Source organism: Gossypium arboreum, chromosome 11, assembly GCF_025698485.1.
Source record: "Gossypium arboreum isolate Shixiya-1 chromosome 11, ASM2569848v2, whole genome shotgun sequence".
Taxonomy (NCBI): Eukaryota; Viridiplantae; Streptophyta; class Magnoliopsida; order Malvales; family Malvaceae; genus Gossypium; species Gossypium arboreum.
Window position 1 is genome coordinate 137,260,526 of NC_069080.1, and position 69,270 is coordinate 137,329,795.

The following is a 69,270-nucleotide window of genomic DNA, read 5'->3' on the forward strand; positions in this document are numbered from 1 at the left end:
GTACTTGCTATCTTTGACTCTTCATTTTTCCTTCCCAAACACAATCTCAGTACGGATTTAACACTCTCTTCTCTAAAGCTTCCTTTGCTAATTTATGGGTTTGTTCGTTCTCGGTTCTGTGAATAAATTGAAAAGTAACATCTTGAAGGCTGGTTCTTTTTCTCTGAATATCTAGAATAATTGCTTCAAGAACTGATTTGTTCATTTCTGTCTATTGACATTTCTTAATAATTGTTTTCGAGTCTTCCTTGATTATTGCTGAAGATATTACTAACTTGATATTACTAACTTGATTGCTTCTGCTACGTCATGGAGAGTCGACTTTAAAGCTTTTATTGTGAATATTTTAAAACATATTGATTTTGACTAAAATCTATTAAAATTATTAACTAAAATTTGTTTCGACAACTAAGTATAAAACACGATAAAAGTATCGGCCCTATAACCATCGATACATTTACTTTAGTAATTTGAGTTCGAAAGTTCAAAATAAGAAATTTCAAGTTTTTGGGACAAATTACATGTTTATGCTATTATACTTATTCCAAAATAACCCAATATGTTGGAATATAAAATATATTATCAAATATAGTTATCCAACATCTCTTTTCTTGAACACATGATATTTTCTTAACGAATTTTATGAACATGATAGTTGTCCTCAAAGCAGCCCGGTATCCCCTACGAGCAAGCCCGACATTTTCAGGTGGATTACTACTTTTCATAACAAATTTTCTGACATTCATTTTTTTACAATTAGCGGTACCTTATTTAGAAGATCTAAACACTGGGGGTGCAAATGTTCGAGAGTGCTGAAATAATAGAGTACCTAAGAGCTACCTATGCTGAATGCTAATGAAAACCTTTCCCATACATGTTTTCCTTATTCGAAACTGTAAAAAAATCAACATTGAACCGATTTATAAATTTTTTAAATGTTTTTAAATTTATTATTGTACCAACTGTCAAATTAATTGACATAAAAGTAAATTGTCTTATCTAAATTCGAAATATTCCGAATATATCATGTATTTCACTGATTAAATCGCACTGAATTATCTCATCTTCGCTTTTTTCATCAAATTTTCACTCTATACAAAGCTACCTTAGGTTTTATTCAAACATGTTACTTAAAAACCATTCACTAACCTAAACTTCAAGAGATTTTACTCCCAACTTATTGAAAGAAAACAAAGCTAGTTTTTATGGAACCAACTACTAACATGCTATATTCTGTACACGTTAATAGCCCGGAACGGAAGAAACGGAAAAGAGAATCACAAGGGAACCAAGCAGGAACCAAAACGTTATGCAGAGAAGTATTTAAGCTCTCGGATAGCCTGAACGTCCTTTCTTCTTCAAGAACTCCGGGATGTCGAATGAACTGCCTTCGTTGAAAGAAGGTCGCCGATTGTTTCCAAGACCGGTATCTCCCTGTGCTAGCTGACCTGCCTGCATTTTTAACGGAATTTGGTATAAATCGGTGTATGAACGAGAGAGGAAGAGAGAGTTGAGGCGATACCTGAAGGTTCCTTCCTTCGGTTTCTTCTTGACGTTTAAATCCTGTCGCTATTAGGGTTATACTTACCTATATAAAGATAAAAAATGATTTCATCAAATTAATGTTTCATATTGAGGACCATGAACTTTGGTGAATGAAAAAATACAACAGAGAAGACTGGTCTATATGGCTTTCAGCTAGATCGCAATGACTTCATTCTCCGTAAAAGTATATGTATCGAATACCCATATCCTAAGTATATTCAGACATGGGAATGGGAGTTTGATTCTTTAAATATATGGAATAATTTATTAAAAACTGAGCATGTTATATTAAATATATACGCTTACGGAATACTCACATCCAAATCTGAGTAACATAAGCTTTCATCATCAATTCAAAAGTTATCATTAATGCCAATGTGCATTCTTCATCTAAATTCGACCTAATTCTACATAGGCATATTTTTATCCATACCAAGAACTCAAGAACAACAAAAATAAGCCTATAGGAAGCAGAGACCCGATCCCGTCACCAATCTCATTGCTAGACGAATCTGAGATGCTTATCTCGTACCACAAAATTGATACACGAGAACCATCCACTGATGTAAACACAGAAGCATCTCTTATCGGACCAACATGTAGCCTAGATAGTAAAGATCATTCATAAAGTCCATCTATTGAAGGTATTAATCCTGCTTTTCAGAATATATACATGGTTGATTAAAACTACAGTTAAATAGCAGGCCTTCTAAAAGTATGGTAATTGAGATAAGGGCGATGTTTTTAGAACCGGACTGATGATCGAACCGGTCAGGCCACCAGTTTATTGCTGTGACAGGTTCCATTAAAAATTTATTAAAAATTCAAAAAAATCAATAGTTCAACCGGTCAGTACCGGTTCTAGGTCCAACCAGTTCAATGCCCTTCTCCGGACCGGTACCTCAGCCGGTTCCCAGTCCAACGATCCGGTCCTATTCAAACATCCTTGGATAAGGGGTATGCGGATGACTGTGAGTCTACACTTTGGCACGAGCACGTTAGAACAAAAACTAACTTACTTGGCCACTAATTGACGGATCGATCACTGCTCCAAATATTAAATTGGCAGTTGGATCCACGAGATCATATATAACCTCAGCTGCCGTATTAACCTACAGAAAAATATCAGATGTCAAATCATGCATATCAAAAAGAGAAATAAAACATGAAGGCATGCTCGAACACAAGTGGATCAGTCAATATAATCAAGGTTTCCCACGTATAACATTTCAATGACAAAGTAGTATTCATTACTATACTATTTCCAATTATTCACTTGTCTGTTACTCAAGAATGCAGGTATCAGATATGGTGGGGCCGCTTGGGCTTCAATGACTCTTCTCCTACAGGGAAGTGCTCCATTTACGAATAATCAACAATTTTGCGCTCAATATCAAGATAATATATAAAGTCTCCGCAAGAAAACGCAGACACACTGAGAGAGTCGGAGATGGCGCGTTACCTTAAACAAGGTTATATGACTTCCACCAGTTATGTTCCAAACAATTCCAGTAGCCCTTTCTATACCAAGATCTAACAAAGGCGACTGGATAGCATTTAGCGCAGCATCTCTTGCCCGTGTTTTCCCTAAAAATCAGAAAAAAAAAACAATTAGAATATAGTAACCATTTCAGAACCAAGTTCTCAACAATGAGAAGATATCAAAGCCCATATGACATGCATAAATTTCTTTATTTCGAGAAAAAACATCAATATTTAATTCCAATAAAAGGAAAGAAAATAGACAGACTGCAATCATTTCTATTTCTGTTGGAGAAAAAAAAAACGAGGTAGAAACTTTATGCGTTCCAAGTCGAAGCCTCAAATATAAATGCTAACATCTCTTTGATTACCAGTTGCAGTTCCAATCCCCATTAATGAAGAACCTGCATTTGCCATTATGGTTCGCACATCTGCAAAGTCCATATTGGCTAGCCCCGGAATCTGCAATAAGGAAACACATAACCAAATTAAAGTGCAGAAGTATGGTCCCCCCCAGAGCTCATAATGCTTCAAGTTATTTACTGTCCACAACATCACAGATATGAATGGGAAACCTATCCCTATCCCTATCCCTATCCCTGGCCACCATTTAATTTTCCCCTCTTTTCACGCCATCAGCCATGCTAATTTTCTCTATTTAAGCAGCACAGAGGCTCAGAAAATGGTTATAAATGAACAGAATGAAATTCTAGCTTCTCTATCCTCCATCTTCTTCTCTAAAGTTCTCTTCTTCTTCCTATTTCTCCCTTATTTTCCTATCTTCTGTGTGTTACTTATCATCCAAACAGACTGAATCATAAAATACAGAGGTTGAAAATAATGCAATAATGCAGTGATTGCAGTCACTAACCATGTTCCAAATACTACCTTGGAGCTAAACATCCACGCCATGAGTCAGACTGATTCACTATTCGTCTCGTGAAATGTAGGTCTCTTTACAGTGAGCTTTGCTGTTGGTCTTCGAAATATTTCGACGAAGGTCAATCATCAGCTTCTGCTCCATTGTGGTGAAGAAAAGGGCTAAAGTCATTGGACAGCGTTGCATTTTTTAAGAACTTTCACCAACATCTGAACCCTGTCCAACGACTGCAAGCACAAAAGCAAATGGAAGATCAATGCAATCAGTACCTTTTGAATTTGGAATCTTGAACTCATGGCGTGGATGTTTAGTTCCAGAGCTTGGGTGGGTTGTATTTGGAACATGGTTAGTGCCTGCATTATTTTCAACAAATCACCTGGGCTTACATCGATTTTTCTTCCCACTACTTCATTATGTTTAATTCACTATCATTGATTTTGCAGCCTGTAACTGATCTGTCTGGAATGGGATACAGTGGTTCGCATAACGACTATGGTTTCTTTTTGCTACATTGGGTTGTTGACACATACAAAAGTTTTGGAACTCTTCAATCCATATTTGAAATTAAGCTTTTATATTTTGGTTATGGCTTTAAGTGTTGACACCTACAAAATTTTGAATTTTGTTTTATCATTATTGAGTCAAGTTTAAGTGGCTTTGGTTAAATTTAAGGGTTAATATACTTTTTGTTATTTAAGTTTGGTTTTCATGTTTAATTTAGTATTTAAATTTTCTCTTAATTTATCTTACTTTCGTTTTAATATTTGGAATTGAAACTTGAGTTTTTTTTCCAATTTAATACTTAAGAATTTTTATCCTAATTAAGTACGTGAATTTGATTCAAATGTCAATTTAGTACTTTTTTAGGGAATTAAATATTTATGTCTTTTTTTAATTACAGCACATGATGTCATTTGATTCTGATATACATTGAAGTTAAATGTATTAATTCTAAATTTAAATTTATATTGAAAAATAAAATCAACAAAACAAGTTCTTTAAAATTAAAATAAATAAATTTATTTTATTTTTATAATTAATTTTAAATATTTTTATTAATAAAATTGATCTAGATTGGGCTATATTATTCCAAGTTTGAAAAATATTTGATCAGTTTTTGACTTTTTTACTAAAAAAGTGTCTAAAATTGAATTTTACATTAAGGACAAGTATTTTGTCGTTTATTTGTAGTTAAAATAAAATTTATCTGAATCAAACAATCAACAATTGTTTGGTGTAATAGTAAAATATAGATTTGTATATTAAATAAGATATTATTAAAAGAAATAATTACGGATTTTAAACATAAATAAATAGCCATGAATCTTAAATATTAATCATGAAATAGACATAAAAAATAAAATAAAAAATAAATCAGATAGCCTTTAATATGGACCGTGAAATGACATTAAATCAAATAACCCCTAGCATAAACAGTGAAATGAACTAAAAAAATCTGAATCGATAAAAATGGTGCATGTTAAGGAAGGAGATAATCTATATGGAGAAGAATTCACTAGAGAGAACAGAGTTGTAGGTGTTTTGTGGGCCAACAAGAGGGACAGTGGTCTTTGGTTTGCCTCTCCTGTCTGTAGGGAATGCAGGCTTGGAATCCAATTGCTACCAATATTGCCTATCAGTGAGTTATTGTTCTCTGACATTGAGTATACCAGACAGCTTGTGAACTGGACATTGCCAGCACTGGAAAGGGGGAAAGTGTAGGAGACGGATGGAAAGGGTTTGTATATGCCTTGGAAGCAATTTATGACAGTGAGAGTGCTTTGAAGAAGATAAGGAACCTGTCTGGTCATGATAATGGGAATTCACTTACTAATCTCTTGTGGTGGGTTTATAGCAGAGGTGATTAACTTGAAATTCAACATGGTGCAGAAGGGACCATTTTCTTCTGTAATTGCTTCTTAATGGTATGTATTATGCTTGCTGAAAATGATGTATACATCCAAACTGAAAGCACCTATATATCTTTCTACATAAAATTCGTAATATTAATATATAACCCTGCTGTTTCCATTTAAGCCAATTAACCAGTAACATCAAATGTCTTCATTTGATGAAACATGTTTCCAAATCATCTGAAGCATCAAAATAGTGGTTTTTAAATGGAAGCTTTTTTTTTTTCACAAATAACCTGAAAATTTTTGTTAATTACGAAAATGACCTATTCTAAATTAGCCTTTGACTGCAATTGATTTTTATGCCTATTTGGTAGAGGTGATCATAGGCCGGGCCGGGTTCAGGCCTGGTCCAGACAAAATATTAGGCCCACTTACAAGGCTCGGGGACGGTCAGCTCGAAATATGGGCCTAAAAATTTGTCTAAGCTCGACCCAAAATAAAATTGATAAGCCCGAGCCTAGCCCGGCCCGACCCATATTAATTTTTTTTACTTATTTCATTAAATAAAAAAATTTAAAAATATAATAAATCAAATATATTTAAAAACATAAAAACAAATATTAAAACAAATAAAAATGATACTAAAACAATTCTTAAAACAATACACAAATTGACAATATAATAAAAAAATAGTTATATTAAAAATTTAAAATAATTAAAAATAAAATAAAAATATATTAATATATAATTCGGGTGGGCCTGGGCCAAAAAAAGCTCTTACTCGAGGCCCTACCCGTTTTCTAAACGGGCCTTGTTTTTTTGCCCAGGACTATTTTTCGGGCCTATATTTTTACCCAAACCCTCCCATTTTTGGGGCGGGCCTTCGAGCCGGGCCGCCTAGCCCATGATCAACTCTACTGTTTGGTTAGCTCAGTTATTAATCTGGTTTTTAATTTCCAAAGGTTAAGAGTCTCGAGGAATAAGTCTCCTATTTCTCTTTGGGCCTTACTTGTTTAGCGAGATCCTACTATTTTCCTTAAAAAATAATGGAAATGACCTGAAATCGGGCAGTGACAGTTCTGGGATGCCCGTCATCCAAGTCCATTATCGTGTAATCATGACTGCCTGATTGGGTTGCGAATAAAAGATTAATTTTTTTGATGTCGACAATGTAAATGTATATTTTCGATTAATTTTTAAAAAATATGGGCATTTCTTAGTTAAAAAATATTTTTTATTAGGTACAGGCATCTAGAAGGGTTACACAGAAAAATAATTCAAATTTTTTTATCAGTATTTATACTATATTTTCATAAATAATTAATTTTTTTTAGGGCAGTTGCGAAATAAAGTCTTAATTTGACCACTATTAAACACCACTATTAAACAAGACATATTCAAACATTCCACTCAGCCGCCTATAAATTCAAATCATGTTGACTTATTAGAAAAGTCAATACTTTAATCACCAAACCCTTTAAAAAGCATAAAAAGCCACCCTCTAACTAACCATCACCACCGCCACCATCTCCACCAATGTCTCCGCCGATACCTCAAATCCCTACCAAAAACTACCCTTTTCTCTTCCCTAAAGTACAATCCTCTGTTCTCTCTGACCCTTCTCGTTTCTTCTCCCGAAACCTCCTCTCATCCCCTCTCCCTACTAACTCTTTCTTCCAAAACTTCACTCTCAAAAATGGCGACCAGCCTGAATACATCCACCCTTATCTCATCAAATCAGCCGGCTCTTCCCTTTCTATTTGTTACCCATCCTTCTTTCACAGCCCTTCTTTCATCTACCAAAATTTCGTCCCTGATTTAACCATCTTTGCTACCGATAAAACCACCTCAGCTTCTGATAAAAGCCATGTTATCTCTTCTTACAGTGATCTCAGTGTTACTTTAGATATCCCTTCCTCCAAACTACGTTTCTTTCTTGTTCGAGGTAGTCCGTTTTTAACCTGTTCTGTAACCCGCAAGACACGGATATCAATCTCCACTGTTCATGCAATTCTCTCGTTTTCTTCCAATAGTTCACTCACCAAGCATACCATTAAGCTGAACAATGGCCAAACTTGGATTATATATGCATCGTCATCCATCAGTTTGAATCATAGGGTTTCTTTGATTACTTCTGGTGGGTTTTCGGGTATTCTTCGGATAGTTGTATTGTCCGATTCTGACCCGACATGTGAATCAATCGTCGATCAGTTCTGTTCTTGCTACCCGACCTCAGGTGTTGCAGTTTTAACCAAATCGTTTTCTGTAGAGTATAAATGGGAAAAGGAGGGACAGGGTGATTTGCTTATGCTTGCACACCCATTTCATCTTGATATTATATGTAAGGACTATTGTAATGTTAAGGTTTTAGAGAATTTTAAGTATAGAAGTATTGATGGGGACCTTGTTGGTATTGTTGGTGATTGCTGGATGTTGAAACCACACCAAGTTTCAGTAACTTGGTATTCAATTAAAGGGGTTAATGAAGAATCGTATGCGGAGATTGTAACTTCTCTTGCTATGGACGTTGATGGCTTGGATTCATCGGCTATAAGGACGAAATCAGTATATTTTTATGGCAAGTTGATTGCAAGAGCAGCAAGGTTGGCTTTGATTGCTGAAGAAGTGTGCTTTCTTGATGTGATTCCAGCTATAAGAAAGTTCTTGAAGGATACAATTGAGCCATGGCTGGATGGGACTTTTAATGGGAACGGTTTTCTGTATGAATCGAAATGGGGTGGAATTGTGAGTAAACAAGGGTCAACGGATTCAGAGGCAGATTTCGGATTTGGGGTTTACAATGACCACAATTGTCATATTGGTTATTTCCTTTATGGAATAGCTGTCTTGACCAAGATTGACCCTGGATGGGGAAGGAGGTATAAGCCCCAAGCTTATTCACTTGTGGCTGATTTTATGAACTTAGGCAGCCGATCGAATTCGAATTATCCACGAATGAGGTGTTTTGATTTCTACAAGCTCCATTCTTGGGCTGGAGGGTTGGCTGAATTTGCAGATGGAAGGAATCAAGAAAGCACTAGTGAAGCTGTGAATGGATTTTACTCTGCTGCACTAATGGGGTTAGCCTATGGAGACACCCATCTTGTTGCAACTGGTTCAACACTTACTGCACTGGTGATTCAAGCAGCACAAACATGGTGGCATGTTAAGGAAGGAGATAATCTATATGGAGAAGAATTCACTAGAGAGAACAGAGTTGTAAGCGTTTTGTGGGCCAACAAGAGGGACAGTGGTCTTTGGTTTGCTCCTCCTGACTGGAGAGAATGCAGGCTTGGAATCCAATTGCTACCACTGTTGCCTATCAGTGAGATATTGTTCTCTGACATTGAGTATACCAGACAGCTTGTGAACTGGGCATTGGCAGCACTGGGAAGGGATGTTGTAGGAGATGGATGGAAAGGGTTTGTATATGCCTTGGAAGCAATTTATGACAAAGAGAGTTCTTTGGAAAAGATAAGGAACCTGTCCGGCCATGATGATGGGAATTCACTTACTAATCTCTTGTGGTGGGTTCATAGCAGAGGTGATTAACTTGAAATTCAACACGGCGCAGAAGGGAAATGTTACTGGACTCAGTTCCTGCCATTTTCTTCTGTGATTGCTACTTAATGGTATGTATGATGCTTGCTATGTATACATCCAAGCCGAAAGGAGCTGTATATCTATATGTATATAAAATTCTTAATATTGATATATACCCTGGTGTTTCCATTTAAGCGAATTAACCAGTAACATCAAATGTCTTCATGTGATGAAATATGTTTCCAAATGATCTCAAGCATCAAAATGGAGGTTTTAAAATGGAGGCTTTATTTCACCTGAAAAATTTTATTAATTATGAAAATGATACTGTTCAAAAATGTATAACGGAAATGACTTGGAATAAACAGTATCAAGCAGTGCCGACACCCTGATGGTTGATACTCAAGTCTATCATCTTGTAATCATGATAGTCTGATTGGGTCGAGAATATTTTTCTTTTTTGTGTCGACACTACAAATATCTGAAAAATATATACCAAAAACATATTATTTTTATTCCCCACTCAATCAGTCTGTCATTATTACAGGATGATAGATTTGGGTGGCTGCCATTAGAGTCTGGGCACTACCCGACGCTGTTCATTTTAGGTAACTTTCGTTAAACATTTTTAAATTAAGTTATTTTTGTAAATAATTAATTTTGTTGTGGGTCAGTTGTGAAAAAAAGAAGCTCCTTTTCGTCGTTTAATTCCGGGGGGTTATCAAATTCAAAAACCCTAACTATAAATTAATATAATTGATTTTTTAGCTTCAGTTCGATAGCTTGAATCGTTCTCAGCAAAAGCGCTCTCAGAAAAAACCCTAATTTCACAAGCCATGGTAATTTTCTCTTAACATCTATTTCGATTCGTCATGTTTAAGCTATATCTTGTTTGGTTGCTGAGAAAAAAAGTTTAGGTTTTTGTTACAGTAAATTGAAAAAAAAAGTTGGATTTTTCCAGTTCAAATGTAGTAACGTAATTAACTCTGGGTGTTTTATTGTTTAAAAAAAATTATGTTTTCATGCTTGAAAAACTGAAGCTAAAGGAATAGAAAATAGAAATGCGCAATGCTTTTTCTTTGTATTAAATGGAAAATTTTCAAATTGGAACTGTTCACTAATTAGCTTAGACTAGTTTTAAACTTGTATTAGCTGCTGAAGGTGTTCTTTTTTGAGATTGAAATGGAGTGGAGCTATCAATTATTTCCCAAACCCGAAAAGCAATCCAACCTGACCTGAATGACTAATCCGAAATGTTCTGAGCTCATAATGAAGGACTTGAAAAACTTGAACTCCATATCTGAAATTCTGAATGATTGAACCCAACGCAACCCCAAATTAGCCAAAACCTGAAATGACTGCAACAAATCTACCCATCCAATTGGTCGGTTTTTCTTTAAATAGTTTTTATTAGTGGAAGACATATTTTTTTGATCGAAATAAGTTTACGTAGTGATATTTGAGGGATTCATGGATTTGTGGTATTTTGTAGTCGAGGAGGAAGGTTAGGGAGCCCAAGGAGGAGACTACTACCCTTGGACCTGCTGTACGAGACGGCGAGCATGTTTTCGGGGTGGCTCACATTTTTGCTTCCTTTAACGACACATTTATTGTAAGCGAATCGCCTTTGTTTACATTGATTTTTCTTCCCACTGCTTCATTATGTTTAATGCACTATCGTTGATTTCGCAGCATGTAACTGATTTGTCTGGAAGGGAAACAATGGTTCGCATAACGGGTATGGTTTCTTTTTGCTACATTGGTTTGTTGGTGTTATCGGCATCTCTAGATTTAATCGGTTTTAATACTTCGAATGCCTAACACCGAAGGCTTTTATGACAGGCTGCGACTAGCAATTTGAAAGCCATTTGGAACTTTTATTAAAAATTGTTAATTAAACATTGCAAAGTGCTTTGATATACAAAGAATAATGTTCCAACTTATTCCTGCCACAGGTGGTATGAAGGTGAAAGCCGATAGAGATGAATCGTCCCCTTACGCAGCGATGCTTGCAGCACAAGACGTTTCTCAACGCTGCAAGGTCCTATTATCTCAACCTTCGAATTGTGGTGCAATATACTGTTCTACGCCGTGATAACTTAGTTGTTTCCGCGTGTTTGTTATCCGCAGGAATTGGGTATTACTGCCCTTCATATAAAGCTCCGAGCTACCGGAGGGAACAAGACAAAAACACCTGGTCCTGGTGCCCAGTCCGCACTTAGAGCTCTTGCTCGATCCGGCATGAAAATCGGTCGCATCGGTACAATTCTTTCGTCTTATTTCTCTCGGTTTTATTTTGTCGATTCACTTCAAACTCATGTAAACTGACATGTAACGTTTTTGTTTACTGAAGAGGACGTTACCCCCATTCCCACTGACAGTACCCGAAGAAAGGGTGGCAGACGTGGAAGGCGGCTGTGAATCTGCCGTTGTTGCCGCCGGGGCTGGCTGTTTCAACGCTCGGAGGTTTTCTTATTTATTTGTTGAACACTTTAAAGTAGTTCCTTGATAGATTTTGATCTTAATTGACACATACAAAAGTTCTGGAACTCTTTAATCCATATTTGAAATTAAGCTTATATAGTTTGGTTATGGCTTTAGTTAGTGACACATACAAGTTTAAGCGGCTTTAGTTAAATTAAGGGTTAATATACTATTTGGTATTTAAGTTTAGTTTTTATGTTCAATTTGGTACTCGAATTTTTGTCTTAAATTACCATTGAAACTTAGAGGTCTTTTTTTCCAATTTAATACTTAAGAGTTTTTTATCCTAATTAAGTACGTGAATTTGCTTCAAATGTCAATTTGGTACTTTTTAAGGGAATTAAGTATTTATGTCCTTTTTTCTGATACACATTGAAGTTAAATGTATTAACCTTAAATTTAAATTTATATTAAAAAGTAAAGTCAACAAAACAAGTTCTTTAAAATTAATATAAATAACATTATTTTTATTTTATAATTAATTTTAAATATTTTTATTAATAAAAGTGATCTAGATTGAGCTATATCATTCCAAGTTTGAAAAATATTTTATCAGATTTTGACTTTTTTACTAAAAAAGTGCTCAAAATTGAATTTTATATTAAGGTTAATTAAGGATAAATATTTTGTCATCCATTTGTAGTTAAAATAAAATTTAATCTGAATCAAACTATGGTATAATAGTAAAATATATTACACTTTCAAGAAAGACTATGAATTTGTATATTGAAGATGAAGTTATTAAAATGAACAATCATTAATTTTGAACATAAAAGATAATCACGAATCTCAAATATTAATTATAAAATGGACATAAAAGATAAAACAAAAATTAAATTAAATAACCTCTAATATAGACCGTGAAATGAACATCAAATCAAATAACTCTTAACATAAATAGTGAAACCAACATAAAATAAAAATAAAATAAATAAAAAAACGAATCAAAAAATCCTGAACATTAAAAAAAAACTTGCATCAAACAAAAAAATCAATTATAAAATAAGTCTAATCATAAAATTGGGTTTTTTAAGCCCATTAAAAGCCCATTATATCATCACTTCTAAAAGGAAAACCTAATACTTCATCACTTCGAAAGCCGTAGAAAACCAGTATAAAACCCTAACAATCCGCCACTAAAGCACAGCTTAAATATAAAGAAAAAAAGATGCAGATATTCGTGAAAACCCTAACCGGCAAGACCATAACTCTCGAGGTCGAGAGCAGCGACACCATCGATAATGTCAAAGCCAAGATCCAAGACAAAGAAGGTAAGTTTCACACATTGCCTGTTCGTTCCTAATTGTTTCATTTCTTTCTTAAAAATCACAAAATGATCTTTTTAAATAAGTTCTAACTCTGATGAACTAATAGGAATTCCCCCGGACCAGCAACGTTTAATTTTTGCTGGTAAACAACTTGAAGATGGCCGTACATTGGCTGATTACAACATTCAAAAAGGTTTCTCTATTGGATTTTTTTGTAATTTTAGTAATTTTTTTGTTCTTTTATATTTGATTACAATGTTTTAACTGGATTTTTGTTCTTTTTGGTGTAGAATCAACGCTTCATCTTGTTTTAAGGTTGAGAGGCGGAATTATTGAGCCTTCTTTAATGGCTTTTGCTCGTAAATACAACCAAGACAAAATGATTTGCCGCAAGTAAGCCCCCTTTTTATTTTCTTTAATGGGTGTGGCTAGTAAATATCGGAATTACATGATCATATGAATACGGCATGAATACACACATGTTTATGAATATACTAATTGTTAAGTAGGAATATGACATGAATGCACTAATTGTTGAGGGAACCTGGCGAAGAATAGCTAAAATACTACCAGGACATGCACAAATGGAACTATGGGGCCTGGTGATATCGAACATTGCAATGGAAATGGTAACTAGAGTAGAACCTGATCATGATGTGAATAGACGAATTTTTAAGGGGACCTAACTTAACCTCTACTGTTTATTTGAAATGGGATAGAGGTCATACAAGGTCCCTAAAGTGATTGTTAAACCATTCCTCTACTTTGTCAGCTGATCTAATTTTGCAGGCAGTTGATTTTCACGAATGGGACAATGAAATGATGCAAGAAAATTAATTCCATGATTTGTTGTGTTTGGTATTGGTGAATGAACATGGATACACTAATTGCAAGTAGGGGGTGAAGCTAGAAGTTTTTTTTGGAGGGGGCAAGATTAAGTTATATATTGTTATAAGAATTAAAATGTAATTTTATCTTTGTATTAGCTTATATCTTTGAGGTTTTTAAAAGGACTAAATTGAAACTCTAAACATTTGGGGGGGGCAAATTATAATTTTATTATATATTAAATTAAGATCTTAAGAGTTTTGGGGGGTCAGTGACCTTGCCTGCCGATATCAAACACAAGATGAATACACGTGAATGAATAACAACAATATGAACAGGACATGACCTGAATACACTAGATGTCAATGTGCTTTGGCAATATCTAGAACTCAGAACGTGATATGAACACATGAACTGTTAAGGGGGACCTAACTTAACCTCTACCATTTGTTTCAAATGGATAGAGGTCATACGAGGTCCCGAAAGTGATTGTTAAACCATTCGTCTACTTTGCCAGCTGATCTAATTTTGTAGGCAGTTGAATTTCATGAATGGCACAATGAAATGATTTAAGAAATTAATTCCTTGATTTTCTACTGTTTTGTATTGGTTAACGATGGGACTACAAGTTGAACCCTCTTTTGAAGTGTAAAGTATGAAGAGGAGGGCATTCTAGGGGTTTTTTTATAAAAATTATTAATTACGAAAATGATAAATGGGTCTAGATTATTTATCAAAATGGGGTGTTTTTTTTTACATTAACTCTAGGTGCCGCTTGACACATTGGTGGCATTGGTGAATTTAAAAAAAGTCTGAGAGGAAAAAAAAGCTGAAAAAGTAAAGAAAAATGTTTTTTAATTGGTGCCGCCAATGTGTCAGGTGGCACCTCCTTGATTAAATAAAAAAAAAGTTGGTTTCCTCTCTTTTTCTTTTCCCCTTGTCTGGTTTGGTAAATGAAAATGCAGAGAAAAGGCACTAAAAGCCTGAGAGTAGAAATGGTTTTAGGGAAAGTGAGGTGAGTGGCATTTTAAGAATGTTGAGTTGCCATCTCGCTGTTGTCTGCTGTTGGAACCATAAGCCAGTTTTTTTTACATTTTCAGCCTTTTCTTTTCCTATCAGATTTTTTTTTAAATTCACCTGTTCTGCCAATGTGTCAGTCGACATTTAAAGTTATTGTAGAAAACATCTCATTTTCATAAATAATTTAAATTCAATACTATTTTTGTAGTTAATTATTTTTTACATTATTTAAAAGAACCCGCATCGTAGTTCCCAAAACTAAAATTCCCACTCTTTTAACGATGTCAACTGATCTAAACTTTACTTGCAGTTGATGTTCTAGTGTGGGACATGAAAATGCTGTGCTCATGTTTGATATAACTTTAATGGCCTAGTGGCAAGAACTACTTAACTCAACTCGGATATGCACTGATTGCTGCTTTGCTTTATTTCCTTTATGGATGGCAAAATGAACCCAAGACTCCTAATTCCCCTAGACCCGATTAGACCAAAAGCTGAAAAAACCCGAACTTGAAATGCAAACTTTGCATTGTGCATCATTGTAAATAATATATCTCCTTATTTTCTGTGTGCTAGGTGTTATGCTCGGTTGCATCCGAGAGCAGTGAACTGTCGCAAGAAGAAATGTGGTCATAGCAATCAGGTATGTGCTCGTGTATAGAACCTGTATTTCGGGTTCGAGCTCGTTGCAGTGAACTAATTGTTCATTTTTCTTATTGCAGTTGAGGCCCAAGAAGAAGATCAAGTAAACCATGACTGACGATGGTGGTTTATGTCATTTGCTTCAAAAGAACTTGAATACCAGACTTGTCAAATATTTTTTTTCCCATTTGGTTCTTTGCTTTTCTAATTTCTATTTGAAATTTCATAGCTGGATATCGCTGTTGTTGAGAAGTTTTTTAGTAATAATTGAGGTTAAAATTTGTACTTTTTGACAATGTTTGGGCTAGTTTTCTTCTTTTGGGTTGCAGTAATATGCACAAAATGTTGTTATAATGCTTTCAATGTTTTGCCTTTATAATATTAGAGCTGTAATGCCGTTGAAACAGTTTTATCATGCAATATATTTAGTGCTTTTATACAGGCGGTTCTTATAAGAGAAAAACTAGTCAACAACTAGACAAGCAAAGTTAAACAAACAAATCCATCAACTGGATACTGTAAATCATTATAAAATCTTCTTTTTTTCATTTTATAATAAAACCTAGAAAGATATCACATCATTTCATTTAAATTCAAAAGGATAAATATCTTTTAATTTTGTGCAATTATGCACATGGAACTTGAATTTTGGTTCATGTGTATATATGAAATTTTGATTTTGATTTAACAGTACAAATTTAAAAAATAAATATATATATTAATTTTCATATTATATTAAAATAATTGTTTGTGTATGTAATATATTAACGTAAAACGGTGCTAATTCAATAACGTTATTAGTGATTTATAAAAGTTGAATCAAATAAAATTTTATGTATAAAATTGCATAATATCAAAGTTCATGTATGATATTGCACGTTGGAACAAAATTAATGTATAACTTGGGTTTTTATCCCAATTCAAAATATATTAATTTTATGATTTTAGGCAAAATCTAATTAAATTTCTATACCATATCTTTCAATAATTTGTAATATATTTCTGCTTGAGAAGCTTATAACACTTTAAAGTTAAAAAATTGTTACGAGGAAGCTAACAACAACTGGGTGCTTGGTCTAGTGGTATGATTCTCGCTTCGGGTGCGAGAGGTCCCGAGTTCGATTCTCGGAGCACCCCAACATTAAAACTTTTTTAGCTTTAAAAGGGAAAAAACGGCAAATTTAAGTTGTCGTTTTGAAAACGGGGTGCGCAATGCGCTCACATTACTTTTCCCTCCATTATTTCATTTTGCCGCCATAAAAAACCTGTAGTTCTCTTTTTAAGCCTTCTCCTAAAACCCTAAATCTAAAAAAAAGGAATCCTCTTAACGCTCAATCAGGTAATTTTTTTTTCTACATTGCGATCTGTTTGTTTGATTGTTTCCTAAGAAAGTCAATTAAATCTATTTTGAAATGTCAATTTTCTTTTAGGTTTTTCCTCAGCTGTTAACTGTTCACCATAGTCAAATTCAATCCTCACTGAATTCACTGGTAGTTTGATACGGTACGTCCTATATCATAGCCTTTCTTTTCTTTTTCTTTTTTTTCTATAATTTTGTTTAATACTATTAATTTTGAAGAACAAAAAGAATTTTCATACCCGCTTATGATTATATGAAATGAATAGATCCGCACCAACGTTGACTAATATTTAGATTATTTAAATTATTTTTTATTTCCTATAAATTGTTTTATGAAGAGTCGATTTTGTTGAGCATCCTTAGGTTATGGTTAATTAGCTTCCTTCCTTGATTTCTTTGACCTTCGATGAACTGTCTGGGTATTTCATTTTTGTAGAAAATGGTGAAATATCACTTTTGGCCTCGTTAAAATTTATAATTCAATTAAAACCCTTTGAGTATAAAGTTTCTGATTTTTGTCTCAGACAATTTATATTTTTATCTCAGTCCCTAAAAATATTTTCTTGCTTTGCCCCTATTTGCGAATGGTTGTAATGTGAGAGGATTGTAGATTGCCTATCATGTTTTGACTTTTCTCCTTTTAATCAGTGATAACAATTTGGTCATCTTTCAATTAGAAATCCATGTTTTTAGCTTTTGGTTTGGATTAAAGTTGTTTGTTTTCTGGTTTGCTATTATATCTAGAAAAAAGAACAATTGTGATTGGAAATTACTTTTCACATTGGTAAAATAAATGTATTTTGGATGCTCTCTTATTTGTTATGCAAGATATGGATACTTCAAGTCCTGCAGCTTTTGTCAATGGAGGGTTGCTATGCATGCATGTTGGACGTAAGGTGCGAACGGTGATTCAGGTTACTCGATCTGATGCCGGATCTGTGATGGGGAAGTCTACTGATGGTTGCCAACTTGTTGTAAGAGGCTCTCCTCCTGCTCCTCTTACAAGTTATGTTGAGGTTATTGGTGTTGCTGAGAATGAAAATTCCATCCGAGCTGAACTATGGACCAACTTTGGTGACTCATTTGGTATGCCTTTCTACTCCATATGAAAATAATTAATTATCTTTTTGAACAACGCATTTTAGGTTTTAAACTTTGTGATTTGGGTGTTACATAAAGGTCTCTGCTTCAGCTTTCTGACAAAAGTTGCCTGTTTTTCACGATGTTGATGGGATTTATTATCTATGCAATTTAGAAGAACAAAATACTAGTGCTTGATACTTGTTTTGACCCTTGTACTATAGTGAAACTTTCACTTTGGTCTTTTTACTATTTTTTTGGTCATTTTGCCCCCTCTATTTTCATTTTGTCCATCACATTAGTCTCTTGATCATTTTTTTTTAAAGAAAATTCCCGCATGGTCAGTGGGCTAATGTGATAGAATGGAATGAAAGTAGAAGGGCAAAGTCCAAAAAAATAGTAAAAAAGGCCAAAGTGAGAGTTTCACTATTGTAAAGGGTCAAAACAAGTATTAAGCCAAATAGTAAACTTGCAAAAATGTAAATGCTTGCTGATTAACATGAAAATGGGTTTAGAGCTAATATGCTGAACTAAAATACCAAGTTTTCATTGCTTGACAAAATCTGTTATTTTTAGCCAGGAAATGAACTGTTCGATGGATAAGTATTATAATGAAAGTTTACATTGTGTCTATTTGAAGCAGTGGAAGTTGAATTGTTTATAATTGTTTTACTATGCAAATGATCTTGCTAATTGTTCCTTATTTTTTGTAACCTGCAATTCATTTTAGGGGTTTTTTAATTTATTTTTTGTCTCTGAAAAATATTTCCATTACATTTTCAACAATGGCAGATGCATCCAACTATGATCAGCTCTGTCAGCTGGCAAATGGGGAGTTGAAACACCTATTCCTGTAGTTTCTTTCACATAGTCTTTATCAAAGTGCTTTTAGCTAACAATGTACTAGGTATTATATGGCACCAGACATTAGTGTGTTTCTAATACGGGTATGTTTAAATATTAAATTTTTTATATATATATTTAATGGATCTTTGAAGAGTTATGTCTCTATTTTAATATCTTATTACACTTGTGTTAAATTATACGTCGAATATTTTAAGATAAACAACAGGTGGAATTGAACATTTGGCCATAACAAATTTGTGGTTAAAGATTCATTTTATGTGGTTTTTTATTTTTGTTTTTATTTTTGTTATTTCATGGTGCTTGTTATTCAAAGGTGTGGTTTTGAATCAGACTCATATTGAGTAGTGCTTTGAGTTTTTTTTAATTTCTCCTGCCTAAGGGTAAGTTTGGATGGGCGGTGTGTTTAGATGCGGCTAGTGTAAAAACAGCGGTGGCGGTGAGATTAGATACTGTAGCAATATTGTAGCGTGAGACAAAAAGTAAGTTAAATGCACCGTACCGCAGTCAATCGCCCATCCAAACGAAGCTTAAGTCTAGGTTAAGTTTGGAAGCTTGTAACATGTTTCATTATTAAAAGAATATATTAAAATTTTATGTTTTCTGATTTGGGCTTAGCTAGCTAATTGGTCGGGTTAATTAGATAGGATACTGAGTATTGTTAGTTATGTAAAAATTTTAATTTTTTTTCTTTAATTTGATTAGTTTTAAATTTTGTATTTTTAAATTGATGAATTTTAATTTTAATAATTTTGGATTTTAAAATTTTAATAATAATAGGTTATTAACTTTGTACTTTATGTAAAATTATAGGTTTAATTTATGTTATTCAATGATAATTGTTATATCTTATTAATGGTTATTTTTGGAAGTAAAATGTGAAATAGTAACTTGATATGATATTTTTATTTGATAATTTATTTGTCATGTAAAATTTTAAAATATTTTAATTTAGTGTAATGAAGTTACCAAATTTTTAAATCATAAGGTTGAAATTTTAAATTTTAAAATATATTTTAAGAATCCTAATGATTGATTTGATGGTTAAAGGATGTTTACTCGTAAAATTTTTTTAAGTTTGAGTGCATGTGATATTAACCTTTTAATGGTAAGGTGAGTTATTGTAGACATTGATCGAAGCCATTGCCATGATTGCTCGCTTGGGAGAGGTAAAACAGACGTCGAAATTCTTATTTTGTTAAATTTCAAAGATATTGTTTCCAAATTATGAGTATGAAAATATGATCTTTCATATGTATAGATAAGAGTGTAATCGAGTTAAATTAAGTTCGAGAATTGTTAAGCTTGAGCTCAACTCCAAATTTGGAGCTTGTTACTTTACTTGAATTCGACTGAATATTTGTTTTTAAGCTTGAATTTCACTTGAGCTTGTTTATCAATTGTTGTTTTCAAAATTAAGCATGGCTCGATAATTAAGTGTAGACTTAATAATATATATTAAGAATAATAATGTAATTTAATAATATAAAAATATGAAAAGTTTAATAACACTTGTGAATTGTTTAAGTTAAATATTATTAAGTTCGAATTTGGTTTGATAATTGGTCAAATCAAGTTTGAAATTTTTTTTTTTAAACTCCATCTATTGTCTCATTTACACCTGTGCATGGAAAAATTTTGAGAGAAAAAGAACAACATACTCGTGTTGGGTTACATCCATATCCAACACCTCACACCTGAATGAATCTGAGAATGCTTGTTTATACCTAAGGCAATTGTGCTGAGTTTTACTCCATATATTTGCTTATGTTTTTTTGCAGGGAACTTCCTACACTTCATCAAAATTGCCTCCCAAACCACTTGGGATATGGGAATTCGAGGTAGTGAAGTAATAAAAATCTTGATTTTTAAAGATATTTATGTTCAGCATTTTAGATTTTTTTTCCAAAATCCGAGTCAACTATGATTTTTCAAGGATATATGTGCGAAAGTATTAAAAATCCCAAATTTTAAAGATATTTATGTTTAGCAATTTAGATTCCTTCTTCAAAATCCGAGTCAACTATGATTTCCCAATGACATATGTACAAAAGTATTGTTATAGTTTGAATATAGATACAAGTTTCGACCTTAAAATGTTTAGTTTTATATTTTAGGGCTCTCCGTTCTGTAGGATTGTGCAAGAAGTACTGGTTGAATTAGAGTTACTGCACAATCAACACAGGTAAATAGTCTAAATAATCAAATCTAGTTTGAGCCATTAGTTCGATAAATGCTTCAGGTTAAAAGAAAATCCATGCAAATGTGAAACCATGATCATCGTCATCCTCATTGTAGTCTCTAGCATTTGCATATGCACTAAAAGAAGTTGTGAAAGATTAGATATATCGAGTCAAACTGTTTGCAATATGAATTGTGATCATTTCGTCATGTTCGATTTCCATCATTTTTTGCAGTGATCTGATTCATCGGTGTGCCATTATCGGTCTTCATTTGCTCACTCGAGTTTCAAGGGGTTCCCCAAGACATGCAACTGAGACACTGACTAACCATTCTTCTTCCATGTTCTATCAGTTGTCCTCAAGGCAGCCAGAAATGGCGTATCCTTTACGAGAAAGCCGGACATTTTCAGGTAAATTACTACTTTTCATAACAAATTTTCTGACATTCATTGTTTGACAATTACAGGTACCTTATTTAGAAGATCCAAACACTGGGGGTGCAAATGTTTGAGAGTGCTGAAATAATAGGGTACTTAAGAGCCACCTATGCTGAATGCTAATGAAAACCCTTCCCACACATGTTTTCCTTATTCGACCATAAATTAGTTGGTATCAATAAAAAAGAATCAAATTAATCTTTATATGAATTACTCAAAACTGTAAATGGTCTTATCTAAATTCAAAATAACCCGAATATATGATGTATTTCACTGATTAAATCACACTGAATAATCTCATCTTTGCTTTTTTCATCAAATTTTCACTCTATACAAAGCTACTTTAGGTTTTATTCAAACATGTCACTTAAAAAGCATTCACTAACCTAAACTTCAAGAAAATTTACTCCCAACTTATTGAAAGAAAACAAAGATAGTTGTTATGGAACCAACTACTAACATGCTATATTCTGTACACGTTAATAGCCCAGAACGGAAGAAACTGAAAAGAGAACCACAAGGGAACCAAGCAGGAAATGAGACGCTATGCAGAGAAGTATTTAAGCTCTCGGATAGCGTGAACGTCCTTTCTTCTTCAAGAACTCCGGGATGTCAAATGAACTGCCTTCGTTGAAAGAAGGTCGCCGATTGATTCCAAGACTGGTATCTCCCTGTGCTAGCTGACCTGCCTGCATTTTTAACGGAATTTGGTATAAATCGGTGTATGAACGAGAGAGGAAGAGAGAGTTGACGCGATACCTGAAGGTGCCTTCCTTCGGTTTCTTCTTGACGTTTAAATCCTGTTGCAATTAGGGTTATACTTACCTATATAAAGATCAAAAATGATTTCATCAAATTAATGTTTCATATTGAGGACCATGACCTTTGGTGAATGAAAAAATACAACAGAGAAGACTGGTCCATATGGCTTTCAGCTATATCGCAATGACTTCATTCTCCATAAAAGTATATGTATTGAATACCCATATCCTACTTATATTCAGACATGGGAATGGGAGTTTGATTCTTTAAATATATGGAATAATTTATTAAAAAATGAGCATGTTATATCAAATACATACCCTTACCGAAGACTCACATCTGAGTCCGAGTAACATAAGCTTTTATCATCAATTCAAAAGTTATCATTAATACCAATGTGAGTTCTTCATCTAAATTCGACCTAATTCTACATAGGCATATTTTTATCCATACCAAGAACTCAAGAACAACAAAAATAAGCCTATACGAAGCAGAGACACGATCCCGTCGCCAATCTCATTGCTAGATAAAGCTCAGATGCTTATCCCATACCACAAATTTGATACACGAGAACCATCCACTGATATAAACACAAAACCATCTCTTATCGGACCAACATGTAGCCTAGATGGTAAAGTTCATTCATGAAGTCCATCTATTGAAGGTATTAATCCTACTTTTCAGAATATACGATCCACAGAATGTTATAATACATGGTTGATTAAAACTCCAGTTAAATACCCGGCCCACTAAAAGTATGGTAATCGAGATATGGGCAATGTTTTTAGAACAGGACCGTTGATTGAACCGGTCAGGCCACCAGTTCATTGCTCTGACTGGTTCTACTAAAAAATTATTAAAAATTCAAAAAAACCAATGGTTCAACCGGTCCGTACCGGTTCTAGGTCCAACCAGTTCAATGCCCTTCTCCAGACCGGTACTCCAGCCGGTTCCCAGTCCAACAGTCCGGTTCAAACATCCTTGGATAAGGGGTATGCGGATGACTGTGAGTCTAAACTTTGGCACGAGAACATTAGAACAAAAACTAACTTACTTGGCCACTAATTGACGGATCGATCACTGCTCCAAATATTAAATTGGCAGTTGGATCCACAAGATCATATATAACCTCAGCTGCAGTATTAACCTACACAAAAATATCAGATGTCAAATCATGCATATCAAAAAGAGAAATAAAGGTCTCCTATGTATAACATTTCAATGACAAAGTAGTATTCATTACTATACTATTTCCAATTATTCACTTGTCTGTTACTCAAGAATGCACATATCAGATATGGTGGGGCCGCTCGGGCTTCAATAACTCTTCTCCTACAGGGAAGTGCTCCATTTTCGAATAATCAACAATTTTACGCTCAATATCAAGATAATATACACCGAGAGAGTCGGAGATGGCGTGTTACCTCAAACAAGGTTAAATCACTTCCACCAGTTATGTTCCAAACAATTCCAGTAGCCCTTTCTATACCAAGATCTAACAAAGGTGACTGGATAGCATTTAGCGCAGCATCTCTTGCCCGTGTTTTCCCTGAAAATCAGAAAAAAAAACAATTAGAACATAATAACCGTTTCAGAACCAAGTTCTCAACAATGAGAAGATATCAAAAGCCCATATGACATGCATAAATTTCTTTATTTCGAGAAAAAACATCAATATTTAATTCCAATATAAGGAAAGAAAATAGACAGACTGCAATCATTTCTATTTCTGTTGGAGAAAAAAAAAACGAGGTAGAAACTTTATGCGTTCCAAGTCAAAGCCTCAAATATAAATGCTAACGTCTCTTTGATTACCAGTTGCAGTTCCGATCCCCATTAATGAAGAACCTGCGTTTGCCATTATAGTTCGCACATCAGCAAAATCCACATTGACTAGCCCCGGAATCTGCAATAAGGAAACACATAACCAAATTAAAGCGCAGAAGTACAGTCCCCCCCAGAGCTCATAATGCTTCAAGTTATTTACTGTCCACAACATCACAGATATGAATGCGTAGTAATGATGATATACTGAACTTTACAGGCTCCGAGATTCCATTCTAGAACTCGGGAATCAATACATTTAGCATTACCAATGAGTAAATAACACACAAAGACACTTACTACCGCTGTGTTGTGATAACATATAGACACCGGAAGATTTCGGTAACCTTAGAATAAAGAGCTTGATAACGAATCATAGTAATTATTTACTGGAAAAAAGAGCGCGAGATATTTCATCAAAAAGTGCACGCTACAAGTATAACCCCCCAAAGCCTATGGAAAAATCAGCACCAAACTACTAATTCATCCTCGCCATCTAATAAACTAGGGCAGTAACTAAATTAAAACAAATTTAGCCGCAAATTTGGAGGTGCACTAATTTTCCACTAATTGATTGTAATATATCATAAGAACGATCCTATATGATCATCAACAAAAATGGAAGGACAGTCTTGATTTTCAAGCACCATGTCAGGAGAAAGGAAGAAATGGCATTACATTTATGTTGCTTTCATCTAAAAATTTGGGTTTCATCTCTATCACGAAACTATATAGTTAGATTAGGAGGTTTTTAATAGTTTCTTGAAGCATTCCATACCGTAATTATATCTGAAATTCCACGAACACCTTGACGAAGAATATCATCAGCCAGATTAAATGCTTCTGTTACTGGAGTAGACGGTGAAACTGCAGTCAACAACTTGTCGTTCGGGATAACAATTAGTGTGTCAACGTTTTCTCTCAGAGCTGCAATGCCTTCCTGTGCTTGAACGGCCCTCCTTCTTCCCTCGAAAGAAAAAGGAGTAGTGACAATACCAATAGTTAATATACCCATGGACTTTGCCACCCCTGCTATTACGGGAGCTCCACCAGTACCAGTTCCTCCGCCCATTCCGGCCTGCAAATGCAAGCTTTAAGTCCTAACTAAAAATGTTAAAGAAAGACACTAGAAGACAAAAGAACAACAAGATGTTATGTGTTCATCATAATTTTTAGCTCAGCAAATATCAATCTATGAAAACGCCACATGCAATAGTACCAGAACAAAAGGATTTTCCAATGGCAATTTAAAGAATGAAAGTATCAGAAGCAAGAATGAATCATGGATTAAATTAGTTCAAGGACCATCAAAATACGAGACGAATCAAATTCCAGGAAATGGTATGATTAGATAAAACAATGCTAACTTATATGGCTATAAACATACATCCGATGCTTAGCATGTAATAACAGTTTGCAGTTGCAGAGATAAGACATGACTTTCATTAAGATTTCAGTCAATTGAATAAGTTCCATGAAACAAGAAATTGCATATAAGTAGAAAGATTAGTTTTATTTACCATATGATCAATGAATATTCACCATAAATAAGAAGCTTGAAACATTTTCATTGACACATATTCTTGACCAGTTTCATAGTGGGGTCTAGTTCATGGTAAGTTCTTTAAAAGCCTAAGAAAAGAGGTAATTTAAATTGAAACCACTCATGAAATCAGACTGTAACAGTACAAGTAATAATTAAAATTCTAACTAAATGATAAGGATGCAGACTTACAGTAACAAAAACCATATCAGCACCATAAAGAGCTGATTCTATTGACTCCTTGCTTTCTTTGGCAGCATTCATACCAATCTCTGGGTTTCCACCAGCACCAAGACCCCGAGTTAGCTCCTGACCAATTTGCAAACGGTGCTCAGGAAAGACAGGTGACAATTTCATGGCTTGAATATCAGTGTTAACAATCCAGAACTCTACACCCTTCAAAGCACTCTCTATCATACGGTTAACAGCATTTGACCCACCGCCTCCAACACCAATGACTTTGATCTTAGCCTCATTATAATTACTTGAACCCGTCATGCCCCCTAAGCTCTCGGGACTAGAGCTATCCTTTCTTGGGTTTGTTACTATAGGATTCCCTTCACCTCTAAGCATCGAAACTTCTGGGTGCATATTCAGAAAAGGGTCCTTATTTTGATATGGACTAACGCTATGGGAGTTGTTGGAACATCTAAAATGAGGCATATTAGACCTTTGGCTCGGACTCGAAGACCCGCATCTAAGTTTCCCTAAAGGATTCTCCATTAATATTCTCCCACCAAGAACATTAAGTACCCCCATTGATCTCGTATCTGAAGGTCTAAAATATGGCGATATCGATATAGCATTCGCCATTTTCCCAGCACTATGACACAAACTAGAAAATTTAAAGAGTCCTAAATAGCTTGAAGTTCAATTTTTCACAGTCAAGTCCTCTTTCAGTGCCTGCATAAAACATAGAATAAAAGAAACAACTATATTCAAAAAGATTCATAATAAAAAAAGACCCATTAGCTCAAATTGTAACTCACTTAGCAGTATCAGCTTAAAACTACAAACTTAAAATAAAAAAATAAACCTCAAACCCAAAGATAAATTCTAAAAAGGCTATACTTCTGTAAATTGAAGAGCAAAAAGAGCTTATAAAAAATTGCAGCTAAAACCCAGAACAAGAAAATTAAAAAAAATGTATAAATTACATGAAATGCAAATAGAAATTAGAAAAAAAAATGGAATCTGGGTCTTAAAAGAGAAAGAGGAAAAGAAAAGGAAAATACCTGAAAGAGATGCAAAGTCCAAGATAATAGAAAAAACGAAGTTACCACTGGAAATGGGAGAAAGGGGAAAGGGGTTTTTCTTTTATATTTATATAATTTTATTTTGTAATTTTTATATTTCAGGGCTTAAATTGAAGCTCTTTTTGGCTTTAGCTCCGGTGAAATTCCTTTGTCAGGTTGTAGTTGATAAAAATAAATAAAGTAAAAAAATAAAAATAAATAAAGTTGTATTTCGGAAAATAAAAAAGAAACTCAAGAAAACTGAATTTATGAGATTTAGGAATAGTACCAGGGTTTAAGCCTGGGTGTGAATTTCTGGCCCTTTAAAGTTTTGATTAAATTCTGTTATTAGTCCTTGTACTTTGTAAAAATGATGACTTTAGTCTCTATACTTTAATTTCATCAATTTTAATCCTTGACTTTTTGAATTGAAATTGCGTGAACTACAGTAGTAGTTATCCAACAATTAGTACTTTTTTTGGTCATATAACTTAAAAGGCTACAACATGCTCATTCAACTATTTCTTTTTATTATTTAATTATAAAAGTTACAAAATGATTATCTATTTATTCAAATTTAGTTCTTTTTGTCACAATTTGACATTTTGACTAGTGGCAGCTTTTAAAATTGACATAATAATAATTTAATCGTTAATATTTATACATTATGTCAATTTAATCTTCATTTTAAAAAACTTAACATTCAACATTTACTTATTGTGTAATTTAGTCTCTTTTTTTTTGCAATTTTGCTTTTCTTTATTACCGCTTAACCTAAACAATTAAAAAATTAATCTATCAATTTGATTGAAAAATATAAAAAAATGAGAACACCCAAAAGTGAAAGATAATAGTTTTGCCTTTTCTCAATTTTTTAAATTTAATCTTCAATATAAAAAAACTATAAAAAAGACAAAATTACACATTGACTAAATGTTGAGCAGTAAATTCTTTAGAACTAACACTAAATTAACTTAATTTATAAATGTTAAGAGTTAAAATTGTTATGCCAATTTTAAAAGAGGCCACCGTAGCTTGTTGGTGATAAAAAGTATTTATTAATAGTTGAGTAATTATTTTATAATTTTTCATAATTAGGTAATTAAAAAGAAATTTACTAATAATTGGATGACTACTTGTGTAGTTTACTATATTATAATTTGATCAATTTTAGTCCAAAATTTTCAATTGATCAATTTTAATTATGGAATTTTTATTTTTAAAATTTGGGTAAACTACATAGTCGCTTATTATGATTTTTTGTCATCGAACTATAAAAAATTACAAAATTGTCACTAAACTTTTTTTTGTCACCCATATATATATATATATATATAGTAGTTTTGGGTGTCCCTACTTCTACATTAGCCAACGGGTAATTGAGTTGAGCTCCAATACTATGAAGCTTGAGCTCAACTTAAAATTTAGAGCTCGATACTCAGCTCGAGCTTGGTTAAACATCTATTTTTTAACTTGATCTCGTCTCAAGATATTATAGAGCTCAAGCTCGATTACCAATTTTTGTACTCGTGCTTGAACTTGAACTTGAGCTCAGTTTAGTAATTAAACTTAAGGTTAATAATATATATTAAGGACAAAAGTATATATACATAATACAATAATATAAAAATACAAAAAGCTTGATAAAGCTCACGAATCATTTGAATCGATAGCTCAAGCTGCTTAAAAATTATCGAATTGAGTTTGAATTTTTTCGAGTTAAACTAGAGTAGTTTGCAAACACTAATGTTTCATTTACAACCCTCAACTGATGACCAAAAAGATAAATCTGAATTATTATATTACTATTTTGTAATATTTTATTGAAAAAGAAAAAAGGAATTTTACAAATTCCATTGAGGTGATAAAAAGGAATAGAAAAATTAGGGTCAACTCTACGCAATTTATCCTTAAAATTTTAACCAAACTAAACAGTAGCTTAAATCGTCTGGTTAAATTTAATTTTCTTTGCTGGCTCAGCCACACTCGCTCACCCGCTCTCACTGTAGCAAGCTCGAGAATTTGCCGATGAAAATCTGCTCGAGTTTTTTTCTTCTTTATATGTACTCTCACAACAGATCATTCCTTCATTTCTTGCCGCTTAACGCTTCGATACAAGCGAGGCTTCTCTTCTATTTTCTACTTGTGAGTTCATGATTATATCTTACTTTGATTTTGCACACACACACATATATATATATATATATATATATCTAAGTTCCTTCAATAATGCTGGTTTCTTTTTATTTAGTTACATGAGGAAATTGTCGGGTTTTTTTCTATTTATTGTTCTGTTTTCGGAAAACTCGTTAGTGTTTTTGCTAGGTTTCAGCTCAAAAATTTCTTTTGATTTGAGTTCTGTTCTAGTGAGTATTACTGAATTACTAATTCATGATCGTATTTGCTTTGATTTTGCATACTGTTTTCTTTTTAATTACTTGAGCAAAATTCCATTTCTTTTTTCTTTTTGTCAGTTTTATGTCTGTTGTTTGAATTTTTTGTTCTGAATTGGGAAAACTAGTTAGTTCTTTTTGACTGTTTTCAGTTCAAAGATTTCTTCTGGTCTGAGTTCTGTACCAATGAGTGCAATTGAATCACTGATTACTTTGGTTTTGTATAGTTTCCCTTTAATGCAGGTTTCTTTAATTACTTGATCCAAAATTTCATTTTTTTTTTTGTCAGTTTTATGTCTGTTGCTTGGATATTTTTGTTCTGAGATGGGAAAACTAGTTTGTGCTTTTTTACTTTTTTTGGTTCAATGATTTATTCTGATCTGAATTCTCTACTAGTGAGTGCTACTGAATCACTAATTTCTTTGATTCTGTGTAGTTTCTTTTTAATGCTGGTTTCTTTAATTACGAGAATTTTTCTTATTGTATCCGTTGTCGCTGACTTCCTTGTTATTTTTATTTTTTATCTGAATTGGGAAAACTAGTTGGTGTTTTTGATTGTTTTAGATTTCCCTTTATCCGTTCAAGATGAACTATGTTGACAGTTTTTACTACCATTTTTAAAGATTTTCCTCTCAGCCTCAGCAACAGTTGGCTTTCTGGTATGGATATGGGAGACCTTCAACGGACATTTGGAGCACAATATGGTGCGAACCAACCATTTTTTCCGGCTGACGTTAACCAGGTGAACTCGTCGAGCTCAATATCTATCACAGGCAAGAATAGAAAGGTTAATATGTTGGAGGTGGAAAATGTGAGGTACGGTGTGGGTCTTTTAAGGAATCGAGCCTTGAGACAATTAGTAGCCGTACAGTCTCTTACAAGGGTGCTTCTAGAAGCTAATGGCTTGCCCGAGCAAATTGAAAAGCTAAAGTCAATGGAATCTAAACTCAAAATTATAAAGGAAAACATCAAAATTATCCCGAATTTGCCAGAACTAGAGGCTAGGAAGGAACTGCTCCAAGTAGAAATGGACTTGGGGGAATGCAAACAACAACTATCAGAGGTACGCGGACAACAATCAGGGGTACGCCGGCAACAATCAGAGGCATGCCAGCTCTTACTAATCTAATTACTAAGTTTGATTTCTTGATATAAATCTCTAATCTAACTCGGTTTTTCAGGTCCATGAAAAAACAAGAAAGCTTTATGGAATCTTCCTTAATAATGAGGTACGCAGATTTCTTATCATTGATATTAAGCAACTAAACATTTCTCATTTGCAAATTACATTATTATAATTACAATGTCTGTCATGATCCAATAGATACTTGCTTTTAGACATAGCAAAAAGCCATTTTCAGATACCGGTTTGTGGTTGTGTCCAACACTAGTATTTTAAACTTTTTTTAAGTTTTCTGAATTTTGGAAGAAGCTTAGATGGTATATGCACTACTCATTTATAAATCACAATATAATGTCTTTTCTCATGCACTAGACTTTTTCTTAGACCTAGTGAAAAGCCCATTTTCAACTATGTTAGTTGGATTTAGGTATGAGTGTCGGGTGTGGGTACATGTCTAACAGGAATAACTTCAACTTTCAATAAGTTTTTCATGTATTTCAAGAAACCTCCAAGGCCTGTCCAAACATATGTCAAACACGAACACTGAAAAGCAAAATGAAGAGCTGGAGCCAGTAAAACCTAATATTTAGGAATCTCTCCTATGACCATTTGCATTGAAAACAATACTTTGTGTTGAAACTTTAAGGAAACAAAATGCATATTTCTTTTCTTTCTTGTTTTTCAAGTCTCAATGTCTGACGTCATTCTTAGACTTGCCCTTGTTTACATCTTTGATCATTTGTTTATATTTTTCTTAATTTCAGGAATTCAGCACGGAGACTCTAGAAAAAGAGGTATGTATATGTGTGTGTGTGTGTATATATATATATGATACTACTCAAATAGAGAAATTACGGAATTGTCTTTTGTAATTAAAATAAGTAATATTATTCGAGAATATTTTAGTTTTATACTTCAAAAAACAACAAAATATATGAATGTGGTTGGATTTGATCCTATGCTATTAGAATCAATAAAATATTAATTTTACCGCTAAATTAATAAAAACCAATAATATTTACTCACAAATTAATTTACTTTTTTCCATTTTAATATCTACACGTTTCGTTATTTATTGTATATTATTTTAAACTAACATTTGTGTTTTAAGTAAGAAGTTTCTACACACAAATATAAATTAATTATTTCTCAAATCCATAATATGAATTTATAGAATGGTTGTTTAGTAATGAATTTAAAATTTCATATTTCTTTTTTATTTTTCAAGTACACAATCACACATTGAATCTCAGTTGATTTCTACATAATCTTATGCACAACAACTTTATGACAATTTATGTAGTAAATGGAATCTGAAACTTCAAAATCCATGTTTTGAAAAGGTAGTACTAATATTATCATAATTTTGATTTGTTTCCCATGTTTTCTGTTTTAGCTTTATTCTGCAGTGCCTTGTATGAAAGAAGTTGCTGCAACTTATGATCATGCACATTTGCCATCTCTTGAAGCATTACCACCTACTTTTAGTGATTTGGATTTCCAAATTTATGACGACGACAAAGGTCTCCATGGTATACAATTGGGGAACACTATTACCAATGGAATGTTTCAACAGGGTGGGGGTGAGGCGTCTGAAGCACAATACAACAAGAATGCACCACCATTGTCACACAGTGATAATCAGATGAACTTAATGCTCAATGGAAGCAACAAAAGAGATAGGGAGATGGGGAAAGGTACTGAAATTAATAATGTTTTATTCCTATTGATCAACAACCGCAGAAGTTTGTTGATTTGGGAGAAGTTACAGCGTGATGTTTATAAATTCTCATATCTAACTGCTATGCTGAGTGTTAATAGCATGCTTGGATACCTTCTAAAATTTTGTTATGCGGCATTCTTAATTGTTGGACTGGTTGCATAAATTATTTTCTGAAATTCAGTTTTTGAAGGTTAAACATAGAGCAGCTATCTTATACAGCTTCTCCCTCTTTATCTCTATTAAGAAAATCAATAGTTTGTTTCTCTCCTTATCTCCCTGCTTAAATCACATTTTCCTTTGGCTCTCGGCTATCTTGTTTTAGATTCTCACACTTGCTTGCTTGTCATTAGGAAAAACTTAGATTGTTTTAGATTCAGAAATTTGATTTGAGTTAAACATTTTCAGATCCGTTCAAGATGGTGGAACCGAATTGGTCTCACTGCGACAATGGGAATATCATTATGATACCTACACCTGGAGCACCAAATGGTGCTAATGGACAACCATTGCCGCCCAATGATATACAAGTGAATTGCTCAAGCTCGATGTTGACCGGAGGAAAGAAAAGAAATCATAAAGCTAAAGGAAAAGGCATCAAGAAACAGTGCCGGCCCCTGGCAATCGGTGAATCATCAAATTTGGGAGAAGATTTTTCAGAAGAGCTTATTTTGGTGAAACCTCAAACCTTGATATGTTCAATTATTTTTCTAAATTTTTCATATATTTCGAGAAATGTCAAAGGGTCATATTCCAAACCAATGTTTGAACATGTATCGAACACTGATGCTTCAAGCAAAATGAAGTGTTCAAGTGACATAGATTTCAATAAGATTAGACCATAAAACCTAATGTTTTGGTATTCTCTCCCCTGGTCGTTTGCATTGAAAACGATACTTCCTAAGCTTTGAAAATACCATATATGACTGAAGTTACAAACTTGGAAAGAAAAATATTGCATCTCTTTCCTGATTAATTTGTTCTGTATCTGTATATCTCTTTTTTTTTTTTTTTTTTACATCTTCATCATTTGTTTATGTTTTTCTTAAATTTCAGGGATACAATGAGGAGACTCCAAAAATCAAGGTATGGTATATGTGTATATATGATATTGGTAGGTCGTGCACGGTAACAATTTCTCCAAATAGCATTTAAAAACTTGAATTACAAAAATAGTGTAATATATAAATGTAATTATTTCTGAAATTTATAATATGATTTTATTAAATGGTTGTTTAGTGATGGGTTTAAAATTTCTATGTTTTTATATTTTTAAAGTATAAAATCGCACATTAAGTCTCAGTTGATTTTTACACAATCATATACACAACAAATGAAATACAAAGCTTCAAAATTCATGTTTTAAAAAGGTAGCACTAATATTATTGATCTCTGAAATTTTGACTTGTTTTCCATATTTATTCTCTGAAATTTTAAGTATAATGTCTTTCCTCGTGTACTAGAATTTTTCTTAGACTTAGCGAAAAGCCATTTTCATCTATGTTAGTTGGATCTAGGTATGAGTGTCAGGTGTGGGTATATGTCTAACAGGAATAAGGGTCCAAACATGTGCAAAGACGGACACTTAAAAGCAAAATGAAAAGCTGGAGCCTATAAAACCTAATATTTAGGAAACATTACATAGTGTTGAAACTTTCTAAGCTTTGAAAATACTATAAATGGTTCAAGCTGAGAACTTAAGGAAACAAGATTCATATTTTTTTTTTTCCTTTCTGTTTTCCAGGTCTCAATGTCTGAAGTCATTCTTAGACTTTTTACATCTTGATAATTTGTTTATATTTCTCTTAAATTTCAGGAATTCAGCCCGGAGACTCTAGGAAAAGAGGTATGTATATGTGTATATATATATATATATATATATATATATATATGATACTACTCAATTAGAGAAATTACAAAATGTTTTTTTAAAATTAAATTAAGTTTTATTATTTGAGGGTATTTTAATTTTTTACTTTAGAAAAACCACCAAAAATATGAATGTGTTTGGATTTGATCCTATGCTATTAGAATCAATAAAATATTAATTTTACCGCTAAATCAATAAAAACCAATAATATTTACTCAATTTATTTTACTTATTATTATTATTTATTGAATGTTATTTTAAATAACATTTATGTTTTAAGTATGGAGTTTCTTCACACTAGTATAAATTTAATTATTTCTCAAATCCATAATTTGAATTTATCGGATGGTTGTTTAGTAATTAATCTAAAATTTCATGTTTTTTTTCGAAGTACATAATCACACATTGAATCTCAGTTGATTTCTATATAATCATATACACAACAATTTCCTGACAATTAATGTAGTAAATGGGATTTGAAAATTTGACTTGTTTTCCATTTTGTTGTTTTAGTTTTATTCTGCAGTGCCAAGTATGAAAGAAGTTGCTGCAACTGATGGTCATGAAAGTTCGTCAACAATGCTTCAACAGGGTGAGAGTGAGGCGTCTGAAGCACAATACAACACGAACGCACCACCATTGTCGCACAGTGATAATCAGATGAACTTAATGCTCAGTGGAAGCAACAAAAGAGATGGGGTTTCAGAAGCTGGAGTACAAGGTACTGAAATGAATAATGTTACTATTCCTGTTGATCAAGACCACGGAGGTTTGCTGGCTAGGGAGATTTTGAAGTGTAATTATAGTTCCTGGCATTCCGGACTTTTTAACAAAGACAACAACAGTGTGGAAGTTGCACACTTCCATGGCTTACAACAAGCATTGGACAAAACTCGCTATGGGGAAACACCAGACTACCTCAAACATATCGTGACCCTAATTGAAGTGGATCGTGGAGAAGCTACTAAGTTTGGCCATAAAAATATTGAAGTTCTGGTTTGTGCCGCAATCAAAGAGATGGAAGACTGGCGTACACCTAAGGATTCCGGCTGTAACCAGTTGAAAAAGTGGGCCGCAACTCTCAATATGGGTAAGGAACAAGATTTTGAAGTGAAATTTGCTGATGAAAAGTTGATGAATATTTCTCTTGCCTGTTATGCTTACTCAATGGTTTTTGGAGAGGATGGTTCAGCTCATGAGTTTGCGAATGGAAGGGTGTGATGCTCATATGCTCAGTGTATTTAAACTCGGGGAATCGTTTTGGTATTTGGTATTTCAACTCATATGGTTTGGTATTTGGTTGAACTCAGTTAAAGAACTTGGGGTTTCTACGGTTATATCTCGATATTTTGTTATATTATTTGAACTCAGCGATTGGTTTTTGTGTTCGAACTCAGTGAGTTTGTATTGTGTCAGGTATGTTGTTTAATGAATTGGTATGTTTTAGGTGTGTTATTTCTTTTATCTTGGTTTAGATTAGAAATTTTGAATGGTTGATTATAAAATTTATCATTTCCAAGCATTGATAGCATGTTTGATCTTGGATCGTAACATATGCGTTCTGGCTTTCATGCTCGTCACCCCACAATGGGTAAATATTTTGTCACAGAGCTTCCATCCTTGTTTCAACCAACTCCTAAACCTCTTTTGCTATTTGGGGTAAATGTGTCTCGGTGATTTTTACTCGAAAAATTAGGAAATTAGTCCTTATAAGTTAGATCAAAGAGTAAATTAGTCATTTCTATAAAAAAAACTATTCATTTTTATTATTAAAAACTGACATAACGATGGAATAAGCAGACAATTACACGTAATGTGTCAAGTGTACCTCATATTAACTTATAGTGACTAATTTTTAATAGTAAAAATGAATGAATTTTTTAACAGAATGGCTAATTAATTTTTAATTTAACGTATATAGATTAATTTACTTATTTTTTAAGTAAATAAGACAAAATGTAATCTACCTCGTGTACAAAGACCTCAAATCACGGGCATAGCTAGGGGGCTGGCAGGGCCTAGCTTCCTTAAAATAGAAAAATTTTCATTTATGTTCTTTAAATTTTTAAAGTTTTAAACTAGTAAAGGTAAAATTACACTTTGATCCTCCTAAAATGATAAAAATTTGATAGGCTACTCAAATTAGTACAAGTAAAATTATACTATGATCTCCCTAAAAGTAAAATTATACTAAAAAGTAAAATTATACTATGGTCTCCCTAAAAACAATAAAATTTTTATTTAATCTTTTAAAAATTATAAAAATAAAAATTATTTAAATAATAAAATTACATTTTACTATCGTAAAAATTATAATATAATTTTTACCTTTAAAAGATTTTTCGACTTCGTCCCTGTTTTCAAGTACAAGATTCGACCTGAGTTTACTGCCTGATTGTTGTTCTTCAATATTCGTTTGTCTTGCACGTAAGAATTATAAACAAATGGTTGCCAATCATTTCTCAACCCTGTGACCATTCTTATTCCTTCGAAAGACTAACATGAAACAATGGATGAAAGCTGGAAGTTGGAAAGAGCAATTAGTTTAATGGGTTATTTTTTTCTTGAACCGATTTAATTAACTTTAAAATAAAAAAAAAGCAATTCCTCGTTTTTAATTAAAAAAATAGACCAAACTGAACCGATATTGATTTGGTCGGTTTTTTGAGTTAATCAATTCAAATTTTTTGAGTTGAGTTTAGTGTTTATACAGTAATATATTTAAAAACTAAATATATTTTAAATAATTGAAAATTGATATAAAATAATTGAGTTTTTTATTGGTTTGGTTTTAGGATTCAAAAAACGAGAATCGATTGACAAATCAATTAAATCGAGGTCGAAACCAATCAACCTGCTCCACCCCACTAAATCGAAATCAAAATAATCGATTGATTTTTTTTATTAAGCCAACTTAACCCATCATAATATACAAATTTCGACTCAGCTCAATTAGAGTTAAATAATCGATATAACTGAATCAAATTTAATTCGATCAGTTCGATCATTAATCAACTTAACCTATCATAATATAAATATATTAAAATACATCATGAATGTGAAAATTTATTTATTTATTTAGTGTTTAAATAAATTTTTAAAATATTTTTTAGATTTTTTCTAACATAAATGTTTTTATCTATTATTTTTAAAAATTGGTTTTAATTTTTAAAATTTGAAAGTTTAATCGATTTTTTTAAATGGTTAACATTTTTTAAAATCAAAGCTATGTTAGATTTGAACTAAACATTATTTTTATCTATATGAATTCTCCAAAACTTAAAAATAAATTAAGAGTCTTTTCTTTGAGAAATTATTTTATGATCTTTTTCATCATATCATTCATGGTCCAATCCAATTAAAAGAGGACACATAATTCTTTTTCCATATCATATGTACATTTGGACTAAATTAATAGTTATCCAACTATGACTTTGTAAAAGTTCTGTTATTTGACTTTTCAAATTATGACTTTAGTCTCTATACTTTAATTTCATCAATTTTAATTCTCGACATTTCAAATGGGTTAGCCTTATGCTTTTTGAATTTTGAAATTAGGTAAACTACACTAATAGTTATCCAACTATTAATAGTTTTTTTTTTTGCGGACAACTATAAAAAGTTACAATATTGTTATTTGACAATTAGTAAATTTCTTTTTTTATCACCTAATTATGAAAATTTACAAAATGGTCATTCACTTATTCAATTTTATATTTTTGGTGACAACGTTTAAAATTGACATAATAGCAATTTTAACTCTCAATATTTATACATTGTGTCAATTTAGTATTGATTTTGAAAAATCTCACATTCAACATTTACTCATTGTGTAATTTAGTTTTTTTTTATGTAGTTTTGTGATTCTTTATAACTCTTTCACTTAAAAGTTAAAAAACAAATTTATCAACTAAATATGTTTGAAAATATACAAAAAGAAACACCCAAAAGTCTAAGATAATAATTTTCATCTTTTCTTGTACTTTTAAAATTAACCTTCAATATCACAAAGAAAAATAACTATTATAAAAGGATAAAATTGCACAATGAGTAAATGTTGAGCGTTAAATTTTTTAAAAGCAAGACTAAATTGACTTAATTTAGAAATATTGAGAGCTAAAATTGTCATGTTAATTTTAAAAGATGTCACTATTAGCTCGCTAGTGATCAGAAAAGAAATTTACTAATAGTTGGGTAATCATTGTGCAACTTCTCATAATTGGGTGACTAAAAATGAAATTTACTAATAATTGGATAACTATTAGTGTAATTTACTCTACTTTAATTTGATCAGGTTAGTCCCTAAATTTTCCAATTGATAAATTTTAATCTCGATACTTTTTGAATTTTGAAATTTGGGTAAACTACTTTAGTAATCACCCAACTATAGTTTTTCTTCTTCTTTTTTGTCACCCAACTCTGAAAAGTTACAAACTGATTAATCAATTATTAAATTTTATCTTTTTTGTCTCCCAGCCATAATTGTATTTTTGGGTGTTTCCATTTTTACGTTAGCTAACTGGTAACGAAATAATTGAGCTGATTCCAAATACTGTCAAGCTCAAGCTAAACTTGAAATTCAAAGCTCGATACTCGACTCAAGCTTGATCGAACATCTATTTTTAAGCTTAAGCTTTGCTTAAGATATAATCGAGCTTCTCGAGCTCGAGCTCGATTACCAATTTTTGTACTCATGCTTGAACTTGAACTTGAGCTCGGTTCAATAATTAATCTTAATGTTAATAATATATATTAAGGGAAATAATATATACATAATTTAATAATATAAAAAATAAAAAGTTTAATAAGGCTCACTAGTCATTTGAGTGAAGTATTATTAAGTTCAAATTTAGTTTGATCAATATCTTGAGCTGTTCGAAAATTACCAAATCAAGTTTGAATTTTTTTTTAGTCGAACTCAAGTAGCTTGCTAATATCAGTTTTTCGTTTACACCCCTACCAACTGGTGACCAAAAAGATAAAATTGAATTGTTGGATGACTATTTTGTAACTTTTTATAGTTAATTGACAAAAACAAATTACTAATAGTTAGGTGACAATTTTATAATTTTTCATAGTTGAGGTACCTAAAAAAGAAAAAAACCAAAATTGGGTCAACTTTACATAGTTTATCCTTACAATTTTAACACCACCAAAATTGCTTAAATCGTCTGGTTTAATTTAATTCAGTTCTTTAAACTGGTTCAGCCACACTCAATCTCACTCTAGCAAGCTCGAGTATTTGTCGATGAAAACCATCTAGAGATTTTTTTTCTCTTTATAATGAACTCACACCACAAATGATGCCTTCATTTCTTCCGGTTTAACGATCCGATACAGGCGGCGCTTCTCTTCTGTTCTCTACTTGTAAGTTCATGATCATATCTTACTTTGATTTTGCATATATATATATATATATATATATATATATATACAGGTTTCCTTTAATAACGCTGGTTTCTTTTTCTTTAGTTACACGAGGAAATTTTTGTTTTCATATAGTTTTGTAAGTTCTATATACGCGTTGACTTTCTCGGTTTTTTCTATTTTTGTTCTGAGTTCGGAAAACTCCTCAGTGTTTTTTTGATAGGTTTCGGCTCAATAATTTCTTTTGATCTGAGTTTGACATGAGTTCTGTGATAGTGATGATCTGAGTTTGATCTGAGTTCTGTGATAGTGAGTACTACTGTATTACTAATTCATATCTTGTTTTGATTTTGTTTTCTTTTATGTTTGATCTGAGTTTTAAATCTGTTGTTTGAATATTTCAAATATTTTTTAGATTTATTTTCAACATAAATGTTTTTATCTATTATTTTTAAAATTGGTTTTAGTTTTTAAATTTGGAAGTTTAATCGATTTTTTTAAATGGTTAACATTTTTAAAATCAAAGCTATATTAGATTTGAACTAAAATTATTTTTATCTATATTAACTCTCCAAAATTTAAAAATAAATGAGGACTTTTCTTCAAGAAATTATTTTACCAGCTTTTTTCACTATATCATTTATGGTCCTGTCTAATTAAAAGAGGATACATTTTTTTTTTCACATCATATATACATTTGGACTAAACTAGTAGTTATCCGACTATGACTTTGTGAAAGCTTTGTTATTAGTCCTTGTACTTTGTAAAAAATATGCCTTTAGTCTCTATGCTTTAATTTCATCAATTTTAATTCTTGACTTTTCAAATGGTTTAGTCCTGTGCTTTTTGAATTTTGAAATTAGGTAAATTACACTAGTAGTTATATATCCAACTATTAGTAGTTCTTTTTTGCCAGACAACTATAAAAAGTTACAACATTGTCACCAGACTATTAGTAAATTTCTTTTTTTTTATCACTTAATTATGAAAATTTACAAAATGATCATTTACTTATTCAATTTTATCTTTTTGGTGACAATGTTTAAAATTAACATAATAGCAATTTTAACCCCACAATATTTATACATTGTGTCAATTTAATTAATCTTGATTTTGAAAAACCTCACATTCAACATTTATTTATTATGTAATTTAGTTTTTTATTATTATCTAATTTTGTTGTTGTTTATAAACCTTTCACCATAAATTCTGTGACAAAATATTGACCGATTGTGCCGGAAAGCAAATGTTACAATCCAAGATCAAACATGCTATCAATGCTTACAGATCCAATGGAAATGATAAATTTTATAATCAACCATTCAAATTTTCTAACCTAAACCAGATAAAGGAAATAACACAAACATAAAACATACCAATTCATTAAAATTCATATAAAAGATAACATTCCTGGCTCAATACAAACTCACTGAATTCGAATACCAAAACCATTCACTGAGTTCTTATAATAAAACCAATTATAGAAATATAACCATAAAAACCCCGAGTTCTTTAACTAAATTCAAATACCAAATATCAAAACATACAAGTTCAAACACCAAATACTAAAACATATGAGTTCAAAGACAAACCAAATATAGAAAAATAACCATACAAATTCACCGAGTTGAAATACCCAAACCATTCACTGAGTTTAAATACCAAATACCATATGAGCATCGCACCCTTCCACTCGCAACCTTATGAACTGAACCATCCTCTCCATAAATCATTGAGTAAGCAAAACAGACAAGACAAATATTGTTCAACATGTCATCAGCAAATTTCACTTCAAAATCTTGTTCCTTACCCATATTGAGTGTCGCGGCCCACTTTTTCATCGGGTTATAGCCAGTATCCTTAGGTGTACACCAGTCTTCCATCTCTTTGATTGTCGCACAAACCAGAACTTCAATATTTTTATGGCCAAACTTAGTAGCTTTTCCACGACACACTTCGATTTGGGTCGCGATACGTTTGAGGTAGTCTGGTGTTTCCCCACAGCGAGTTTTGTCCAATGCTTCTTGTAAGCCATGGAAGTGTGCAACTTCCACACTGTTGTTGTCTTTGTTAAAAAGTCCGGATAGCCAGGAACTATAATTACACTTCAAAATCTCCCTAGCCAGTAAACTTCCGTGGTCTTGATCAACAGGAATAGTAACATCATTCGTTTCAATACATTGTCCTCCATAAATCATTGAGTAAGCATAACAGGCAAGACAAATATTCTTCAACATGTTATCAGCACATTTCACTTCAAAATCTTGTTCCTTTCCCATATTGAGTGTCGCGGCCCACTTTTTCAACTGGTTATAGCCGGAATCCTTAGGTGTACGCCAGTCTTCCATCTCTTTGATTGCCGCACAAACCAGAACTTCAATATTTTTATGGCCAAACTTAGTAGCTTTTCCACGATACACTTTGATTTGGGTCGCGATACGTTTGAGGTAGTCTGGTGTTTCCCCACAGCGAGTTTTGTCCAATGCTTCTTGTAAGCCATGGAAGTGTGCAACTTCCACACTGTTGTTGTCTTTGTTAAAAAGTCCGAATTGCCAGGAACTATAATTATACTTCAAGATCTCCCTAGCCAGTAAACTTCCGTGGTCTTGATCAACAGGAATAGTAACATTATTCATTTCAGTACATTGTCCTCCGACTTCTGAAAAGTTACCCAAAACCAATTCTCCCATCTGATTATCATTGAGCAAAAATGGTAGTCCCTCCGCTCTATATTGTGTTTCAAACATCTCACTCTCACACTGTTGAAGGTTTTCGAAGGTAATAGTGTTCTCCAATGGTAAGCCATGGAAACCGTTATCATTGTCCTGATTTTCCAAACTTTCATTATTTGGAGTAATTTCTTTCATACATGGCACCGCAGAATAAAGCTAAAACAACAAACATGAAAAACAAATCAAAAAGATATGATAATATTAGTGTTATCTTTTAAAAACATGAATTTTGAAATTTTGGATTTCATTTATTATATAAATTGTCATAATGTTGTTACTTATGTAAAATTAACTAAGATTTAATATGAGATTTTGTATTTGAAAAATATACATGAAATTTTATATTCATTTTTAAACAACCATTTAATAAAATCATATTTTAAAATAAAAATAATTACATTTATATATTATACTATTTTTGAAATTCAAGTTTTCAAACGCTATTTGGAGGAATTGTTACTGTTCACCCTTATCATATATACACATATACCAAGTGTATAGCTTCAACCATATATAGTATCTTCAAAGCTTAGAAAATAACACTGTATATATCGATTTTAATGCAAATGACCATGGGAGAGAATACCAAACATTAGATTTTCTGGTCTGATCACATTGAAATATATGTTATTCAAACTCTTCATTTTGTTTGAAACATTAGTGTTTGATACATGTTTGAAAATTGGTTTGGAATAAGACATTTGAGATTTCTTGAAATATATGAAAAATTTTGAAAAATAATTAAACATAATAAAGTCAGAGGTGTTCCCAAATGCGACACTCGAACAATGACTTTTTACTAAATCTACAAAAAAAAATGTAATGTATGAGTAAAGACATTATACTGTGATGAGATTTAAAAATGAGTAATGTATCGACACAATTTTAAATATAATTACATGAGAAAAATTTTAAAAAAATTTAACATACTTATATTGGATATCAATCCATATCTAACGCTTAAATCCAAACCCAAATAAAATAGTTTATGGCTTTTTTATGTCTAAAAACATGTCTGGTGCACGAGGACGGACATATATGTGATTTGTAAATGGTAAATGTTCCAAGAAATAATGATGCTGTTACTGTGCATACTATATTATTAACGAACATCCAATCAAGGTTGTTTGGTCTGTTCAACTCAAGAAAAACCAAGTTAAATTGGACATTTACTCAGTAATTAGATTTGTAAACATTAGCACACCTGTAGTTGTTGATCTACATGATTCAGCTCCTTTTGTACTTCGAGCAATTTCTGCTTTGCGTCAACTTCCATTAAACCGCCTGCCTTGAACTCGGCTAGGATTTCCTTCATATTCTCCTTTATTTTTCGGAGAGTAGATAGCAGTGGCCATTTCTCTTCGATTTACCTGACGGTTGCTGAAACTTCGGGATAATTACGTAGCTGATCCCAATGTTTTTCCTTCACCTTCATGTCACCAAATACACACAAAACAAGTGTGAAAAGGAACAGATAGAGAATCTTTCTCATGGTTTTTTGCTCCAGTGAGATTTATTATCTATATATAATAAATAACAAAAATGTAAATTGAATATGAATGACTAGGTTGAATTAAGAGAATTTACTCTAGTCATCCTTCTGTTGATTTGGTCGGTTAAGTTTTTCCCACTTTGCTCTACACGTTTCACCATAATAAGCACTTCCAAACTCTCTTCCCGTACATTTGGTGATTTACGGCTTAGCTGCAACTGACTCGGTTTCTTGATGCCTTCTCCTATAGCTTCCCGATTTCTTTTCTTTCGTCCAGTCAACACTGACCTTGACGGATTCACCTGATTATTATCTGGTGATGATTGTCCGTTAGCATTATTTGATGCTGCAGGTGTAGGTAACATAACGATATTCAGAAGCCTGCTGATCACAATATTTCAACTCATATCAAATTTCTGAATCTAAAACAATCAAAGTTTTTGCTAATTCAGGACAAAAATAGAAACAAGTAAGCAAGTGAACGGCAACAGAAATGTTCTTTCAAAGAAAGGAAATGAAAATCATAAATTAACAAAACTTACAATAATAAATATGAAATTATAAATTCAGCAAAAACCAAATCAATAAATGTACAGAAACTGAGGGAAAATGAATGAAGTAAATTGAGATAGCAACTTACTGCTTTGCTGCTGCTGTGTTCATTTTAAAGCTGTTGTTTTGTTCTAACCAGTTTGCAGAGTCACTTTGCATCGTCTAAGGCTTCCTTTGGTTCACCGTTTAAAGCCAGTGAGGTGCAGTTAGACTCCCAACCTCACTGGGAAGCTGTTTGGTTGAGTGTTTCAGTGCAACCAAAATCAATTCTCACCACACTGCTATCCCAAAAATCAACTGAAGCTTTCAGCAGCAGTAAGCTCACTGGTTGAACTTTCATTATTATTTTACCATTTTATCCTTAAAGTTTTTTTATCAATCTGTTATTTTTTTCAGATTTGGCGGCCAAATTCTGCTATCTATGTTGGAGTTTCAACACACTTTAACCAGGTAAAGTAAGAATTTCAAACAGAGCACCAAAGAAGAACGTATTATACCGGGTAAAATATGAAGGAAAAATGCTTGAAGTTCAAGCTTTTAGCTCTGTCAAGAATGGAGAATGAACTTAGAATTTTTAGAAGGCAAAGGAAGAATGGAGCATATGGAAGAAAATCGATGATTTTATTCGTTTTAAACATTGGTTATATAATAAAAATTAAAATTAAAATTATTATCATTTTATCTAATAAATAATTTAAATTGATTATATAATTCATTAAAATATTTATAATAAAATATTAAAAGATACATTTTAATATTTTATTAAATAAATTTATAAATTCACATATTTTAATAATTTTATATAAGTAAAATAATTTAAAACTTCTATTATATATCAATTCTAATATGATGTCCTTAATAGTCATTTTCATTTTCACCTCACCGCTACAATTGCGTTTGAATCCAAACACACACTCCATCATTGTTTCTAATCTCACCGCCACAAGATCCAATCTCACCGCCACAAGAATTAATCTCACCGCCACCATTGTTTTTAACCTCACCGGAGGTAAACACACCGCCCATCCAAACTAAGCCTAAGTCATATACTGTGTGATACTTAATAAAATTACATTTTTACCCTTGAATATAAAGAAGTTTCAGTATACATAAGGGTAAAAATGTAAGTTTATACCTTCACCAAACCGGGAGGAGGGGGGCCCTCAAAACCTTTAAAATTTGTAAATTATATTTTGATACCGGGAGGAGGGGGGCCCTCAAAACCTTTAAAAAAAATTTAAAAATTTTAAATTAATACAGGTAAATTATATTTTGATACCTTAAAATTATAAAAATTTGATTTAATCCTTTAAAAATTATAAATATATAGATTATAAAAATTAAATTTTATTCGACCCTCCCTAAAAGATTGTTCTGGCTTTACCCTGGTAAAATTACACTTTAATCCCTTTAAAAATATAGAATTTTAATTTAATTTTTTAAAAATTATAAATATATAAACTATAGTGAAATTGTATTTTTACTATCGTAAAAATTACAATTTAATTTTAAATTCTTAAAAAAATTTGGTTTCGGGTTTAACCCTAGAGCTTTTTATTACGTATTACGTATTAATAATTTCCCTTTAATGCATGTTTCTTTAATTACTTAAGCAAAATTTTATTTCTTGTTTGAATTTTGGTGTGGCTGACTTGCTTGTTACTTTTATTTTTTATCTGAAATGGGAAAACTAGTTAGTGTTTTTGATTGTTTTACATTTCCCTTTATCCGTTTCAAGATGAACTATGTTGCCATTTGAAGCACAATATGGTGCGAATCAACCACCGTTGCTGGCTGACGTTAATCAGGTGAACTCATCGAGCTTGATATCTATGACAGGCCAGAATAGAAACGTTGTAACGATCCGAACTTTAACGTTATTAAAAAAGTGTATTTTCGGGTCACCGTTTCTGAAAAATAGATTAGAAAATATTTATTAAAAAATATATATTTATGAAGTTAGTGAGTGATTAATTAAAGTTTAATTAAGTAAATTTAGCTTAATTAAGGATAATTGGATAAAAGATTAAATTGAATATAATGTGAAAGTTTAGTTTTAAAGTAATAGAAAATAAAAAGGATCAAACGGCAATTAAGCCATACCCATGAAATGAGGCGGTGAATTTGAATTATGTATATTATTAAATTATTAAATATATATATAAAAAAAACAAGTGTATAAAAATGATTGGTACAAGTGTTAAATAAATATTTATTATTAAATAGATTTTTATTATAGTTATTATTGTCATTATATATATATATATATATATAAAAGAAACAAAAGAAAGAAATAATAAAAAGAAGGAAAGAAACAGAATAGCAGGGGACGAAACAGAGAAGGGAGAAAGGAAGAAAAGAAAAAGGGAAAAATAAGAAAATTATGGTTGGCAACGGTATATAGTATGAATTTTTAAATTTATAAAAAAATTCGTAATGATTTTAAATTAGTTCCGAATTGAATTTATTGTTAATATTGGATCGCGAGAGCCCGTTAAAGGGACGACATCTTAAAACTATGATGAGAGTGAATATTTATTTTAATTAATGATCGGAATTAGACTGTACTGACTGGTGATGTCTTGTAACCCTGTTCCGGCGACAGTATAGGGTTAAGGGACGTTACAAAGGTTAATATGTCGGAGGTGAAAAATGTGAGGCATGGTGTATATCTTGATCATTGATATTAAGCCACGAAACATTTCTCATTCTTAGACTTTCCCTTGTTTATATCTTGATCATTTGTTTATATTTCTCTTACATTTTAGAAATTCAGTACGGAGACTAAAAAAAAGTACGGATCTTGGTCATGAAAGTTTGTCAACTTTTGGTTTGAACTCGACCTAAATTTTCAATAAAAAAAACTCTGTTGTTTTTGTTGTTGTTTTATCACTTTTTGTCATTGTTTTACTATTTTTTACTATTATGTTGATATTATTTTATTGTTAATATTTGGATATTGTATAACACTTACTTTATTGTTATTTTTGCTACTATTTTAGAGGTATTTGCTTGTTAAGTTACACTTATCTTAGTGTTAAAGTATAAAGATTTTTAAATTATTTTAATTTGTTGGAAAATATTTATTTTAACATTTTAGTGTATTTTATGTATTATATTTTTTTTTTACATAAAAGATAAAATAAAAGAATCAATACGACTAGACTAAGCTCTGGTTTTGAATTTTTATTCAGACCGAGCTTGAGCAAAAAATTTAAGCCCATTTTTCGAGTCGGGACAAGCTCGAACCTAAAATTTTGTTAGTGCTCGGCCCGACCATGGGCAACTCCAATCACAATCATCTTCTCTAGCTTTGCTTTTTCTTTATCCATTAACCTTTTAATTTTCAGTAATAAAATGAGTTAATTACTTCCATTATAACAAAAAATTCCATTACGGTAAAAACATCATAAAAAACCTCATGTACTATATTTTAGATTGCATTAAAAGATACTTATTTACACACGTGGGTTAACACATGTTTGTTTCACACACGGGTATATGACACTGTTATGTGCTCTTTATTAATTAAGAAGTTTTGGTAACACATGTTTTCGATTGTCACATGGGTTGGCCACACGTCTATGTGGGTACTGTTAATATGATTATTTAATTTTCCATATGCAGTCTCAATTGTTACACGGCCTAGGCACTCGATCGTGTGACTATTTGTAAATTTTTGTATTTAGGTCCACATAGTTTCAATGAGTTACACGATCGTGTGACTCCAATTCTATACGATCATTGTTTGTAACACAACTTAGTTATCATATTAATTTTAATTAATTTAGTTTAATTTAATTAAAATAATTTTTTCAAAAATCACTTATATTTTTCAGAATTAATTTTAAGAAATTCCTTTAATTAAAATTTTAATTGAACAATTTTCACAATTGTCCAATTTAATTTCAAATCAAATAAATTAATTTAATTAAATTATTTCTAAAGTTGTAAAAATTACTTTAATTCAAATGTAATTTAATCGAGTTTTTGTTGAGTTAACAACCAATCAAATGAGTTAACTGAAATGTCAAATTAAAATATGGCGAAAATCCAATTTAAGCAAACTAGAGGGATTAAAATCAGAATTTGACCTAATTTTTTATTGAAACTAGTTAAAAACGCTTTTCCCATTCACAAGTCGAAAGTACTTACTGTGGCATAACTGGGGCAAGCCCAGCCGGAACTCTTACAAGCCCACAAGCCAGTACCCTTGGCATCAACTTTTCCAACATAAATGGAAACAACATCAACATACTGAAAGGAAGCCCAGTTATCGGCCTTTCCAATGTCCAATCGGCCCCTTCGGCATAGGGTGTAATATCTTTTTTAGTCATTAGCTCTTTAATTATATAAAAAAATTTGTATTTTGGCTCTATTTAAATTAATAATTCAATTTCAACAATTTAACATAAATTTTTTAATTTTAATCCTTCAAAATTTAAAATAAAGAAAATAAATTAAAAAAACTGTACATAAACCTAATATAAAAATTTAACCTGTTGTGGGCGACCAACCATTAGTGTCTTATTATAGATTTATTAATTATTTTTATTAATTTCGTTAAATTTATTGATTTTATTTTTATTTATAGAAAATTAATATTTATAAATATTGTTAAATTCATTAGTGTGAAATTTTGAAATAAAAAAATTCTTTTGACAACTATGTAACAAAAACAAATTTTGTAATAAACTTGAATTTAATAGAGAAATTTTAATGGTATTAACAATTGAACTTGCATTATTAAAATTAAAAATAGAAAAACTAAATTCCTTAAAACAAAAATTTTTAAAAATAATTTTTAAATATACAAAAAATATGGGGACTTAAAACACATTTTAATCTTACAAAACTAATTTAATGCAATTGTTTTTTTTTTTTTTTTTTTTTTGTACAAAAGAGAAGGGAAGAAAAATTATCTAGCTCAACTAGAGTTCCCCATTGAGGAATAATACTTGATGGAGGATACAACAATAGTAACAAACCCAACTTCTTGATCTTGAGCAAACTTAGTGAGATAACTCACACACCTATTATCCTCTCTTAAAATATGTCTAACATCAACAACTCAAACTTTACCAATCATGTCGTTGATTCGTTGCAATTCCGCGCCAATATATTAGACGATCAAGACTTATCAAACAAATCATTAATAAATTAAATTACAATAGGTGAATTCAATTCCACAATTAGTTGCAAATGCTAAGATTTAAAGTGGAACAAAATTAACAAATTATTTATTCATAACATTGATAGAAAAAATTAATTGTTTTTTTTTCTTTTTGTAATAAATCAAGTCGCGAAATAAGGAAAAATGTTGTAAATATTAAAATTAAAATTTTTACATTTAATATCACTTTTAATTTATAAAATTTAGTATGTTTTAAATAAGATTTTAAATTGGAATATTGTATATAAGTAAATAGAGTGCAACATAATTATTATGAAATGATAAAAGCTTCAAGAAAAGTCAAAAGTAATAATAAATGATGCATGGAGTTACACGTGGTTTCTTTAAACCATAATATTGATATTTCAAAGATTAGTTAATTAACATATTTATAATATATACATTACGTATTAAACAAATACAAACATACTTCTTAATATATAAAGTAAATCAATTAATTGAATTAGGAGAGAAGCAGAGCGATAGTAGCTAACGTGAAAAATTAAAAATATTTAGTTAATTAAAATTGTTTTTTTAAGGAAAAAAAATTGAAAATAGAAAACAGAAAAGTTCAAAAGCTACTGGTTTTCCCATCAAAATATTGAAGTTGAAAATAGAAGCTGGCTGTGGGGGAATTCCAGGCTACCTCAAACCTATTGCGGCTCGAATAGAAAATGCTGGTGGAAAAGCTGCTGAGCTTTTCCCATCAAATATGGAAGAGTGGTGTACACCCAAGGATTCCGGCTGGGGCCAATTGAAAAAGTAGGCGGGGACACTCAACATGGGTAAGAAATTTAGTTTCGAAGTGAAATTTGCGGATAATATGTTGGAGAATATTTCTCTTGCCTGTTCTGCTTGCTCAATGAATTTTGGGGAGGGATGACCAAAAGAAAAAAAGTTTGAGAAATCCGAGTTGCTCAGCTCATATGGTTGTGAGTGGAAGGGTGTGATGCTCATGCTTCAATTTAGTTGTTGTTGTTGTGCTTGGGTTTGTTTGAACTCATATGGTTTGGTATTCAGTATTTGAACTCAGTCAAAGAACTTGGGTTTCTATTGTTATTTTGAACTCAGTGAATTTGTATTGTGTGAGAGTTTGAACTCAGTAGATTTGTATTGTGTGAGTATGTTGTATTTTGTATGAACTTTAATCAATTGATATGCTTTATGTTTTTGTTATTTCTTTTATCTGGTTTAGGTTGGAAAATTTTTTGAATGGATGATAGCTTTTTCTTATTGTTCATTGTAAAATTTGTCATGTTCTTTTGATCTTGGATTGGAACACTCACTTCTTGCTTTGATTTAGCAAAAAAGAAAAATCCTTCTTCATATTTGGTTCACTTTAAATAGAGTAATGCCTTCTGGCTTTGATGATAGCTTGTAAAATATAGATAATTCTCCACATATGCACTTACAGTTTCTTCCATTCTTCTGTCATTAGCTCATGGCTTAGCTCTAATTTCTCCTAGGCCTGTATTGCTATTTGCCCTATTTTCCTTCTGCTTATTTTCGCTCACAGATCCAACTACTAATTTGGGGTAAACTACATTATTTTACTTTGGGGTGATAGGTTCAAATCCTCTCAAAACGTTAAAAGCTTGGTTTAATTATAAATCAGCATTACAGTGGATAAAACTATCAAAAAGTCAAGTCCCACATTGCACCGGAAAAGCAAGCAGCGGCTTCTCCTCGTATTTATAAAGCAACTTGTAGTTTGTTCTAAACTCACGGAGCCGTGTGATGAGCACAGAGCGAACTATTCTTTCGCCTTTTACTAAAGAATACCGTGTGCTCGTCACTATTAGCGGCATACGCTAATTTTTGGTAGGGTATTTCCTTGTTGAATGCCCCTATTCCAGTACTAGTACTAAAGATTTCTTTTCTTATGTGTTTTAGTTATAAGTAAGAAATTTACATTATAGACTTAACAAAATGATCTTAATTGTTTAAAGAGAAAAAAACATTTAAAGGAAAATATTAAATTGCAAATAGTATGGAAGTGATTGTATAAATTAACCTAAATATTGTTAATGATATTGTTAACGATTGTTAACGATAATTAATAGTTGCTAAATGTGATTAAAATATAAATATAAATAATTAAAATATAATATTTTAAATAAAAGTTACTATTTTGAAAGTTTACTTTTTTTTATTAAACATATTGAAATATATTTGGGCTAATGTCTTATTATCTAATTAAAATCCAAATATGGCCCAGCCCAAAGCACATAAACCCTCAGCCCATACAAGTGTGCCCATAAACCCTAGCTTCTTCCTCTTCTCTCCGCACAGCTTAATTATTTATTCTTTTCCGGTGCTTTTCTTTTAATCGGCCACCGCCACTTCTTCTTCAAAAGCCAATAGCAGTGTCCTTATCCGCGTCGTGTCGAAACTGTTGTGGCCGCCGTTCAGGCGAGTACGAGCATCATAGAATTATAGTCAAATTCAAGGTTAGCAATAATCGTATCATTTTCATGTCTGTCTTTTAGTTTATTATAAACACATATCATGTTGAAAAGAATGAAAATAGGGGTATAAAATTTTGTACAGATAGCTGAAAAGTGAAAAAAATGAACAAGAAGGAGATATTAAAGTTGGCCAAGGGATTCAGGGGAAGGGCAAAGAACTGTATACGGATAGCAAGAGAACGGGTTGAGAAGGCCTTGCAGTATTCCTATAGAGATCGCAGAAACAAGAAGCGTGACATGCGTTCTTTATGGATTCAACGCATCAATGCTGGCACTCGTCAACATGGGGTAATCTCTCTTTTCCTCCCCTTGGTCGTTTTGAATCTGAAATATCTATTTGCTTACCGTATTCCTCCTCTAATTCAAACTTTCTTGATGTTGCTATTCCTTCATTTTATGAATCATATTTTATAATGTCCTTCTGGATCTTGTTATGGTTTTGATTTTATTAGCTTTACTGAAAGATAACTGATATAAGTTGTAACTTGTAGACGCCATTTTTGCTCAACAACTAGTTAGTTCTTATCAATGAATTAAAAACCGGATTAGAGTTCAAACAACAATTAAACCGGATTATGCAATTAAAATATAAATTAAAAGTTAATAAGATTATGTATTTGGCTTAATGATATGCTGTTTAATATATCATCTTGAGTTTAAAAGTTCAAATCTTGAAAGAGATTGGTTTTTTACCTGTCTTTTCCCCGTTCATTGCTTCCTCAATTCTTGGGGATGTACCAGACCAGACAGGCCACCAGTTCCGGGTTTAATCGATCAGTCTGGTTTTTTCTTCACATGGCATGTGTGATTTTTGCTTTTTCTTATAGATTCTAACATCTTGATCCATTGTTTGAAGTTCTCAAAGCTAGGAATGGAATGAGCATACCATATTGTATTTATATCATGTAACAGAATGCATAAATAAGTGTATTTTTTTTCTTTTGGTGCCTATGGTTTAGTGACAATAAAAACACCATATGATTAATCATATAGGATCAAAATCTTATATAGTCAGTGTTCAAGTAGTTTACACAAGAAACCTGAATTCAATTGTTGAAGGAATTCTAGTAGGTTGAGTTAATATTTTATGATTGTCAATAAAGATATCTAAGCATTTCATTTAACATAATCTTTTGGAATCTCTATACTACCTTTTGAAGGTCTGTTATATCAAAAGAGGCCAGCAATTGAATTTTATTATTTAACCATTTTTCTTTCCTCTCATTCATGATTATAATATTTGAAAACAAGAAATAAGGTTCCCCTGACCAAGACATAGTAGACCTTTTTGTATATAATACAAAAAGCGGAAATAAGTTTGTATTGGTGAAATGAATTTGGAAGTAATCGCAACACCTCAGCTTAACTCTAGTTGTTTGGGGGTGTAGGGTTTGCGTAAAGATAATAGATAGATTAATGCTTATTATGATCATAGATTTGGTCTTCGTGTTTTTCTCATGTATGCTATCTGGAAAAGACTGGAAAAGAAAAAGAGAAATGAGTAAGTAATAATGATTTCATGAATGGTTTTTTAATTATCACATCTCCTTTCACACATGCAAGTTGTATTCTCTCCAAAAGTTTTGCTCGCTTAATATCAACCATAATTACCTTCTTTTTTTCAATATTCTTCCATGGATGCACTTGCTTCATTTCATCCGATATGCTCTCATGAGATTTCTTGGATTGTTAAACTTTAATTTTCTTGGAGTCTAAATATACCCCTCATAAACTGCGTGTGGAATGCTAAAACCATTTACCAATACTAGGCCAGCTTTATTGTTGGTTTATTTTCTGATTATCTATTGAATTTGAAGTTCCTTATTTTGCTTGCCTTGCATGAATTTAGTGTGCTATATTTTGGGGGTATGAGCTTGCTGCTGTAAGCATGATGTGTCATTCAAATGATGCCTATGCATGTACTGCTTTGGTTGTTGACTATGGGCATGTGCTGCTGAGTACAATGCCCTTTTATACCTGTTTCTTTGTTGTCACTCACGCTCTACTGTATATAAGTCAAATTTATAAGCCCATAACTTTATAGTATAGAAAACTTAACCACAAAATGTTACTCCTGCTCTTCACTTTTCCTAAATTACCTTTTTCTGACACGTAGTCGGACATTGTTCTTGGGGTATGATCCTTCAAATGTGGGGAATTTTTTAAAAAGATTGTGCATACCGGTATCGAATACATGCTTCTACCTGACCTCACCTCCAAGCCCAGTAACATAGACCAGAACTTTATCTCTATGGTACATAAATCTGTCATTGCTGGAGTATCAAGTCTTAAGATATTATTTGATCTATGAAGTTTTATTTACTATCAGTATGCAGTTATTTTTTGTACTTTCAACCATAATTATAATTGTATCCAATGTGTTATCTTTCTCTTAACAAATACCAAATTGAGTGCATGAATGCTATGTTTGGTAGAGGAATATTACTTTTTTCACATGTTTTAGTACATGAGTTAGGAATAAACTAATTACAATTGGTAAATTTTAACTGCTCACATGCATTAATGCTTTGATTTTTTTGTGATTTGCTTTTGTTTACAGGTAAACTATGGTAACTTCATGCATGGACTGATGAAAGAGAACATACAATTGAACAGGAAAGTACTGTCTGAAATATCTATGCATGAACCATACAGTTTTAAGGCTCTCGTAGACATTTCCCGGAATGCCTTCCCCGGAAATAAAAATGTTGTGCTCCCTACAAGAAAAGCAGATGTTTCAATCAATGTATAATTACTTGTTTTTGGTGTCTTTAGTAATGACTGTTTCTTTAACACTTAATTTCAACTGAACATTTTGGGAAATAAGAGAGGGTTCTTGCTTTCCTGAGTTGTTTCTTCAGCTTCTCTGTTTTCTTGTTTAATCATTTCGAAACGGGTTTTTCATATATTTAAAGAAGGATCATGTTTGAATGTGTCGGATATTAATGTTGGACAAAATCGAAGTTTATTGGGAAAATTTTGACAAGAAACCTACTTTTCAGCAGCATGATAAAAAGTATATGAATAAGTGCAGTTGAGAGATAAAAAGGACACCTGCATCCTGATTTTTATGGTTTTGAGTACAGATGCCATTTCTTACATCCCTAAACATTATGGATGAGTTACATGATGCTATACAATCAAACTATTATCTAATCTAACTGTTATATTTTGTGAGTGAGGTCTTCACCTAAACTTCTCTTTTAACCATTGGTGTGGATTCAATTGAGGTTTATGTTTACATATTAAATAATTTGAATTACATTATATAGTTTTAATTAATATTGTCAAAGGTCTTTCGTTAAAGTAGATGATATGATTTTTTTAAATAAAAAAAGATCGTTCACGTGATCAATATTGCAAGCATGGAAGGTCAAGCAAATAAAATGTTAAGTTTGTGTCATAAGGTTTTCGATTTTGAGTGTTGGAAGATTTTTCAGCACTAGTACAAAGAAGTGAAAGTAGATACATTATCTTTGCTTACATGGTTTTCACGTAGCTTTAAATTGGCCACATGAACAACTTTTATTTTGAGAACAATATATAATCTAATTTAACAGAAGTTTTTTGACTGTATTTTTAATTGTTAAATCAAAGAAGTATAGAGACTAAAATGAAGAACTCAATATCAAAAGTTTATTATTTGTATACTAAATCGAGGATGTTTCTAGGGGAAGATTTAAAAGAATGAACTTTATAAATAAACCAAGAATTGGCCAAAAAGAAAGCCAACGTTTGCTAGCAAATACTTAATTCATACAGATAAAATATATGATAAAGCATCGTATAAATAGTTCTATTAGACTTAAAAACCAAATGCATAAAGTAAGTAGTTTTCTTCTAATTTAAATTTAAAAAGTAATAAAAATTAACATTGTTGAGTAATTTCTATGTGTCCTTTAGATGTAATCTTCTACCTATTTAAGATAGAGTATTGTTCATCGATAAAACATATTAAGTAGGCTCCATGCATGTAAGACACGTTCTCTATTCTAGTCTAAACACGTGTCTTCATGGTTCCGAGCTCATGCAAATGTAGCTTCACAATATAGGACCTTGTAATACAAAGACCAAGTTTGATTGGTTAACCTGCGCACTTACCTCGTGAGCTTAGTACTTGGGTCAAACCTGCAAACTTGTAACACCCTTAACCCGTATCCGTCGCCGGAATAAGTATTTGGAGTATTACCAAAATTTACAGATCATTTAACAGAAATTTCGCTTCACATAACATTCATACCTGAAATCAATCAAATTTAATCATAGTGTCTCTTATGTGAGCCATCGAAACCCAAAATATATATATCGGGATTTAACCGAGAACTCATAAATTTTTTTTGAAAATATTTAATTTTTTTTTCAATACTATAAGGGGTCACAGGCTGTATGGCTAGGTCGTGTGGTTCACACAATATTCAGGAAGTTATATTCATCAATTCACAAAATAAATAAATCCACAGTATTATTTATACATATCATCTCTAGCTTAATAAAATTTTAACTTTTTCGAGTTCCTTTATTTTCATATGTATTTCTTTACTTTCCACACTCATTCTTTATGTATAACACACCGGTTATAAGCATACCATGCCATCATACACACAAGCTAGTGCGTTTGGACATAACTCTTTTCAATTAATCACATGATAAGTCATTTCATAAGATATTGCATAACTTAAAACTTGCCACTCTCTCATGAGCATAAGTACATTTTCATTTGAGCGCTTACCCTTTCAACACATCATACAAAAATAAACATTTTACCATTTAACCAATAGCTTGGCACTTGTCTAAGCATCAATAGCAACACTTGTTAGCATACTTGAACATATTCATATAAATTCAACATAGATAAACTTATTTTCTCATCATATCACACTTGAGTTTATTGCTCGTCTCAACATACATAATTTCCCTTGTAACAACATATTAAAAGATAATTACGTTTTTACATATCATGATACATATCATTCTTTTGTTGTTTCTTTATAAACATTTACCATTCATTTCATTATATTAATATTTCACGTATCATTATTTCCATATATTTCAGGTATATACCGGTAATAATTCATTTCAAACTCATATTATTTCATATCAGAACTTTACCCCTTGAATCATTTAAATATCAATGGGTACACTTATTTCAGATCAATATCAATAATAACCATAAGTCTACCAATACTAATTTCATATCTCACTTACCAATCTTTGTCAAATTAGAGAACGTCTTACGGAATTGAGTCCTTCGTGATCTAAAGCCCGAAGTTTAGCTGAAGCACATAAGTGCTAAACGGAAGCTCGAAGTTTAGCTGAAGCACATAAGTGCTAAACGGAAGCCCGGAGGCTAACTAAAGCACACAAGTGCTAAACGGAAGCCCAAAGGCTAACTGAAGCACACAAGTGCTAAACGGAATCCCGAAGGCTAACTGAAGCACACAAGTGCTAAACGGAAGCCCGAAGGCTGACTGAAGCACAAAAGTGCTAAATGGAAGCCCGAAGGCTAACTGAAGCTCACCAGAGCTAAACTGAAACTCCAAAAGGGTTAACTGAAACTCATATGAGTTAACGAAAGCTCGTAAGAGCTAAACGGAAAGCAAACACGAGAATTCACAACAAATGCTGAATCTTGGTTTACTTGGGTAATTTACCGTCAATTGATCTTTTTCACTGAAAGATTGTACTCATTTCCTGCATTCCATTCCTCCGAAATTCTCAGTTTAATTTCATAACTTTTGTACATAATTTACTTATTTTCAACAATTAATATACATAAATATTAATCACCATTCATAAAATAATATTGAAATTTAATAATATTAACAAATGGTCACTAAATTTAGTTATATAAACTCACAAGTTCGATTTTTGTATTATAGCGATAATCATAATTTCATAATAAATATTCCAAATAAAACATTATATCGTTTCTAATTCAACACTTATCGATTATAATCGGGCATGTGATCAATTTATACACGAGTCATTCATATATTTTTTTGTGTATTTCCTCCTCCTCCTCTCCATCCACATCCTTAGTATAAACAACACACTTGTAGGTAACATTATCCATAATTTTGACTATCTACTTATGTGAATATTCAAGCTGTCCATCCGTGTCATAGTCACTGAATTATTTTTATCTTGAGCTACAGAAGTCCAAATTAAGATCCATAAATTTTCTCAGAAACTAGATTCACCTATCTTCTTACCATAAAATTTTCATAATTTTTGGTTGGGACAATTAATACAGTTTATTCATTGAAGTCTCCCCTGTTCTGCTGTCTGACAGTTCCGACCCTTCTTCACTAAAAATTAATTATCTCCTTGTACAAGATTCAAATGATGTTCCCGTTTGTTTATCTTGAAAATAGACTCATTCAGGGTTCCAAACATATGAATTTAAGCCCCTAATTATTTTTATCCAATTTTTTATGATTTTACAAAGTCAGAACAGGGAAACCCGAAATCATTCTGACCTTGTCTCACAAAAGTTATTGTATCTCATAATTTACAATTCCATTGCTTACATCATTTCTTAATAAGAAACTAGACTCAATAAGCTTTAATTTCATATTTTATTCATCCTCTAATTCCATTTATACAATTTTTGGTGATTTTTCAAAGTTAGACTACTGCTGCTGTCCAAAACAGTTTTAGTGCAAAATGTTGATTTCCATTTTGCCCCAAATTTCACAATTCATACAATTCAGTCCTTGCTCAATTAACCCCTCAATTAAGATAATTTTCTCAATTAATACTTTTTATAAACATTATAAGTTATTTCATAACTATTGAAATTCATAATTTCCACATAAAACTCTAACTTCAAACTCTTTTACAATTAGGTCCCAAACATTCACTTTCTATTCAATTCTTACAATAAAATCAACATATAAACAATTTAAAGCTCTAATTCCATGCCAAATCATCATATACTTCCAGCACATATGTATAGAAACTTTCAATTTCTTTCATAGAATCAAAAACTAATGATTTCAACAAGTGGATCTAGTTGTAAAAGTCACAAAAACACAAAAATTTCAAGAAATAATCAATAACTGAACTTACTTGGAGTAAAAATATGAAAAACCAGCTTAATAGAACTCCTCCATGGCGTTTTTCTGATGAGAATGCAGAAAAATAAAGAGAAATCTAGATAATTCCACTTTAGTCCTAGCTTTATTAAATAAATTTTACAATTTTCCAATTTTGCCCTTAATTCTCCTTATTTTATTGCTGATTTCATGCCCTTGCCGTCCAGCCCAAATAGACCTTGGGTCTATTTTCCTTTTAAACCTTCTTTCTTTTATCAATTAAGCTATTTAATCATTTCTCACAATTTTGCATTTGATACAATTTAGTCCTTTTTGTTCAATTAACTATCAAAACTTTAAAATTTCTTGACGAAACGTTAATACTAACATATTAACACTCCATAAATATTTATAAAAATATTTATGGCTCGATTTAAAATTCTCGAAGTCTCGATACCTCGTTTTCGACTCTAATTATTTTAATATTTATTTTTTTTAATACACTATTCACTATTTCAAAATTTTTCCTAACTTCACATTTAATTTATACTCACTAAATTAATAATATTTCCTACTCATTTGTCGGATTTAGTGATCTCGAATCACTATTTCAACACCACTAAAAATTAGGCTGTTACAACTCGTTAGGGTCCGTTCTGACGAACTTACCTGCGAACTTAGTACTTGGGTCAAGCCTACGAACTCATTAAGGTCTAACCCAGACCCAAACCTGAGATGGGTTTGGGCCAATAATGATAATTATCCTAACAATTCTTAATCTAACAAATAAAGTTTTTGAATGGATGATATACATGAGCTATGATGAACTTCCATGTTTGCCACTATCTATTAGTGGATTAGATTGGGTTTGCTCTATTCATTCCTGATGTGCAAGTTTTGCATTCCCAGTCTATGAAGTTTGCTACCCTAGATATTGTACCCAGTCTGGATATTGATTGCCATTTGCCATTCTATTTTGGGGACATCAGCAGTATTAAAGTAAAGAACTGGTTACTGTTAAATTTTCCCTCTAGCCTGCAGAAAAGTTCGTTCCAGGTTCTTAGCTCTCTTCGTTTTCAAAAGGAATCGTTGAATAATATCTAGACTCTCAGCTGTCTATTGGAAATTGATTTTAAAAAATACAAATCTAGTGCAAAATTTGAGACTTCCCATATCTAGTATCAGTGAGAGCAGAATGTATCCAGTATTACAGTGGATAAAACTACCATAAAGTCAGGTCCCACATCACACCAAAAAAGCAATCAGCAGCTTCTCCTCGTATTTATAAAGCAACTTGTAGATTGTTCACAATTCACGGAGCCGTGTGATGAGCACAGAGCGAACTATTCTTTCGCCTTTTACTAAAGAATACCGTGTGCTCGTCACTTTGAGCGGCATACGCCAACTTTTGGAAGGGTATTCCTTGTTGAATGCCCCCATTCCAGTACTAGTACTAAAGGTTTCTTTATTCTAGGAGCAAGCTTGTGTCCTTTGGATATGTTTTGGTACTAAATAAAATGTTGAGAAGCTTTCAAGTTAACAAGCGAATATCTGAAGTGTACTTCCTGAAGGTGTCTTTTGTCATCTCTCCCTGTCCTCGTCTATAATTCTTCATATCTACCTTGTTAAAGCCAACTCAAGGAACAACCATTTTTTTTATAATGCCACTGTCATGTTTTTGATTGGGGAAGAAAGGTGTAGGGCGTTGGGTGAGTGAGTCAACTATTATGTGCCAAAGTATTAATAAGAAAGGATACGAGATTTCCACTTTGGAACTTCTCCCTGGATAGGGCGGACTCCCTGCTCTTCGTGCATCAAATTTACTTTTACCAGCAACGGATTCCATCATTCTTCATTATCACTCCATCAAAGCAGTAAGTGTTGTTTCTGTTCACTTTCTGTACACTTCTTGCTTTGGTTTTTGCTAAATTTAGAATCTCATATCCGTTTTCTTTAATTACTTGAGTAAGTTTTGTTAGTTTATAATTTTGTTTGAAAGAACATTTCAAGAATTAGTAAATGGAACTTCAAATATTTGTTTGTGAATTTTGTTAATTGGCTTAATCTTCTTTGTTCATTGTTATGTTAAGAACCCCCTCCACGCTTGTTCCTCTGTAGCATGGTTTTTGTACGTAATGATAAGTTAATTTCCTTGTTTTGTTCTTATACTGTTCATAAATTCTCATGTGTTAATAGCATGCTTGGATACCTTCTAATGTTGTGTTGTTGGGGCATTGACCGGTTGCATATTTTTGAAGGTTAGACGTAGAGCTGCTAATCTTACACAGCCTCTCACTCATCTCTTTTAAGAACATCAATAGTTTGTTTCTCTCGTTATCTCCCTGCTTAAATCACATTTTTCACTGGTTCTCGGCTAGCTTTTAAGAAAATCAAGATTTTTGATGAGCTATTCATTATCTGTAGGCTAACATAGGATATTCCATGGGAGTGGGACTACAACAAAATTGCTGATTGTGTTGTTAGAATGACATTTGATACGAAACATAGCTTAAAGGTGTTCACAGAAATTTCAAGGGAGGTGCTAGCTATTTCTGTTGTTGTTCAGGCAAAGAGATAATCTTTGCTCAAAGTCTTCTTGTATAATTAGCTTAGCTGCCAGCTTGTTTTTGCTTTAAAAAAAAAAAAAAAAACCTGTATTCAAACTTTTACCTAAAATAACAAAATTTTTAACTTAAATAGCATTAATTGTCTTTCCATAAACAAGTTATTACCAATTTTTAACATGTATATTGTATTCAAATATGAATTAATAATAAAATTATGTTCAATATGTGGTAAATAAGGTAATCAAATATGCCTTGGTATTGTTATTTTTAATAAATTTTTATAATGTTTTTATAATTTTAATAATTTAAAATTTTAAGTGTTTAATTGATTTTTTTAATTTGTTAGTAATGTTTTTTGACTTTTTAGTCTTATTAATTTTAAAAAATTAATTTACTTCCAATAAAATAGTAGGGTCAAATTGAATAAATGTGTAAATGTTAAAGGTTAAATTTATTTTTATATTATATATAAACACCAAAGCATACATTTAATAGTACAATTTTAACAAAGAAGCTATTTTGCTCACTCAGATAATGTGTAAAGATTAATTAATTAATTTTTTAAATAAAATAACTAAATAAATTTTGTGATACTTTTATTTAAGGCTAACACTAAGCAAAATCTATCAAATAATACGATTTTTATTACCTTTTATTTAATCATTATAGTTCCACGTGCTAATAGAATATGTTACTAAATGTCAAATTATTAGAGTGTGAAAATGTTGCTTCTTACCATTTACAAAGAACCTTGCAGATTTTATATACATATGATAGGATATCGTAGTGGAAAAATGACTTTTTTGCTATGTCTGATAACAACTCTAGTGCAATATGATTTATAAATAAAAACTTTATTTTATTTAATAAATAATAATTATATTATGTTAATTAATATCAACATGCATTTGAACAAAGTTACAGAGTTAGATTAGTGATTTAAATCATCAAACTAAACTAAGTAATTAAATTGGTAAAAATGATGTCTTTTTTTTTTGTGTAATATTAATACGTTCAATACAAGATAAATTAAAATAATATTTTACAGGTACATACTAAAAGGTAATCAATCTAAATTCATTTCACGTAATATTGGTATATAAGATACAAAATAAATTTAAAGTAATATTTTTGTTGAGAGAGAATTTTAAATGAAAAATTCCTTATAACCATTAAAATCATTAATACACAATTCTTTCACATATCTAACAACATCTATAAATGTATTTAGATAACAATGTTATCTTTAAAATCCAAATCTACATTCTATTCTTTTAAAATGAACCAAATACTTATTTTGTTTTAAAAAATAACCTTTTTTGACTTCCTGATTCCCAAATAACATGGTCCTACATCAATGCTCCCCAAAAACCTTTCTAATATATATTCACTAACAAATTTTCTTTACATCAATGCTCCCCAAAAGTCTTTCTAATATATATTCACTAACAAATTTTATAGTCCAACTACTTTATAGCCAATGAAGATTGAATCAAGCAAAATGATATCATTATAAAAATCGCAACATACATTAATAATTATTGTACAAATCGTACACAAGAATAATAAAAGAACAAACATTTCATAACAAAAAAAATAAACATCATAAAATACATAAAAACTGTCATGGGGCATCAATTAACAAAATATTATATTAAATTTTAACATAAGGCTACCAGTATTCAAACAACTGTATCTATTAAATCATTTAACATTTATATTAGGTTATTATCCGATACATTAATGACGACGGTTTTTAATTTCACAAACAAATTTAAAAGTTTCATTCATTCATTTAAATTTTTAAATATTAATTAATTAGATACGAATATGTTTATAAAATTAAAAAGTCCCGCCGCCAATGTATCAAATAAAATCCTAGATTCATTGTGGATAGTTCTAAACCCTAAAACTATTCTATTAAATTAATATATCTCATAATTGGGATTTTTTTTTTGGCTGCTTCTTTTTTCTATAAAAAAAAACAATCAGATATACATCCCTAAAATTCCTTCAAATTTCTAACAGATTAAAAGGTAAGGAAAAAAGAAACAGAAGCCAACCCTATCATCACTCCATGGAAGAAGACGACTTAGGTGGTGGTGTAGAAGACGATGAATCTTGGTCGGGTGGAAAAATAATCTGAATAATCTCTTTATCTTCCACAATCTTCTTGGATTCATTCACGTCTGTTGAGAAAGAACCCTTACGTTTCTTAGGAGCAGGAGGACAAGATAAGAGTTCAGGGATCTGATGTTCTTCAGAGGTCGGAGTCCGACAAGTTTCAGGGTCGGAAAGTGAATTATCAGCTGGTGGTGGTGTCTTTTCTTCGACATTAACAGTTAACTTTGAAAAGTTGTCAACTAGGAATTGTTGCATGGCTTCTTATAGGGAATTTTTACACAGAATTGATGAGAGTGACAATGATAAAAAGGGTGGGAATTTAAGGAATGGAAATTTTAATTTTAGGGCATGAAAGAATAAATAAGACAAAAAACCAAAGGAAAACAAGGAATAAGGGATAAAAGTGGGGTCGGGTCATTATTTTTAGAGTTTGACTTTTTTTTAAGTTAAAATATGTTCATTGTCTTTTCTATTTATTTAATTCATTTATTTTCTCAAATTTGTCACCTCATAATATTAATTTCTTTTATTACATGGTAATTAAGTTTTTTATTTTAAAATAATTTAATACATAATTATATTTCGTATAATTAGTCCCATTAAGTCATAAGGTTATATTTTCTATTAAAAATATTTTAAAATTTTCAATTATATAACATTAATAATATAAATCAAATATTAATGTGTGATGGGCCTTAAGAGACTAAACTTAGAGGCCCAATGAGCACTTTAAAGCCGAATTTTAGAATTAACTGATTTGACCTATATCCATACATATTAGGTTACTGACTTTCTTGTATTTTGATTTGTACATCTTGCTAATGAATTATTTTCATCTGGTAAGGTGCCGGTACTGCCAAAAGAAAAAGAAAGGAGTTTGATGTCGAGACTGAGAGCATAGAGTAAAAAAAATACAAATTATTTTTCCTCTCGGCTCCTTATGCAAAAGACCTCTCGGTAAATATTTCTGCATAAATTATGTTCTTTATTTATTTGACTTTTTTTTTCTTTTTCCTAATATGTTATTGTTTAATATATTATTACAACTTTCAGGTTTTTCGATTAAATTATTGTTAACAAATTATTCGTCTTGTGCTAACTCTTCCATGTCTACTACTACAACCAAACAAGCATTTTCAACCATGAAAATTGTGAAGACAAGGCTTTACAACAGAATGGAGGATAATTTTTTTTCAACTAACTTGGTGGTATACATCGAAAAAGAGATAACTTGAGAATTTTCAACAAATTCTATCATTTCTATCATTGATGAGTTCAATCTTATGAAAAAGCGGAGTGTGCAATTTAAGATGCCTAGTATTGAGAAATAGGACTAAGGATAATTTTTTTTAATTTAATTTTTGGAATTATAATGATATTTATGAAAATTTTAGTATAGTATTAGTTATTCTTTTTTGCATATCAAAAAGTATTTGAAAATAATTTTCAACAGATTCTATCATTGATGATTTAAATTGATTTGTTTGATAACAGAAAAAAAAGTATCCGAGAAGAATCGATACTTTTTACGAAAAAAATCGTTCGAATTTAAAAAATTACCCCTCCTTGAAGTAAAATCTTGAATCCGTCCCTACTTGTAAAAGTAAGAAGGGGTTAGGACTTCCAATAAAAGAGTAGGGGTCAAATTGAATAAATGTGTAAACGTTAAGGGCTAAATTTGTTCTTATACCATATACAAACACCAAAGCATACATTTAATGGTACAATTTTAACAGAGAGACTATTTTGCTCACTCATATAACTCGACTCGAAATTTCTTGACTCGATTTGAAAAAAAAATCAAATTGAGTTCAGTTGCTAAAATAGGATCCGTCAACTCGACTAACTCGAAATTTTTTTACTCGATTCGATTCAACTCAACTTGACTCGAGTCGATCAAATACTCACCCCTAACTATAAGCGTGGGAAGTTGGCATTTTTTCTGATAGCGGCTGAAACTTGTGGGTAGTTACGTAGCTAATCTCATTGTTTTTCTTTCACCTTCATGTCGCCAAATACACACAAAGTAACTGTTAAAGGAATAGACAGAGAGAATCTTTCTCATGATTTTTTCTCCAATTGATGTGAAATTTATTACCTTCTATATATATCATAATTAACAAAAATATTAACTGAATATGAATGACTAGGTTCAATGAAGAGAATTTACTCTAGTCATCATTTTGTTGATTTGGTTTTCATATATTTTGAGAAACCTCATAGGTCATATTCTAAACCAATGTTCGAACATATATCAAATACTAATTCTTCAATCAAAATGAATAGTTCAAGCGACATAGATTTCAGTAAGATTAGATTGAAAAACCTAATGCTTTGGTAGTCTCTCCCATGGTCGTTTGCATTGAAAACAATATAGTGTTACTTTTTATGCTTTGAAAATACTATAAATGGCTGAAGCTATAAACTTGGAAAGAAAAAAGTGCATATCTTCATCATTTGTTTATGTTTCTCTTAAAATTCAGGAATAAGATGTGGAGTCTCTAAAAAACAAGGTATGGTATATGTGTGTATGATATTGGTAGGTGGTGAACGATAACACTTTCTCCAAGTAGCATTTGAAAACTTGAATTTCAAAAATAATGTAATATATAAATGTAATTATTTCTCAAATCTATAATATGGATTTATTAAATGGTTGTTTAATGATGAAATCCCCCATTGAATCTCTTTTGATTTTTACAGAATCATATACACAACAAATTACTATTTATGTAGTCAATGAAATCTGAAACTTCAAAATCCATGTTCTGAAAAGGTAGCACTAATATATCATATCTCTGAAATTTTGATTTGTTTTCCATATTTATTATTTAAGCTTTATTTTGCGGTGTCATGTATGAAAAAAGTTGCTGCAACTAATTATCATGAATGTTTGGAAAACCAGAACACTATTACTTAGGGAAAATTTCAACATTGTGGGAGTGAGTCGTTTGAAGCACAATATAGTGCGAACAGACTACCATTTTCGCTCAATGATAACTAGATAGAGCTCGTTGAGTGGAAGCAAGAATAGAAACGAGGAATTGGTTATCATAACTTTTCATAAGCTGGAGGACAAGGTACTGAAATTAATGATGTTGTTATTCCTATTGATCAACACCGCAGAAGTTTGCTTACTCGGGAGAAGTTACAACGTAATTTTAGTTCCTTGGAATCCTAAGTTTTTAACAAGAATAACAACAAAGTGGATGTTGCAGACTACCTTGCCTTAAAAACAAGCACCCGAAGAAAATGTTTGTATTCTAGACAGCCTCAAACATATAGTTGCACGAATCCAAAATGTTCGTGGAGAAGTTACTGAGTTTTCCATGAAAATATTCAATTTCTTGTTTGCGCCTCAATCCAAGGGATGGAAGAGGTGACACCTGAGGATTTCGACTGGGGCATGTTGAAAAAGTGGGCTGCTGATGCTCAACAAGGCTAAGAACATTGCTTTGTAGTGGGATTTGCTAATAATCTATTGTTGGGAACTTGATGAGCCCGACACACCCATTATAGAAGGCCTAGGACCTACAAGTAACATTATACCAACTCTTTAAAGTCGGTTAACCTTTTATTTTCTAACTTCTTAGTGTACTATAATACTCATGCGGCAGGCCAACCATATATTATTCAGGTGGCAGGGTCGACTATATATAAAAGCTAATCCAAGTACACTAAATGCTTAGAAACCTAAGGCTTAACTGAGACTAACAATTAAAACAGAAAAGAACACTTTTATTAATGCACAATACAATTGCAATATGGCACACACATCTCTACTGCACACACACCAAAAATGAAAGCTCTTAACCCTATTTATAGAGTTTAGTAGCCATTGGATTGTTGACACATGTCAACATTCTTATCATTAATATTACAAATATCTAATAACTAGAATGTTAATGTATAATATCTAGTCATCAAGAAAATATCCTATATATATATTTTAATTTTTATATGCTAGAATATTCTAAAGAAACTATCTCTTAAAAGTTAAGTTTTGGCTTTTACCTAGAAGTTACTGTTAAATATGACTCGTATTTTCAGTCAAATTTGAAAAATAGTCTTTCAGTTAAACTCTGTTTACTTGTTTCAATCAAACACTGATTAGTTTAGATTATTTTACTATTATTTGACTTATGAATTTAGCCTATAAATAGGCTCTTTTACAACCTTAGAAAACATACCCGTTAGAGATTAGAACTCATAACACATTTAGAGAATTTTGTGTTTACGTTTTGTGGGTTCTTTGTTTTTTTGGGGTTTTCGGGGTTTAGTTTTATCTCCATCTTTTGTACTCTTCGTTCTTTTGCCATTATAGTAAAATTATCTTTGCCCGTGGTTTTTTATCCTCTTTGGAGGGGTTTTTCCATGTTAAATTTGTGTTTTCAATTTCTCAATTTATTTTGCTATTTTCTTGTTCGTTGCTTAATCGGGTCAAAATCCTAACAAGTGGTATCAGAGCTAGTTCAATTTTTATAGATCAACCCGTTCAGAGATGGCAACAACAAGGTTTGAAATTGAGAAGTTCGATGGTGAGACAAATTTCAATCTGTGGCAAGTTCGGATGATGGCAATTCTAGTTCAATCAGGCTTGAAAAAGGTTGTTATCGGAAAAAAGCCTGAAATCTAAATAAAACAGAATGGGAAGAGCTTGATGAAAAGGCTTTATCTGCAATCCAGTTGTGCCTCATGAATACGGTATTGCAGGAGGTATTGATGGAGAAAACCTCATCTGCCTTGTGGAAAAGGTTAGAAACTCTTTATGCGACTAAGTCTCTGGCTAACCGTTTAGTGTTGAAACAACGTCTATTTACGTTTCGCATGAACGAAAGTGAGCTTCTTAAAGATCACATCAGTCAATTCATTACTCTTTTAAATGATTTAAAGAATGTTGAGGTTCATATTGACGATAGAGATCAGGCTATCCTATTATTGTGCTCTTTACCCCCTTCATACAAGTCTTTCAGGGAGACCCTGATTTATGATAGAGACAAACTCTCGTTCGAAGATGTGAAGGGTCATTTGTTGAGTAGAGACAAACTCGACAATGAGCTTCATTTGGATAGCAAGATAGATAGGCAAGCTTTCGTTTTGGTAGCATCAAAGAAACGAGATAAAAGGTGTCGCTATTGTAAAAAGTTAGGTCACGTCAAAGCAGATTGTTATAAACTGCGAAATAAAAAAGCTACTGAGAGTAACGAGGAAGATGTAGCTGGTGCTAATTTGGCTGATGAAAACGGTGATGATTTCTTTTTAGTGTCAACGAGCGATAACTTCAAGCTCACGTCCGAGTGGATCCTAGATTCGGGATGTTCTTTCCATATGTGTCCCAATAGAGAATGGTTCTCCATATACAATTCAGTTGAAGGTGGAGTTGTGAGCATGGGGAGCGATTCATCTAGTAAGGTAATTGGTATTGGTACTGTTAAAATTAAGATGCACGATGGGACGATTAAGACACTCTCAGATGTTAGGTATGTACCTGATTTACGAAAGAATCTCATCTCATTGAGTATTTTAGACTTGAAAGGATGCAGAATTAACATCGAGTCGAGCGGCATTAAAGTATCTCGTGGAGCTCTCGTTTTGTTAAAAGGTAAAAGAATCGGCAGTCTTTATATTCTGGAAGGTTCTACAGTGACCGGTGAAATCGGACGTCCCTCGTCCGTTACGGAGTTAAAGTTAACTTGTTTGGAGCGGAGGAAACTTGGTCATAGGAGGGAAAAAGGTATGACTGTTTCGTTGAAGAGAGGTTCTCTTTTAGATGCAGGTTTTGAAAAGTTAGGGCACTGTGTTCGTAAAAATCAGAC

General features: G+C 31.8%; 10 protein-coding genes, 2 long non-coding RNA genes and 3 other non-coding genes across 19 annotated transcripts; 13 read left to right on the forward strand and 2 right to left on the reverse strand.

Moving 5' to 3' along the window:
- Positions 1–1,063: 1,063 nt before the first annotated feature.
- Positions 1,064–3,939, reverse strand: LOC108472254 (cell division protein FtsZ homolog 2-2, chloroplastic-like). The gene is made up of 6 exons (XM_053021469.1): positions 3,916–3,939; positions 3,399–3,489; positions 3,008–3,132; positions 2,625–2,657; positions 1,523–1,588; positions 1,064–1,452 (listed from the first exon to the last, which is right to left on the reverse strand). Exons 1-6 carry the CDS (start codon positions 3,937–3,939, stop codon positions 1,324–1,326), a joined length of 468 nt encoding a protein of 155 aa, XP_052877429.1. The 3' UTR covers positions 1,064–1,323.
- Positions 3,940–5,377: 1,438 nt separating this feature from the next.
- LOC108472253 (uncharacterized) lies at positions 5,378–5,775 on the forward strand. The gene is made up of 2 exons (XM_017773759.1): positions 5,378–5,494; positions 5,581–5,775. The coding sequence occupies exons 1-2, from the start codon at positions 5,378–5,380 to the stop codon at positions 5,773–5,775; spliced, it is 312 nt and encodes a 103-aa protein (XP_017629248.1).
- Positions 5,776–7,181: 1,406 nt separating this feature from the next.
- LOC108472958 (probable endo-1,3(4)-beta-glucanase ARB_01444) lies at positions 7,182–9,523 on the forward strand. Its single transcript, XM_053021543.1, has one exon. The coding sequence runs from the start codon at positions 7,300–7,302 to the stop codon at positions 9,313–9,315; it is 2,016 nt and encodes a 671-aa protein (XP_052877503.1). The 5' UTR covers positions 7,182–7,299; the 3' UTR covers positions 9,316–9,523.
- A 179-nt stretch (positions 9,524–9,702) lies between these two features.
- Positions 9,703–11,923, forward strand: LOC108472961 (40S ribosomal protein S14-2). The gene is made up of 7 exons (XM_053021544.1): positions 9,703–9,914; positions 10,075–10,145; positions 10,799–10,918; positions 10,999–11,044; positions 11,262–11,347; positions 11,437–11,566; positions 11,660–11,923. Exons 2-7 carry the CDS (start codon positions 10,143–10,145, stop codon positions 11,725–11,727), a joined length of 453 nt encoding a protein of 150 aa, XP_052877504.1. The 5' UTR covers positions 9,703–9,914; positions 10,075–10,142; the 3' UTR covers positions 11,728–11,923.
- A 942-nt stretch (positions 11,924–12,865) lies between these two features.
- On the forward strand, positions 12,866–15,902 carry LOC108472962 (ubiquitin-60S ribosomal protein L40-like). Its single transcript, XM_017774531.2, has 5 exons — positions 12,866–13,061; positions 13,165–13,251; positions 13,349–13,451; positions 15,483–15,549; positions 15,629–15,902. Exons 1-5 carry the CDS (start codon positions 12,959–12,961, stop codon positions 15,653–15,655), a joined length of 387 nt encoding a protein of 128 aa, XP_017630020.1. The 5' UTR covers positions 12,866–12,958; the 3' UTR covers positions 15,656–15,902.
- A 711-nt stretch (positions 15,903–16,613) lies between these two features.
- On the forward strand, positions 16,614–16,685 carry TRNAP-CGG (transfer RNA proline (anticodon CGG)). Its single transcript has one exon. It is a non-coding gene; the product is annotated as a tRNA-Pro (tRNA).
- Positions 16,686–16,756: 71 nt separating this feature from the next.
- On the forward strand, positions 16,757–18,987 carry LOC108472964 (replication protein A 14 kDa subunit B-like). Its single transcript, XM_017774532.2, has 4 exons — positions 16,757–16,887; positions 16,979–17,051; positions 17,737–17,994; positions 18,781–18,987. Exons 3-4 carry the CDS (start codon positions 17,739–17,741, stop codon positions 18,843–18,845), a joined length of 321 nt encoding a protein of 106 aa, XP_017630021.1. The 5' UTR covers positions 16,757–16,887; positions 16,979–17,051; positions 17,737–17,738; the 3' UTR covers positions 18,846–18,987.
- Positions 18,988–19,802: 815 nt separating this feature from the next.
- Positions 19,803–21,920, forward strand: LOC128284055 (uncharacterized). Of its 2 annotated transcripts, XM_053021545.1 has the most exons (4): positions 19,803–20,021; positions 20,634–20,693; positions 20,970–21,037; positions 21,270–21,920. In XM_053021545.1, the coding sequence occupies exons 1-4, from the start codon at positions 20,001–20,003 to the stop codon at positions 21,490–21,492; spliced, it is 372 nt and encodes a 123-aa protein (XP_052877505.1). In that variant the 5' UTR covers positions 19,803–20,000; the 3' UTR covers positions 21,493–21,920. The 2 variants fall into 2 exon arrangements, 1 of the variants encoding a protein (XP_052877505.1); XR_008274360.1 differs by lacking the exons at positions 19,803–20,021; positions 20,970–21,037 and having other exon boundaries at positions 20,520–20,693.
- Positions 21,750–27,118, reverse strand: LOC108472960 (cell division protein FtsZ homolog 2-2, chloroplastic-like). Of its 2 annotated transcripts, none has more exons than XM_017774528.2 (8): positions 26,837–27,118; positions 25,794–26,504; positions 24,837–25,136; positions 24,050–24,140; positions 23,659–23,783; positions 23,289–23,381; positions 22,232–22,297; positions 21,750–22,161 (listed from the first exon to the last, which is right to left on the reverse strand). In XM_017774528.2, the coding sequence occupies exons 2-8, from the start codon at positions 26,412–26,414 to the stop codon at positions 22,033–22,035; spliced, it is 1,425 nt and encodes a 474-aa protein (XP_017630017.1). In that variant the 5' UTR covers positions 26,415–26,504; positions 26,837–27,118; the 3' UTR covers positions 21,750–22,032. The 2 variants fall into 2 exon arrangements, with proteins under 2 accessions (XP_017630017.1, XP_017630018.1); XM_017774529.2 differs by having other exon boundaries at positions 22,232–22,272; positions 26,837–27,043.
- Positions 27,119–28,747: 1,629 nt separating this feature from the next.
- On the forward strand, positions 28,748–35,464 carry LOC108472959 (uncharacterized). Of its 2 annotated transcripts, none has more exons than XM_017774525.2 (9): positions 28,748–28,981; positions 29,866–30,334; positions 30,411–30,458; positions 31,117–31,146; positions 31,749–32,049; positions 32,481–32,746; positions 33,129–33,158; positions 33,889–33,918; positions 34,456–35,464. In XM_017774525.2, the coding sequence occupies exons 2-9, from the start codon at positions 29,891–29,893 to the stop codon at positions 35,161–35,163; spliced, it is 1,857 nt and encodes a 618-aa protein (XP_017630014.1). In that variant the 5' UTR covers positions 28,748–28,981; positions 29,866–29,890; the 3' UTR covers positions 35,164–35,464. The 2 variants fall into 2 exon arrangements, with proteins under 2 accessions (XP_017630014.1, XP_017630013.1); XM_017774524.2 differs by having other exon boundaries at positions 28,751–28,981; positions 29,853–30,334.
- A 3,632-nt stretch (positions 35,465–39,096) lies between these two features.
- Positions 39,097–44,573, forward strand: LOC108473296 (uncharacterized). Its single transcript, XR_001869725.2, has 3 exons — positions 39,097–39,309; positions 44,225–44,400; positions 44,482–44,573. It is a non-coding gene; the product is annotated as an uncharacterized LOC108473296 (long non-coding RNA).
- Positions 44,574–50,986: 6,413 nt separating this feature from the next.
- On the forward strand, positions 50,987–51,104 carry LOC128284902 (U5 spliceosomal RNA). The gene has a single exon (XR_008275321.1). It is a non-coding gene; the product is annotated as a U5 spliceosomal RNA (small nuclear RNA).
- Positions 51,105–51,488: 384 nt separating this feature from the next.
- On the forward strand, positions 51,489–54,586 carry LOC108471104 (uncharacterized). 2 transcript variants are annotated; one of them, XM_053022285.1, is made up of 3 exons: positions 51,489–51,708; positions 51,789–52,014; positions 54,287–54,586. In XM_053022285.1, the coding sequence occupies exons 2-3, from the start codon at positions 51,829–51,831 to the stop codon at positions 54,476–54,478; spliced, it is 378 nt and encodes a 125-aa protein (XP_052878245.1). In that variant the 5' UTR covers positions 51,489–51,708; positions 51,789–51,828; the 3' UTR covers positions 54,479–54,586. The 2 variants fall into 2 exon arrangements, with proteins under 2 accessions (XP_052878245.1, XP_017628178.1); XM_017772689.2 differs by having other exon boundaries at positions 51,509–51,708; positions 51,809–52,014.
- Positions 54,587–60,079: 5,493 nt separating this feature from the next.
- Positions 60,080–61,460, forward strand: LOC128284292 (uncharacterized). The gene is made up of 2 exons (XR_008274680.1): positions 60,080–60,637; positions 61,188–61,460. It is a non-coding gene; the product is annotated as an uncharacterized LOC128284292 (long non-coding RNA).
- On the forward strand, positions 60,082–60,198 carry LOC128284924 (U5 spliceosomal RNA). Its single transcript, XR_008275343.1, has one exon. It is a non-coding gene; the product is annotated as a U5 spliceosomal RNA (small nuclear RNA).
- Positions 61,461–69,270: the final 7,810 nt, after the last annotated feature.

Coding starts and splice junctions, on each gene's coding strand:
- LOC108472253 (XM_017773759.1), top strand. CDS start 5,378: ATGGTGCATGTTAAGGAAGGAGATAATCTATATGGAGAAGAATTCACT. Junction 5,495..5,580: donor GTCTTTGGTTTGCCTCTCCT/GTCTGTAGGGAA, acceptor TGAGTATACCAG/ACAGCTTGTGAACTGGACAT.
- LOC128284055 (XM_053021545.1), top strand. CDS start 20,001: ATGATTGCTCGCTTGGGAGAG. Junction 20,694..20,969: donor TTGGGATATGGGAATTCGAG/GTAGTGAAGTAA, acceptor TTTATATTTTAG/GGCTCTCCGTTCTGTAGGAT. Junction 21,038..21,269: donor TTACTGCACAATCAACACAG/GTAAATAGTCTA, acceptor CATTTTTTGCAG/TGATCTGATTCATCGGTGTG.
- LOC108471104 (XM_053022285.1), top strand. CDS start 51,829: ATGAACAAGAAGGAGATATTAAAGTTGGCCAAGGGATTCAGGGGAAGG. Junction 52,015..54,286: donor CTGGCACTCGTCAACATGGG/GTAATCTCTCTT, acceptor TTTTGTTTACAG/GTAAACTATGGTAACTTCAT.
- LOC108472959 (XM_017774525.2), top strand. CDS start 29,891: ATGGATATGGGAGACCTTCAACGGACATTTGGAGCACAATATGGTGCG. Junction 30,459..31,116: donor GAATCTTCCTTAATAATGAG/GTACGCAGATTT, acceptor TCTTAATTTCAG/GAATTCAGCACGGAGACTCT. Junction 33,919..34,455: donor CGGAGACTCTAGGAAAAGAG/GTATGTATATGT, acceptor TTGTTGTTTTAG/TTTTATTCTGCAGTGCCAAG.
- LOC108472964 (XM_017774532.2), top strand. CDS start 17,739: ATGGATACTTCAAGTCCTGCAGCTTTTGTCAATGGAGGGTTGCTATGC. Junction 17,995..18,780: donor CAACTTTGGTGACTCATTTG/GTATGCCTTTCT, acceptor CAACAATGGCAG/ATGCATCCAACTATGATCAG.
- LOC108472254 (XM_053021469.1), bottom strand. CDS start 3,939: ATGGCGTGGATGTTTAGCTCCAAG. Junction 3,133..3,398: donor GGGGATTGGAACTGCAACTG/GTAATCAAAGAG, acceptor TCTGATTTTTAG/GGAAAACACGGGCAAGAGAT. Junction 1,453..1,522: donor CCGAAGGAAGGAACCTTCAG/GTATCGCCTCAA, acceptor TTAAAAATGCAG/GCAGGTCAGCTAGCACAGGG.
- LOC108472962 (XM_017774531.2), top strand. CDS start 12,959: ATGCAGATATTCGTGAAAACCCTAACCGGCAAGACCATAACTCTCGAG. Junction 13,252..13,348: donor TGATTACAACATTCAAAAAG/GTTTCTCTATTG, acceptor TTTTTGGTGTAG/AATCAACGCTTCATCTTGTT. Junction 15,550..15,628: donor AATGTGGTCATAGCAATCAG/GTATGTGCTCGT, acceptor TTCTTATTGCAG/TTGAGGCCCAAGAAGAAGAT.
- LOC108472961 (XM_053021544.1), top strand. Junction 11,045..11,261: donor AACAATGGTTCGCATAACGG/GTATGGTTTCTT, acceptor TTCCTGCCACAG/GTGGTATGAAGGTGAAAGCC. Junction 11,567..11,659: donor CATGAAAATCGGTCGCATCG/GTACAATTCTTT, acceptor TGTTTACTGAAG/AGGACGTTACCCCCATTCCC.
- LOC108472958 (XM_053021543.1), top strand. CDS start 7,300: ATGTCTCCGCCGATACCTCAAATCCCTACCAAAAACTACCCTTTTCTC.
- LOC108472960 (XM_017774528.2), bottom strand. CDS start 26,414: ATGGCGAATGCTATATCGATATCGCCATATTTTAGACCTTCAGATACG. Junction 25,137..25,793: donor CTGATATGGTTTTTGTTACT/GTAAGTCTGCAT, acceptor TTGCATTTGCAG/GCCGGAATGGGCGGAGGAAC. Junction 22,298..23,288: donor ATCCGTCAATTAGTGGCCAA/GTAAGTTAGTTT, acceptor ATCTTTATATAG/GTAAGTATAACCCTAATTGC.